The 72089-nt window shown below is 38.7% G+C and overlaps 1 protein-coding gene across 1 annotated transcript; it reads right to left on the bottom strand.

Annotated features, from left to right (window-relative positions):
- Positions 1–24981: 24981 nt before the first annotated feature.
- Positions 24982–26518, bottom strand: LOC111880895 (uncharacterized). The gene is made up of 4 exons (XM_023877308.3): positions 26193–26518; positions 26019–26101; positions 25489–25740; positions 24982–25373 (listed from the first exon to the last, which is right to left on the bottom strand). Exons 1-4 carry the CDS (start codon positions 26314–26316, stop codon positions 25191–25193), a joined length of 642 nt encoding a protein of 213 aa, XP_023733076.1. The 5' UTR covers positions 26317–26518; the 3' UTR covers positions 24982–25190.
- Between the last annotated feature and the right edge of the window lie 45571 nt (positions 26519–72089).

The following is a 72089-nucleotide window of genomic DNA, read 5'->3' as shown; positions in this document are numbered from 1 at the left end:
TCCCACCAGTCTCTGGCTCACTCCCTCAAACAACCAACAGCGAACCTGAACTTCGACCCTTCAGGGCAGAACCTCGTCACTTGTGCAGACTCAATGTCTGCGAGCCATCGCCTAGACATAATGGGGTCTTTCATCCCATAGAAGTCTGGTGCTTTGCATCCCTTGGAATCCTTGAAGGAGAACGTACGAGTCCCCGACTGTCTAGGTGCCATGTCGCTCCTGAAGGCCCTAAGGCGATCCTCCATCAGCTTAATGGTACCCTTCTTGATCGAACCAAAAATCTCCGGGGTCAACTCAAGGATGCCTCTTGTAATCTTGGATGCAATGAACTCACGCAATCCGTCATCATTCGACTCAGAACTCGTACCCGAACAGTCCCAGACCCTGAACCACCTACTCTGTGACGTGTCATCACCATTCTGAAATAAACCACACAATCGTCATACTTATACATAATATCGAGAGACCTCATGCTCACTACAAGTTTCCCGGTTTAATCTCATTTCTCCTTGACTCGAGTATGGATCCTCTATTTTCAGTAGTACGGGCCCATACTACCTTCCACATCTATCAGTACTTTCCTCAAGGATTGCCTTGACCTCACCAAGTCCCTTTCCCTATTTTAGCTCTCCAAACTGATCTCATCCTACGCTTTCCCTAGGGTAATCTCTGACCCACTCGCCGCCATCAGCTGCATAAGAAGTCCCTGTTATCCCTCTCTAAATAACTCGCGAATACCATTACATATTACTAAGACTAGATAATTCTTTGAATGAAAGGTCTCTCCCTACAACGGTTGGACTCAAACAAGAGCTGCGATAACTAGAACTCCTAAAAGCACAAAGCAAGAAATAGTAGAACATTGAGTAAACAAAACCAAACATATCCTAATCAGGACATCATATCACTGACTAATCAATACTAGCATGCAGTTCAATAGGCTCATACAGTAGGCATACAAGGCATCCTTCCTAGATCCTTAGCCCTAATCTAGCATGCAGTTCACATATTCACATACATTAGGCACACAAGACATCCTTCTTAGATGCCTAGCCCTAATCTAGCATGTAGTTCATATATTCACACTTCATATCATAATATAACATGTATGAGTATTTTGGGGAAAACTTACTTGAGCTTGGCCAATTGCGCGCATCACACTCCTTGTTCTTTACCTAAAACCCTTATTTTAAATTTTTGAAAAATTATTTTTTTTCTTGTAAATATTTCTCAAACCATCGATTTGAGTCCAGACACCCCCGAAGGTGTGCCTGAATCCCTCAAACAAAGGCTATGATACCAACTTGTAACATCCCAAAATTTAAGACCAAAAGTTTCATTTTTAATTGCGTAATTATAAAAACAGCAGTCAGAAAACATCAATAGTGTCATCCTATATCATAATCAAAAACCAATATCTTAATAATTAAAACATGTCATAAGGAAACAATCATTAGAGTAAAACTCCCAAAGATCTCATGTGTGGAAAATCATAGTGTGATGCGTTGCGATTATGCTGGCTCCTTTCCTTTCGAAGAAGAGGTACCTGAAACCAAAACTGAAAACCGTAAGCACGAAGCTTAGTGAGTTCCCCCATCATACCACATACCATACAATACACATACTTCCTAGAATATCATGGTGCTAGCCTACCCCTTCGGTCTCTTTCAACCGATAACCGCCTAGCATATCAGGGTGATGGCCTACTCCTTCGGTCTATTTCAACCGGTAACCGCCTAGCATATTTGGGTGTTGGCCTACTCCTTCAGTCTCTTTCAACCGGTTTTGGGGACTATCTCACCCTACCACTACCATATAATACCCTAGCGTATACACGTAAATCACATAGTGTCTAGCATATCTGGGAAAAATCGGATTTGATCAGAAAATAAGTTTTAGATATTTATTTAGGAATAAATCTTTTATGAACCTATTTGAATGCTTTTTAACAACAAACTTGGATGATCAAGCCTTTAAGCTTGAAGATCATCACATGCATGTTGGTTTTCGGGTGAAATAATATCACCATAATCATAAAAATCATGGTTATGAACATGCATGTGAATAATCTCAAAGAAAAGTGTTTATGGAGAAGAAGAAATAGTAAAACTTGAAGGAAAAGTGAAGTAGAATGAAAGAAAATTCGGAATTACCTTCAAGATTACTTCAAATGATGAATATCTAGAGTTTAAGGTGTGTTCTTGGGGCCATTTTTCTATAACACTTAGTGGGTATACAGAGAGGAAGAGAGAGTTTGAGAGAAAAACTTGTTCTTGAAGGATGTAAAGAGGTGGAGTGAAGAGTGAGTGAAAATGAGTAGTGTGTGCCTTTTGGGCGTGAGAGAGAGATATGGGGAGAGAGGGATCCAAAATTTTGAGTTATAAGACCCTCTTTCTCTTTTACTTTTATAAAGATTTCAATTCTTTTATAAAAATATTAATTTTTTTTATAAAATATACACTCTAACCTACTTTTTATTCATGAAACCTTGATTTTTGACTTATAAATTAAGGGTGAATGTTAATGACTTAAATTTTTATTTTCCTTGATTATATTTCCTTGAATTTAATTAGTTTAAGATAATATTATAAGTTTCATAACAATTTTTATAGAATTCTTGATGTTAAATTTTATAAAATTTAGGTTTTCGGGCTTTTAGGGTTTTGAGATTTAATAAATCTTTGGATATCAAAATCAATATAATCTTTGAGACTTCAATTTATCTTATGGTATTATAACTCTTTTATAGTTATAAATAGTGTTTGTAACTTATTTTTTCAGTTTATTGACATTCTATGTAGTGATTCCAAGATTCAATCGAAATTGAGGAATCAAGTATACTAGTCCTAGCTTTCAACTTTGACTTAAGTTCCTACGAGACTCTGACCTAATTTATGCAACTAGGTCAAGTGCAAGATGCATGTATATGATTAATGAAAAGGGTGTTTGAGTCAAATAGCGACCCAAATATGGACATTCGCTACAGTTAAGTAGTTGTATAATTCACATACCAATGTGAAATCTAAGTACACTATCCATTGTTTCTAATTGTTTCCAAGTTTCTAGTAGGTTATAGATTAGCTTCTAGTTACTTAATCTAGTATGTGTCATGCCTATACGTGCAACTAAGTTTAGTCAAATCTAGAACCGACTCGAATTTTGACGGTTGTCACACCTTAGTCCTTCGTAGGTGCTTAAGAATGTTCTTTACTACGGTCCAATGTGCTCTACCAGGTTCCCTTGATATCTGTTGACCATGCTCAAAGCGAAGGCCACATCAGGGCAAGTACACATCATAGCATGCATGATCGAGCCACAGTAGAATCATAAGGTACTCGAGTCATTTCTGCTATCTCAGCTTCGGTACTCAGGCTTTGAGTCTTACTCAACTTGGTATTGCTTTGGATTGGTAACTCCTCTTTCTTGGGATTCTCCATGCTGAAACGTTTCAACACTTTATCCAAGTAAGTACTTTGACTAAGTCCTATTAATCTTTTACTCATATTTCTCAATATCCTTATCCCTAGAATTTAAGCAGCTTCTCTAAGGTCCTTCATAGCGAAGAACTTCCCAAGCCATGACATAACCTTTTGCAAGGTTGGGACGCCGTTTCCTATGAGCAGTATGTCATACACATATAGAACGTGAAAGCTAACTATACTCCCACTGGCTTTGACATTTACACATGACTCATCCTCACTTCTCGAAAAACCGAACTCTTTGACTTTCTCATTGAAACAAAGATTCCATCTGCGAGACACTTGTTTCAATCCATAGATGGATTTCTCAATCTTACACACTCTATTAGGGTAATTCGCATCGACAAAACCGTCTGGCTGACTCATGTAAACATCTTCAGCCAACTTCCCATTAAGGAAAGCGGTTTTGACATCCATCTGCTATCTCAGCTTCGGTACTCAGGCTTTGAGTCTTACTCAACTTGGTATTGCTTTGGATTGGTAACTCCTCTTTCTTGGGATTCTCCATGCTGAAACGTTTCAACACTTTATCCAAGTAAGTACTTTGACTAAGTCCTATTAATCTTTTACTCATATTTCTCAATATCCTTATCCCTAGAATTTAAGCAGCTTCTCTAAGGTCCTTCATAGCGAAGAACTTCCCAAGCCATGACATAACCTTTTGCAAGGTTGGGACGCCGTTTCCTATGAGCAGTATGTCATACACATATAGAACGTGAAAGCTAACTATACTCCCACTGGCTTTGACATTTACACATGACTCATCCTCACTTCTCGAAAAACCGAACTCTTTGACTTTCTCATTGAAACAAAGATTCCATCTGCGAGACACTTGTTTCAATCCATAGATGGATTTCTCAATCTTACACACTCTATTAGGGTACTTCGCATCGACAAAACCGTCTGGCTGACTCATGTAAACATCTTCAGCCAACTTCCCATTAAGGAAAGCGGTTTTGACATCCATCTGCCATATTTCATAATCATGAAACGTAGCTATGGATAGTATAACCCTTGTAGATTTAATCTTTGCTACTGGTGAGAAGGTCTCATCATAGTCAACTCCAGGAGTTTGAGTAAAGCCCTTCACAACCAATCGCGCCTTATATGTGTGTACTTTCTTATCCATGTCAGTCTTATTCTTGAAGACCCATTTGCACCCGACCATCTTACGACCTGGTACATTGTCATCCAAGTTCCAAACTTGGTTGTCATACATGGACCGAATCTCGTTGTCCATAGCCTCTTTCCACTTCGCAGACTCCGAGCCTGCCATGGCTTCCTTGTAGTTGTTAGGTTCATCCAAATTTATTAGTGTACTATCACTAATAAACGTATCACCCTCAGCAGTTATATGGAAACCATATAATACAGGAGGAACACTAACTCTACTGGAACGTCTAAGAGGTAAGGACTCGTCAATCGGTTCAACAAGAGTTTCCTCCTCGGGTTGAGTGCCAGCGTTAGAGGTTCCTTCATCATTTGATTCTTGAAGCTCTTCAAGATCAATTTGCCTCACACTATCCTCTTGGCATATGAGTTATCTTTCTAAGAAAATCCATGTCCTTGCAATGAAGACAACATTGTCACTCGGTCTACAGAAGAGACATCCAAAGGAATTTTGAGGATAGCCGATGAAAATACACCGCTCACTGCGAGGCTCGAGCTTGTCGTTGGTATCTCGTCTTACGAAAGCCTCGCAACCCTAAACCTTGATATGTTCCAACGAGGGAACCTTCCCTATCCACATCTCGTGAGGTGTTTTGGCAACCTTCTTAGTTGGGATTAGATTAAGGATATGGGCGACAATCTCTTAGGCGTACCCCCCGAATGAGATAGGTAACGAAGCTCGAATTATCATGGAACAGACCATGTCCAACAAGGCTCGATTGTGCCTCTCAACCACACCATTCAACCGCGGTGTCCTAGGTGGCGTCAATTGGGAAACAATTCTACATTCCTTGAGGTAGTCGTGGAATTCAATACTAAGGTACTCACCACCTCGATCGGATCGGAGCATCTTAATTTTCCTGCCCAACTGATTCTCCACTTCTTGCTTAAACTCTTTGAACTTTTCAAAAGTTTTTGACTTATGCTTAATTAAGTAGATATACCAATATTTGCTATAATCATCAGTAAATGTCACATAGAAGCGGTTCGCATCCCTCGTGGTGGATCTAAAGGCCCCACATACATCGGTATGTATGAGATCCAATAAACTCCCACCCCTTTCACAAGTGCCAGTGAAGGGTTACTTGGTCATCTTTCCAAGTAAACAATCCTTTCATGTGTCATCGTCCCTAAGGTCGAATGACTCCAATAATCCATCCTTTTGGAGTTTGGCTATGCGCTTCTCGTTGACATGTCCAAGACTACAATGCCACAAGCATGCTTTGTCCAAACCGTTGGACGAATCGATATGCAACACATTATTTCCTAAGTTGTCTACAACCATCACCGTTTCATATATTCCATTACAAGACAACTCTTCAAAATAGAAAGTACCATTAACGAAAGCATTAATAGAACCAATTTCATTATTAAACGAAAATCTAAAACCTTGTTTATATAAACCATGAAAATAAATAATTTTTCGTGTCATTTCTGACGAGTAGCAACAATTATTCAAATCTAAACCTAACCCACTACTAAGCACTAAATAGTAAACTCCAATCTTGGTGACAGACGATGCTTTCCTATTCCCCATGATCAAGTTTATCTTCCCATGCTCCACATACCTACTTCTTCTTAGACCCTGCAAATCAGAAAAAATGTGAAAACCACATCCTGTATCGAGGACCCAAGATATAGCATGCGATGAGTTATTAGATTGAAAAGTGTAAATACCTGCAAAGGTGGGCTTTATCTTCCCATCCTTGATGTTTTGCAGATACTTCGGGTAGCTTTATTTCCAATTCCCTTTGTCGTGGCAGTAGAAGCACTCTGCATCCTTCAGGTTGGAAGAGGGAGCAGCAGGACTACCTTTGGTTCCACTAAAAGTGGTTCCATCATGTAAATTTCCCTTGTGGCTCTTAGAAGGAGACTTTCTCTTGCTTCCTTTTCCTTGTCCTATAGCCAAGACAGGTTCAACATTAGCAGGAGTAGATGCAACAGATTTTCCTTTTAGACTACTCTCAATAGTCCTTAGCAGGCCTTGAAGCTTGATCAGAGTGACCTCCTCCTTGTTCATATGATAGATCATACGAAACTGGTCGTAACAAGGAGGCAACGAGTGTAGAATGATATTTATGGCTAGCTCTTCATCGAAGTTGACATTCAACTTCAACAAGCGGTCCACGAATCTTTGCATTTTCTGCAAATGGGTCGTGATGAACTCTCCATCCTTCATTTTGGTAGTGATCATCGTAGCGATGATCTCGTACCTTTCCTGCCTACCAGTTGTTGGATAAGGTGTCTAAGTCTGTAACTATATTTGATATGAACTTTACCCGACCCGACATGGTCCATTTGGGTTGCACTTCACCTAACAATTTGTATGGATATATTTTTGAGAAATAAGATGTTTATGATCCATTAATATATTATAAGTTATAATATATTAACATTATTTAATTAGTGTTGATCAAGAATTAATTTTGGAATTAATTTAGTGATCAAAAGAGGCTAATTAAATATGGACTCTTACATATATATATATATATATATATATATATATATATATATATATATGGATTGGGCTAAGATTTATTTAGGATGGGCTAAGAGTATTTGGAGCTCCATGGATAGTCCATGGAGCTTTTAACCTATGGATCCTAGGTAAATGAAGAGTCATGGGTATTAGGGTGTAATGTAACACCCGTCAAAATTAGGTCAATAACAATCACATGTGATTATACCAATCATGTAATGTGATTTTGTTAAACTAGTAATGTAGTAAGCTCACTATGTATTTCATGATAATTCTAATATAAATATGAACTTTCATACATACTTTATGGTATAAATCAAAGTATACGTCAATACGATTCCAAAAATATAGAGAACATCTAAATCTGACTTTGCATTAAGAAGTTATGATAAACTGAACACTATAAAATCTTTATAACAAGAGGAATTTAAAATAGGCCTAGAATTAGCTATTGGAGTCTAAAAGAGAGTTGTAGTACTCGAAATTAACTACGCGTGGATATAAAGAACGTCAAAAATGGAGTTCGTATGCAAACGTTACAACCTTCCGAAGTTACAGCTGTCTGAGAGCACGACACGTGTCAGAAACCCTAATCTGACTGGACTCACGACGTGAGCATCAAAACTCACGATGTGAGGAGTCAAACCGCCTCATTTTGCTTCTAGAATTCTACGTAACGATAACCCAAAAGCTCATGACGTGAGCAAGGTTTTCTCACGACGTGAGGACGCTGCAGGACACGAATCGGGGCTAGAAAACACGCGTTAAAGCTATAGGATAATTCTTACCATAACTCACGACGTGAACCTATCATTTCTCACGTCGTGAGGGCCAAAAATCTTCCTATAAATAGCAAGTTCGACCTCAGCCATTCTTGCACCTGATCTCCTTCCTCCTCTCTCCTTTGGTGAAGCCGTTTCGCTTCCCGAACCCCGACGACGTACCGCTGACCGTTTCTGCTTAGATTAAATAAAATCACGATATTAAGGTGAGTTTCATGGCCCCACTTTCTAATATTTTCGGGGGAAAACGCATGCTAAATATTTATATATATATATATATATATATATATATATATATATATATATATATATATATATATATATATATATATATATATGTTAATATTGTATCTAGATGATAGTTAATTCGTATCAACATAGATAGTTATGTTAACCGGGATATAGTTATTTTAAATATAATATTTTGAAAATATACACATATTATCAACTTGTTAATGTGTTATTATAATGTAGATCTTGAGTTATACTTAGGATTCTATATATATGTTGTGTGCGATATAGTTCCGATGTTATATTCGGAAGTTCTATATGTTAAGTTATAAAGTATGTTGCTATTATTGGTTTTATGTCAAGATAAAACTGGATATGTTATATGTTGTTATTGTTAGTTTTATGTTAAGATAAAACTTAGTATTGTTATTGATAGTTTTATGTCAAGATAAAACTAGGAACGTTATATGTTGTTATTATTGGTTTTAGGTCAATATAAAACCTAATTTTACTTCAAGATATAGTTGTTATACTGCCTAAATGGTATGAAGTTAGGAGTAATGTTTAAAAGCATAGTCTAGTGACTTAGGGTTTTAGACATGAAAATGCTTTTGTTGTTGGAGCTATACAAAGCCGTCAAAGTCTACATGAGCTACTGTTGGATTAGTGTCTAAGTCTATAACTATTTTGGTATGTACTTGACCCGATGGTGCATGGTCCTTTTGGGTTGCCTTCACCAAAGCAACTTGATAGGATGAATTATGGAGAGAAAGGATTAAATATGATTTATTAATATCTTATGAGAATAATATATTAAAGGAGAAATCATATTGTTTAATTAATATTAGTCAAGAATTAAGAACCATATCTCAATTGATCCTCTAAGTGAGTCTTAGTACAATTGTATGTCTAAGAAGAGGAATCAAGAATTGAAGAAATGGTTAAATCAAGAAGTCAATCATACTTCGTTCCAAAACAAGTCTTAGAGTTAAGATTGTGACATTGAGTGATAAGTATTAAGAAGGTTTATAACATTCATCAAATGTGGAAAATTGTGATGTCTTGGATAAGACAAAGACCAACTAGGACCAATTTATGAAGTGTTTTGATAAAAGCTGCACTAACTCTTGAATATTTATTTGTCAAGAAATGTTTATTGACAAGAGAATCTTATATGTCAAGGAGTCAGTGGGAGTCTTAATGGTCTTGAAAGGTTTCAAGAACAAATCAAAATAAACCTTATCGATCATCACTAGCACACGAGTTGAGGTTTACAACCAATCGTGTTGACACAATTTTGTTTCTGTGCCATTCTAATTGAGTTAATTATGCATGTGAGTTCTATGAGTTCTCATTTGAACGCATAAAAGGCAGGCACCTTGATCAATGAAAAGTACATTGATAGGCAAAGGTGAGCTGCTTAACTACTTGGAAGACATGGTGGGCAGCTGTGCTACCATAAAGCAAGAAATCAAGATTAAGAAAGTTCGGTCCATATGAGTTTGAATTTGTCGTAAACTTTGGTTTTGACAAATTCACATGGATAGGAACACATACACCATTAAAATCTAAGTGTCATAAGATTCCCTCATTCATGAAAATGAATGTGAGGAAATGCTTTCACTAATAGAGATTTTAAGAAGATAGTGATTGTGAGATTGTATTCTCGAATTCGATTATGGTTACGGTATCCCTTTCCATGATTCGAATTGTGAGATTTGGCAATTAGTCTGAATTGTTTAGACACACATATGAGCTATCTAAGGGAAAGGTGTATAAGCTTAGATAAAGGATTATCAAAGCATTAGGTATTAGAAACATGAACTTAAGAAATTCAATAAGTATTGTTTTTCTGAAAGTTAAGTTGTTTCTGAATACATGTCAAAGCTAGTGGGAGCATAAGTGTTATGTTTATAATAATCATCATAATAGTGGGAGCATAAATGTTATGATTGTATGATTATTATGGAAGGTATTGCAAGTTAGCAATATTAATTATAGAAAACAAGAGTTGTACTTTGCAAAGTCGCAAGAGTTTTAAAGTTGTTTTACTATAATTAAGGGAGAGAATATTATGTTTCATTTCAAATTTAAAGGCTTAGATTGTGAAATGTTAGTAAATTTAGTCAAGGACAAATAGTGTGTTCTCAAATTTCGATTATGATTAAGGCATTCCTCTTCATAGTTCGAATTTTAAGAACGTAACACATAAAATATTATGGCAGAAGATTGATAAAGTATCAAATCTTTATGTAATACATTATGCATCGTGTCCTATACGCTTCGGGTATAGGATCGATTGCAAATGCTATAATATTTGACCATTCTAAAATTTTCAAATGTCTAGCGCATTTAGAGGGAAAATGACAAGAATCGGTTTTGACTAAGATAATTAAACAACTATCAAAGGACAATCCAAAGTTCGCCGATGATTGGTCGCTTGTGAGTAGTTGGAAGCATGATATTGGATGGACCATATCGACATTATTATGAATAGATAAGATTCTAGTAAGAATGAGTTGTCATATGGTAAGTATGGAAAGGTTTCCATATTAGGAATTGAATATTAAAAATCTATGTCTAGATTAGAAACTTTTATGCAAAAGGATGTTCAAAGGAATGTACTTTGAGTGAGAGACATCATATCTAAGGAATTGTCTTGTAACAATCTCCGATAGAGGACTTTGTAATATCATTGGCAATAGTCATTGTGACTTTTGTGCTATGACATTACGAAAGGATCATTGCATAAAATGTTAGAATCTAACATATTCCATAAGTGGAAAGAATTTGATATTCTTTCACTTATGAAAAAGGATTTGGAGTTGTGAAATGAGTATGATTGGAAATGTGTTCATTTTATCTATTTCAAAAAGTAAGAACCATAAGTAACCATTGTGTGCATGCTAGGAGCATGGGACAAGTGTAGTAATAATTCAAGTAAGAAGTTGATTACCCGAAATAACAAATAATGAGTAATCGATATGGTGAAAAATAAAAGGTGTTTTATTTATGCTCAAAGGTTTGAGGCCATATGGGATTAGTATTATTCTTGTGTTTCACTTTGCATGTTTTGACTTCCTGAATAATTTAATTGGTTTAGAACAGTAAAATTATTCGAACGGGCCACAGTCGTTCATATGTTGGAAGTAGGTATGAATGAAGATTGTCGTGAATTGGTGTGTGGATTGTCTAAAGAGTATTAGACATAAGCAAATTTTTGCTACAACGTTCATGAGTGCTTATGAATATGATTTGAGCATTGGACTAAGCCCACGCTCACTTGGATCACTCCATGAATTGTATCACGAGTGATTGGTGAGACGATAACATCTTATATTCTTGAAACCGAGATGTGTGAGTTGTATCTTGCAAATCGATTGCACATTGATAATATGTAAATGCACCAGTAACTTGGTGTCATAAAACATATTGTTGTGTGTGTGATTCGGTGAGTAAGTGCAAGCGAGCATTGAATCAAAGTTTATCCATTCCTTTTATCCAAAGTAGGATAAAAGTGATATCTTTGGGCCCCTCGATGATTTAGTGATGACAAACGTAAATGCTCGACCAGGCTAGGGCTAATTTGATTTGTTCAATTAGTCAGTCGTCATAAATCGGAAGTCGAGAAATAGTATAGAAAGAATGATTAAGAATTCATGTCTTACGATATCTAGAATGGAGGAATATATGATCCCTTATCTAAAGGACACGCGTATCTGATAGGATCAGAGTTGACATCGGCTTTGGAAAGCTACGATTGCAGATCAGGATCTGAAGTCATACGCATAATAGTTATTAGACTTATCCAAGTGGGAGACTGTTGGATTAGTGTCTAAGTCCATAACTATTTTGGTATGTACTTGACCCGATGGTGCATGGTCCTTTTGGGTTGCCTTCACCAAAGAAACTTGATAGGATGAATTATGGAGAGAAAGGATTAAATATGATTTATTAATATATTATGAGAATAAGATATTAAAGGAGAAATCATATTGTTTAATTAATATTAGTCAAGAATTAATTGGTAATTAGTTTTGTGGCTAAAAGAGATTAATTAAACTTAAGGGACTAGAACTATCAATTGTATGATAGTTGAATATTGAGCTAATGGACTCCATATTAAACGAGTGGACGAATTCTATGGGGAAACCCATTAGAAATCGTCCTAGGCCTTTAAGGAAAGGAGTCCATGGGTTGCTTAGGGCTTAAGCATCCAAATTAGGGTTTCCTTGTTAGATAACCCTAATAGCCTCACTATATATAGAGCCCTTATGCCCCAAAAACGTGGTGAACTTGTTCTCTAGGGTTTCCACACTTTTTAGGCAACCTCCTTCTCTTCTCTTCTTCATCCTCTTGCTCTTGGTGTTTGTGAACCATTAGAGGAGTGACATTTGTGACTCTAAGCTTTCTAAAGTCAATACAAGAAGGATTTGAGATTGTTATTGCTATATAACGATCAAGGTATGATCTAAACCCTAATTATATGTTATATTGATTATCATATGCTAGATCTAGGGTTTATAGTCTTGGATAACTTGCATGTACAATAGAGAAACCTAGATCCAAGCATTAGGGTTTGTATGAGCACATACAATGTTCTTATAGCTAAAGCCCATCAGCTACCTCATTCATCAACTAAGATTGGGGATCTTAGTGGAATTCCTCTGACATATAACCGTTAATCCCGTGTGAGCGAGGAAGTCGTGTATGAATAAGATATGGGTTGACGACCCCACTCGAGGTTGATTACAACCAAGGACAAGCGAGTGACGATTCGTTCCTTTTATTTTTATTCCGGCGTCGATGAAGCGCGCGATGTTTGTTTCTCATGGTAAATCATGAGTGTATTGTTTCTCATGGTAAATCATGAGTGTATTGTTTTTGTCAGAGGTTTTGTTGTCAAGCAGCGGTTACAGACTCATGGTAGCAACTTGTTAGAAACATTATACTTCGTCGCTATACAAGTATTAATGTTAAGTATAAGTTTACCCTACTTATACCCTAGGTACTACTTGTATATTAAGTAGATAATTATACCTAACATACATACTCGTATAGAATTGAAATAGATTTATACGTAGCATTTTTACACGTATAGAATTGAAATAAGATTTATACATAGCAACTTTCGTTTGTATGGAATTACAAACACTTATGTTATAGTATATGTGACTTATAGGTAAACTACTTATTTGGTAAGTAAACTTTTATACCTAGGATATATATATACTAAACATTGGAGAGTGAAAATAATACTTTCAAAACTATACTTTTGAACTTGGAAAATGTATTATTTTTATATGGAGTCAAAACCTGTGAACTCACCAACTTTATGTTGACGTATTTTAAGTGCATGTGTTTTCAGGAAGTTGATAACTATGATACGAGAAATGACGTTACACTGCCCGGTGTTTCCGCCAACGGCCGGGGTGTGACAGATTGGTATCAGAGCTATTAAGTATAGTGAACTAGTACTTTCTTAGGAAAGCACGACTATAGTTTAGGGCTTACTCTGTTAGGTTTAGGTATATCCCTTAACCTACTAATAAAAAGTATTATTAAATTATAATACTAAAGGACTACTTACGGGAGCGGTGACAGGATAGACACGTTGCTTGGGTTGCTGGATTTCAGAACGACTATATGCTAAAATTATCCTGCCCTCCGACTGTCCTGACTGGTCGGTGCCTTATCAGCTAGACCTGAAGTAACAAACAATAATTAATAATACCCATGAATACAACAAACACAAAGATATATAGTTATGTATGAACTCAGTCCCACGATGAGAACACATGTATATAACCTAAAAATGTAGAAAACCCAAAATACAACACAATGTTTTAGGTCAAACTCCTTAGTCGAGTTTTATTGTACATCGGCAGAACCATAACTAAACATAGACTGATCACCTATGTTTAATTATGGTCAGGCTAATGCACAACTAAACTTGGATACAGTGGTTGATAGACTAAAACACTTGAAGATTTTAGAATATTCAAGATAGATCTCAGATTTGGATACCATCAACTTGGAGTACCAGAAGATGATGTTCCGAAAACAACATTTAGGACTTGATATGGTCATTAAGATTTCCTAGTTATACTTTTGGATTGACCACCTCCCCAATAATATTCATGAATCTCATGAATAGTGTTTGCAAACCGTACGTGGATAAATTTGTGATAATAGTTATCAATGATATATTGATATATTCATAAACCAAGGAAGAACACGGTCAACACTTGCAAATAATCTTGGAACTACTAAGAAAATTTGTACACCAAATGTGAATTTTGGATTAGAGAAGTATAATTTTTTAAGCCATGTAGTTAGCAACAATGAGATTCATGTCCAACCCTCCAAGATTAAAGCAATTAAGAATTAGAAGCACCAAAGACGCCAATAGAAGTGCGTCAATTCTTAGGACTTGCAGGCTATTACCGTAGATTCATAGATAATTTCTCCAAAATAGCCAACACTAACCCAGAAGGATACGAAGTTTAACTGGGAAGACAAACAAGAAGCTGCTTTTCAAAAACAGAAGCAAATGTTGTGTAGTGCACCAATCCTATCCCTTCCAGATGGGACAGATGATTTCGTCGTATACTGCGACGCATCAAATCAAGGATTGGGATGTGTGTTGATGCAAAGAGGAAAAGTTATCGCCTATGCATCACGAAAACTTAAGGTGCATGAGAATAATTACACTACCCATGATCTTGAATTGGGAGCTGTAATTTTTGCACTAAAAATTTGGAGACATTACTTATACGGTACTAAGTGTACTATTTTTACCGACCATAAGAGTTTCCAACACATCTTCAACCAAAAAGATCTTAATATGAGACAAAGAAGAGGGGTCGAATTATTGAATGATTACGAATGTGAGATTCGTTATCATCCTGGAAAGGCAAATGTGGTAGCAGATGCCTTGAGCCGGAAATTATATATTAAAACCCGACGGGTGCGAGCATTAACCATAACTATCCATTCTAACTTTCCCACACAAATTAGAGAAGCTCAACTTGGGGCTCTAAAAGAAGAAAACATCAATAACGAAGCTTTGCGAGGAATGGAAGAGCAACTTATACGAAAAATGACGGAACACGACACTTTATGAACCAAATTTGGACACCTAAGTTCAGTGGAGTCAGGGACTTGGTCTTAGAAGAAGACCACAAGTCCATATATTCCGTACATCTAGGCTCTGACAAATTGTACTTAGATTTAAAAGTACATTATTTGTAGCCAAACATGAAGGCATAAATTGCTACTTAGGTGAGAAAATGCTTGATTTGTTCTAGAGTAAAGGCAGAACATCAAAAGCCTTCAGGTTTACTTCAACAACCAGAAATACCTGAATGGAAATGGGAGCAGATATCAATGGACTTCATCACTAAGTTACCCAAAACTCCTAGTGGGTTCGACACTATTTGGGTAATAGTCGATAGATTGACTAAGTCCGCCCATTTCTTACCAATTAAGGAGAACGCCAAGATGGAGAAGCTGACTAGAGTTTATCTTAAGGAAATTGTCAGATTGCATGGAGTTCCAAATTCTATTATTTCTGACTGAGATAGTAGAATCACTTCACGGTTTTGGCAATCTCTACAAAAATCCTTAGGAACACGTTTAGATATGAGTACAGCTTAGCATCCACAGACTGATGGTCAAAGTGAGAGAACCATTCATACTTTAGAAGATATGCTCCGAGCCTGTGTGATAGACTTTGGAAATGCATGGGATACTCATTTACCGTTAATTGAGTTTTCCTACAACAATAGTCATCACACCAGCATCAAGGCTGCACCGTTTGAGGCTCTTTATGGACGAAAATGTCGTTCCCCAGTGTGTTAGGCAGAAGTTGGAGACACACAGATGGCCAGAGGATGTACAAGTGATACCTTACGTACTGGACCAGAAATAATCCACAAGACAAACCCAAAAGATCGTGCAAATTAAGGATCGATTAGAGGCTGCACGTGATCGTCAAAAGTGCTATGCTGACGTAAGACGTAAGCCTTTAGAATTCCAAGTTGGAGATAAAGTAATATTGAAGGTCTCTTCTTGGAAAGGCATGATTTGATTCGGGAAACGAGGCAAGCTAAACCCGTGATATATAGAACTTATTGAAATTCTAGCAAGAATTGGTTATGTCGCATATCAACTTAAGTTACATCAAGTGCTAAGCAATATCCACATAATTTTCCCCAACTAATTAACAATTCCTCATCCACAAGATAAATTTCGGGATGAAATTTCCTTAACGGGGGGGGGGGGGGGGGGGGGGGGAGAATGTAACACCGGTCAAAATTAGGTCAATAACAATCACATGTAATTATACCAATCATGTAATGTGATTTTGTTAAACTAGTAATGTAGTAAACTAACTATGTATTTCATGATAATTCTAATATAAATATGAACTTTCATACATACTATATGTTATAAATCAAAGTATCCGTCCATACGATTCCAAAATATAGAGAATATCTAAATCTGACTTCCCATGAAAAAGTTCTGATAAACCGAACACTATAAAATCTTTATAACAAGAGGAATTTAAAATAGGCCTAGAATTAGCTATTGGAGTCTAAAATAGAGTTGTAGTACTCGGAATTACCTACGCGTGGATATAAAGAACGTCAAAAACGGAGTTCGTATGCAAAAGTTACGACCTTCCGAAGTTACAGCTGTCTGAGAGCACGACACGTGTCAGAAACCCTAATCTGACTGGACTCACGACGTGAGCATCAAAACTCACGACGTGAGGAGTCAAACCGCCTCATTTTGCTTCTAGAAGTCTATGGAACGATAACCCAAAAGCTCATGACGTGAGCAAGGTTTCTCACGACGTGAGGACGCTGCAGGACACGAATCGGGGCTAGAAAACACGCATTAAAGCTATAGGATAACTCTTACCATAACTCATGACGTGAACCTATCATTTCTCACGTCGTGAGGGCCAAAAATCTTCCTATAAATAGCAAGTTCGACCTTAGCCATTCTTGCACCTGATCTCCTTCCTCCTCTCTCCTTTGGTGAAGCCGTTTCGCTTCCCGAACCCCGACGACCTCGTACTGCTGACCGTTTCTGCTTAGATTAAATAAAATCACGATATTAAGGTGAGTTTCACGGCCCCACTTTCTAATATTTTCGGGGGAAAACGCATGCTAAATATTATATATATGTTAATATTGTATCTAGATGATAGTTAATTCGTATCAACATAGATAGTTATGTTAACCGGGATATAGTTATTTTAAATATAATATTTTGAAAATATACACATATTATCAACTTGTTAATGTGTTATTATAATGTAGATCTTGAGTTATACTTAGGATTCTATATATATGTTGTGTGCGATATAGTTCCGATGTTATATTCGGAAGTTCTATATGTTAAGTTATAAAGTATGTTGCTATTATTGGTTTTATGTCAAGATAAAACTGGATATGTTATATGTTGTTATTGTTAGTTTTATGTTAAGATAAAACTTAGTATTGTTATTGATAGTTTTATGTCAAGATAAAACTAGGAACGTTATATGTTGTTATTATTGGTTTTAGGTCAATATAAAACCTAATTTTACTTCAAGATGTAGCTGTTATACTGCCTAAATGGTATGAAGTTAGGAGTAATGTTTAAAAGCGTAGTCTAGTGACTTAGGGTTTTAGACATGAAAATGCTTTTGTTGTTAGAGCTATAGGAAGTCGTCAAAGTCTACATGAGCTACCTCATTCATCAACTAAGATTGGGGATCTTAGTGGAAGTCCTCTGACGTGTAACCATTAATCCCGTGTGAGCGAGGAAGTCGTGTATGAATAAGATACGGGTTGACGACCCCACTCGTGGTTATATACAACCCAAGACAAGCGAGTGATGATTCGTTCCTTTTATTTTTATTCCGATGTCGATGAAGCGCGCGATGTTTGTTTCTCATGGTAAATCATGAGTGTATTTTTTATCATGGTAAATCATGAGTGTATTGTTTTTGTCAGAGGTTTTGTTGTCAAGCATCGGTTACAGACTCATGGTAGCAACTTGTTAGAAACATTATACTTCGTCGCTATACAAGTATTAATGTTAAGTATAAGTTTCCCCTACTTATACCCTAGGTACTACTTGTATATTAAGTAGATAATTATACCTAACATACATACTCATATAGAATTGAAATAGATTTATACGTAGCATTTTTACACCTATAGAATTGAAATAAGATTTATACGTAGCAACTTTCATTTGTATGGAATTACAAACACTTATGTTATAGTATATGAGACTTATAGGTAAACTACTTATTTGGTAAGTAAACTTTTATACCTAGGATATATATACTAAACATTGGAGAGTGAAAATAATACTTTCAAAACTATACTTTTGAACTTGGAAAATGTATTATTTTTATATGGAGTCAAAACCTGTGAACTCAACAACTTTATGTTGACGTATTTTAAAATCATGTGTTTTGAGGAAGTTGATAACTATGATACGAGAAATGACATTACACTGCCCGGTGTTTCCGCTGATGGCCGGGGTGTGACATCTAACCCTAATCCTCCATAGTATGTAAAGAGGTCCTTGGTTCTAGAATTGGGACAAGTGTGTGTGAGAAACAAGGGTGGGCCGATTCTAGCAAAGCATTAGATTCTCTTAAGTATTTCCAAGTTGTTTAGGGTGATTTTGGACACCACTTGAGGCATCCACACTATTGGTGCTAGGCTCTAAAACTCCAAGCATTCAACCACAAAAGAAAGGTATGTTATTCTACTTCTAGCAAATTTTCATGTATTTTAGAGAAAACATAGATCCAAGGTTTCTAGGGTTGCATGTACACCATAGGAGTGTTAGTATGCTCAAAACCCAACAACACTTTGATGGTACCTTTCCATCAAATCTTGGTGCATCTCGAATGGATAGTAGTCCTCGTAGGACTTTTGGAGTTCAGTAGTAATTGTTGTGAGCATGATGCAGTGAACCTTCGTAGAATCTCTCTCATGAGTTTCATACGCAACAATTTCCTTAGGAGTAGCAGTGTTGTGGTCAATCTCCTTCAACTCCTTATCGAGAAAATACTCTTTGTCCTCGTAACGGGTGACCATGCGAATCTTGCGAATCCAATCATTAAATTTGGATCCATCAAATATCACCCTCTTACACAAGTTCACGAGTAAGAATGAGCCAGAAGCGTTGTTGTTTGAAGTAGACATCTGGAAAAAAAAAAGAGATAAATTTTAGATTAGAGAAGAATCCCCAATTTAACACCCAAAAAAATTATTTACAATTCAAAAGAGGGATGTCGTAATCTAATTGCAAATAATTTGAAGGTAGGTTAATGACGATTTACCATTTTCCACCATGAAAAACGAAAAGGATTTTAAGTTTTAAATGAATTGGAATTCCTAGATTCTTTTGAGATTCATTAAACTTTTCAATGGCATGTTTAAATCTCGATTATGCCCTTCAAGTTTGTGACTAGGATACCGAGGATCAGAAAGAAGGTGTGAATAACCATGCAAATGTGTTTGGTACTCTCGATGTCATTTATCACCTAATCAATGTGCCGTTTAGCCACACACGCTCCATCAATCTATGATAAACATCGATCCACCCTTTGCCACCATTGCTAGTCCCAAATTAGTGTGCTGGCTAACCACACACACGCCACTAACGACTTGGTAAAGTGCAAAGTGCAATTTCATGGAATAGCATACATTTTCATATTTTTCCTAAAGTAACTAAGATTGGGAATTTATGAAAACATTTAGTTACTTTATAATTCATTATAATTATTAATGAGGAATTAGTTTTTCCTATCCTACCCGTTCGGCTAACGACCCTCCACCAATCAAGGAAGCGGTGGGTGAGAGTGGACACTCATTCAACCGTCATTTTGTAGGCAGTTTCCTTATACCCCCTTTATAGACCGATTTCGTGAATGAGGCCGACTAACGGTAAGATGGACTCGTCTTATACATATATATATATAATTATTAATCTTTTAATATTATAATAGTATAAGGGTAGAATTAGAATTTTAAACTTTTAAAACTCTAGGGTTTAGAATTTAAATATTTCAAAATTAAAACTTTTTAATTAAAATTTAATTTCCAAAACTTGATGGCAAGTTTTGAAACTTTTCAAAAACTTTTTAGATCAAATTTAAAATAATTTAATTAATCAATTAATTTTTCATTATCTAAATTTAACCTAATTCAATTTATGGCAAAATAATTCATATAAAAAATACAAATAACTATCTTTATCATATAAACTAATAATTATCTTATGGACTGACAATTATCTTCTAATTGGATTAAGATATGCATTACCATAACAGATAAAAACGAATTTTAATTAGAAAAAAAAACTATGGTAATTATCCAAATCTAATTTTAGCAAAAGGTTCGAAATTTTTTTCTAGCAGAACCGACTTCATGTTGTGACAAGCTATTGTCACGTCGTTAACCTGGTGCAGAACCAAAATTGATTTTTTTTTCTTTTCAGCTTCGAAAACTGAACTTTTGCATCAAATACAATAGAAAAACACGACCTAGACTCTGATACCACTGATGAGTTTTGAGCATAACAACAATCCTATGGTGCACATGCAAACTCTAAAACTTTGGATCTAGTTTTTCTAATTGTACATGAAATAATCATCCAAAGCTTATAAACCCCATGTCTAGCATACTTATTTCGAATTCGACATAATAAACAAGTTAGAATGTTACCTTTCAATTGTAGCTTGAAGATCTTCAACCTTTGAGAGCTTTAGTATCACAAGTGTAATACCTCTAATCGATCACAAACACCAAGAAGCAATTGGAGAATGTTAGAGAGAGAGAGAAGGGATACTAATTTCGGCTTTAAGATCCTTAGGGTTCAAGTGTCCGAAATTATGATGCCCAAGGGGTCTATATATAGCTGAGATATTAGGGTTTCTGTGAAAGACCTAATACAGTTGCTTAAGCTCTAAGCAGCCCATAAGATCCTTCCAGAATCCTTATCATGGACGAAATCCTTATGGGTTATCCATAAGATCTCATCCACCCCTATCCATAGGGATCATCAGCCCATTTTGCAATTATCACATAATTACAATATCAGTCCTCTTAATTTAATGAATCTCTTTTGACCATAAAATTAATTCTAAATTAATTCTATAACAATATTAATTAAATAATTTGATTTCTCTTTTAATATATTATTCACATAATATATTAATAAATCATAATCAACATATTTCTCCATAATTCATCCAGTCAAGTTTCTTTGGTGAAGGCAACCCAAAAGGATCATGCTACTATCGGGTCAAGTATATACAAAATATAGTTATGGGTTTAGACACCTAATCCAACAATAAGTTATTTAAATAGTGAGTAAACCCTAAAATTTAGGGTTTGCATCTGGTCGCCCTACACCTAACGTACGCTTGGGGGCTCCCCGATCCGTGCCTGGTTCATGTACGCCGTGTGTACATCCTGTACGCCTAGCGTACGTCCCGCCCAAATATCCCAACATTAAATAATTAACTAAGATTATAGCAAAATAATACCTGTTAAATCCTGAGCGTTACATTCTTCTTGACCTAAGAGTGCTGCAGCAGCATCTCGGACCATCGTTCTGACCGGAACATGTGGACCTTCTTTAACAGACCTCTAAATTTCTTCACCTTTTTTCCTTTCCAAGCAAGAATCTCTCCATTCTGACTTTCCAATGGTCATACTCTTCAACAACCAACAGTGGGGCATGTGTTGGGCACCGCACGCTATTTATGATTTGCATGGAATACATATGTTGTGTTTGGTTTGGAGTAGCCATTATAGTTACAATATTCGAGCTCAAGCGATATATAGAAGAAATTTTATCCTAAACACAAAAATGATTAAGATACCAAGGTAATCTTAAATCAAATGTAATATGATCTTGTGGATTTAAATGACAACCACTCAGGCTCTGATACCAATTGTAAGATCAAGGGTGTTTGCGCGAACAAGGCTTGAAAACTCAAACATTGAATTAACAATAAAATCAATGTCTGCTTCTAACTATGTAAAGTCCAGTCAAGTCTGGTAAACCAGTCAACACTTGAATATGATATTCAACAAAGTATTCAAGATAGGTTTGACTATGAACACAATAAAGTAAAGTTAAGAACAATAAGTATGTTTTGAGAACATTCAAACTTGAAAGAGAAATTATGCTTGATATGAAGAGAATAATACTATGTCTGATCTTAAATGCAATAAATATAATCTCTTTAAATAGTAACGGAGATACATAGTATAAACCATTTATCAATCAAAAAACCGGACAAAACTATGACTTCTGACTTAACATACTTACTAGATTTTGACCTATTAATTGTTTAATCAACAAAACGACAAATGACATTTAATGCCCGTACAGACTCTTATCACATCAAAAAGATTAACTTCCAAATGTCTTCATCTCAGAACATGATTGGCTTCGAAAACTCTTCTCATCTCAGAATGCTCTGACTTCGGATCTTGTTTGGCTCGGATTGCTAGAGGTTCACTTTTATGTATTAACATGATCGAAAGCCGACGATGATACTCGTTGGCCCTCAATTTTTTTCCAATGATGGTTCAAAGGTTTCGACAAGTACGGTTGGGGTGAGGATGATGGTAATGGTGGTGCACAATGGTGTAAGCTCTTTCTGATCTATCAATAAAATAAATATTAATATAAATTCTAAATTAACCAAAAAGAAAAATATACAAAATCAAAAGGGTATAAAAGTCTTTTTTATATGGGTAAGGGACTAACCACGATAAAAATTACAACTACAGAGATCTTCAGCAAGATTAAAAAAAATATTAATGATTAGAGTTAATAATCATGTAAACCATAAGGACCATTTATGAAGATTAGTTTAATATTAATAAAGATTTTCTAAGTCTTACAAAAAGTGTATTTACACAAAAATATTATTTTAAATTGTGTCAAATATATTTTGAAAATATTTTCAACATTTTTTAGCATGTTAGCCACTACTCACACAAAACCGCTTTGCAGTTGTGTTCAACTTCTTATGTGCACAAAGAAATATGATTATAATGCTTGTGGTTTTAAAATCGCCTCAACGTAAAACCGCACCATACCTATTGTGGTTTATAAACCAAAGTGAACCACAGTGAAACGAATCGTAACTAAAACCACAAACTACACCAAACACAAAACTTGAGGCGCGCAATTTTTAACAAACTAAAAACCAATCTATGTGACTTTAGCCAAAAACCACACCATGCTCACCTCTGGATAACAAGTACACAAGTTTATACTAGGGGTGTTCGCGGTGCGGTTTGGTGCGGTTTAGAGTCGAAACCGCAAACCGCACCGCACATGCAGTTTGAGTTTTTGGAAACCGCAAACCGCACCACAAAATCTCTAAACCACATTATGCGGTGCGGTTTCAAGCGAGCGGTGTGGGCGGTTTATGTGCGGTTTATGCGGTTTGATAAGTTGTTTCAATTTATAACTTTGGTTGTTATTAATTACAATTAAACACTTTCAAATTTTATTAATTATATTGCATACCATTTAAAAGGTATATATATTGCAAACAAAAAAACCACATAATGTTTTGCTAAGTTTTTATTACTTATGGAATTTAATATCATAGTCTTTTAAGTCTTTAATTACCATATTTAACCATCGTGATATAGAATAAAGTTATTGGACAGTATGAAGTATTTGGTGATTGGAAACTTTGATATATATATATATATATATATATATATATATATATATATATATATATATATATATATATATATATATATATATATATATATACAACGCGGTGCAGTTTAAACCACAGTTTGGTAACCGCACCGCATAGTGCGGTTTGACAAAATTACGAACCGCAAACCACACCGCGAAATCGTAAACCGCATTATGCGGTACGGTTTGGTGCGGTGTGGGCGGTTTATGCGGTTTTTTGCACATCCCTAGTTTATACAAGTCTCAAACATGTCACTCAACAAAAAAAAGGGTAAAATTTCGCATATACCCATATTAAACATCAAAATATCATATTTGTCCAACTCAATTTCTAAATATCATATTTATCCTTCATAAAATTTTAAAATATCATATATGTCCTTAAACATCAAAATATCATAAATACCATTCTTAAATATCAAAATATCACATATATCATTCTTAAGTATCAAAATATCAATTGTAATATTTAAAATATCCTCCATTTACAACATGACAGTATTCAACAATAACAAAAACTAAGCAATCAATACATATGTTCCATAGAAAAGGATGAAAATGAAACCTTTTGTTTGTCAAAAGAACAACATTCAAACAATTTAAAAGTAGACATAGAGATAATATGGTTAAAATTTTTATTTGTTATAATAGTACTAAGATATAAAATATGATTATAAACTATTAATAAGATTATAAAAAAATTGGACAAATATAATATTTTGAAGGTTTATAAAGTGTAAATATAATATTAAAAAATTAAGCTCAACAAATATCATATTTTAATATTTAAGAAAGACATCAAATTCTACCTGAAAAAAACTTCAAAACAAGTAGCCCACTTTCAATCTTGGATTTCCTTTATACCAAATCTTGAAATAATGATGTAAATACCCTCGATTGCTAAAGTGTGGTGGTCAAAACATAATAATAGAAATAATTGTGGTAAAATAAAGAAGAAAAGTTTATACCCCCTCTAAATCTTTCTCCCATTCAAGATCGTATGAAGAAAGTTTTGGAATTTAACCAAAGAGAAGCCATTTGGTTTGTTCACAACTGAACTAGATACTCTACATTAACATCTACGAATTATGATTTCATATATGCAGATATTGATACAAATACAAATATAATCACAATTAGTTCCTACTCGATCCATTTACAACCCCATCAGAATAACATTCTACTTTATTTATATAACATTAAACCAAAGTTCCAAAGTTATTTACAATCACCACTAGTGTGTGTTTGTGTGGTTGAATAGAATCAATACACGCCACTTCTCTCACCTCATAAGAGTGGAATGATGTCATCATTATCATCTTCATCACCCATGTCTAAATATTTGAATCCAAGGCTTCCAACATTCCCATTTGGATCCTGATACTGGAATGATGGATTCACATAGCATTTCATCTCATGAAACAAGTTCAAATTGTCCACAAGTTTGTGAAACACATTGCATCCACAACACTGCGTTCAAATCAAATATGATTTTAGGATCACTCAAATTCACACTTTTGAGTGATGTTTCTTTTTACTTAAAAGGGGGAAAGAAACATAACTTTAGGTAAAGAATCATGAATACCTGGACAAAAACAGTGCCATCAGTATAAGCATGGGGATTAATAGCACGAGTTGTTCTTTGACCACAGACATTACAAGTGAAAGCAACACGCATTCTTCTTCTTGGAGACTTTGTGAAAAGAGACCATGGAAATGTAGAAATCTTTTCACAATCTCCATCACCACCTGCAGGAACTGAAGGCCCTTCCATACCTGAACCTGTAGTCCATCCCCTTACATTTGCTGCACTCAAAACTAACCCCATCGCATCATCCTACAAAAGTTTTTGATTTACATCAATCAGCATACATAAGAACACAATTAGCATAGATTCTCCCTCAATTTCACGGATAACACATAAACATCGTATAGCATCAACAAGTACGTAGCTTTGAAGTTGATCAAAGCGTCAGATCAAATCAATCATCAGTTTTACCCATGCAATTACAGGAGCATGTTTTCGAGGGTCCACAGAATCTATAGATTATCTAATCTAACAAAACCTAATAATTGATTATACACAAAATTGAAAGCAAGCTGATTCATGATTACCTTGGAGAAAGTTCGGTTGGTGGAAATCGGGACAATACTCGCATCATTTGAGTCGGATCGGAGATCAGATTCGTTTCCATTACCTGAGACGACAAATCATGAAAATTCTAATTTATTAAAAAACTAATAGGCATAGCAAGGTAGTGAAAACTATAAAGTTACAGAATTGCTTACTCTTGGCAGAAATCGGGAGCCGAAAGAGTCTTTTTCCAATAGGGTGTTTGGATCTAGGAGACAGAATTTTAAGGGATTTAGGAGAAGAAGATACGATTGTTGCAGATGAAGCTAGGGTTTCCATGATTGTGAAGTAAAAACAATCAGAGAAAAACCAGAGGAAGAAGAAGAAGAATTGGGGAGATCGCTGGATGTTTCTAGAGATTGTAGGTCGTCACGAAGGAATTAAATTTTGAATTTTGAGGCAAAAATGAAGTTGGTTTTGTTGCACAAATTGGTGGTCATCAGGTCATGTATGAAAGGCAAGTGGCTCGAGATTCTTGACCAGCCATTGGATACCTAATCCTTTCTCTTTTTGACTTTTAGACTGAAATTTATTAATAACCGATTGTCGATATATTAACACGTAGTTTTTCTAAAAGAAATGGAAAATTGGAAATGTAGCTTTTATTTACGTAGCAGCAGTATTTGCAAAAGGATTCGGCGTTATTTGTGAAAAATAACTTGTCCCTAAATTGGAAATGGCTTCTTGTTAGTAGGTTACTGTTACATTTTATGTTTGTCCTTTATTGCAGCGTTTGGTCTATCTATTGTTATCGTAACCGGTAGTTTTTTGGTGTAGAAAAGAGGTGTCTTGGATAATCTATTAAAAACTAATTTGTTTATGCATTTATCTATATAGTTGTTGAATTGTTGAGTTGTGATTTTTCTTATTACTCTTTTATTTTGTGTTGGAAGTGAACAACATTACTAATTTAGGTATCTATTATTTGTTGCTTTTTTTTGTTGTTAAATGAGGTATCTATTCTTCGATGTTTTACTTTGTATTGTTTGTTTGATTATATGACAAAGTGAATTATTTTTTTGCTACCGATAAGAGTAGTCTGATATGGAAATCCAGTGGCTTGCTGAAACGATAATACGCTTTTATCTTTTCGTCATAATATGTCCTAATCAAAAACGGTTATTGATAAATAGGAAAAAGTGGAAAAGAATTATGTCGATTTAAATTGTTTGAGTGTTTGTTGTCATTGGTGCGTTGAGATTTTTTTAAACATTTTCTATAAAATTAAGCGTGTACTCACGTGTTGTGCGAGATTATTATAACGTGATAAGATAACCGATTTTTCATCTCAAAAGTGTTTTACCATTGTATTCCAATTATATATAAATAAGATTAAATATATTTTTCAGTTTTATATTATTTTTATTTATTAAAAGACCCTAACTTTCGTATTTATGAAAGACCCAAACTTTCATACTCGACAATATAGTTACTCCAAAACATGCTACTTGCATATTCATAAAAACAATATTTTACATTGATAAAGAGATTACAAACTACTGGATACAAACCGACTATTTTAAAGTGTTATATATTACATAACTTCCCAGAATTCTATAGTTTTATACATATGGGAGTGCAAAATACAATAGTTTCAAACTATTCATAAGCTTCTATCGATACAATAGTTTCAAACTATTCAAAAATCTTCTACCAGTATATAACTATACTGGATGTTTATCTCCTGCAATTTGTTAAACATCGAGAGGGTAAGCGCTGACGCTTAGTGAGTTCAATAATAGATACAATATAACGTTATGCCATATATATACTTTAATAGGGCAGAAGCAAAGAGGAACAAGGAACAACAAGGGCATACGTGAATCATGTGACAAACATTCCATATCAATCATTGATTTGATTTAAAGATATACAATCAATGAGACATAACAATTTCCATGCTTGATATACATCAATAAAGCTTTGGCCCAAACGGCACAGAAGATGTACAACTTCGGATTAACATTTCGGTAGATTTCAGGCTTATAGCCCTGTCTAACCTTCTGCCACTACCATAGAATATAATTCATTCTCTTACGGAGACATGTTCCACACGGCCAAAGGCTACATATCAGTACCAACGTGAATCTAAGTCCTTTCACTGATCACATGGTCAAAGGTATTTCTTTACTATTAAAAATAGCAAATAAAAATAACCCAGGAAAATAACCCGGAATAATAACACTGAAAAGCACGTAGCACATATAACACATAACATACAATTATTTATACATATATATATATATATATATATATATATATATATATATATATATATATATATTAAACTCACCGTGAAATAACCGGGGGGCTAAAATATTAATTTGGGTAGTACTTTGGCTCTAAATATGACTTTCGTCGTTGAAAACCGGGAGTTTTCTTGAAAACTGGGCTCTGCGAAGGTAGAGCTTCGAAACCGAAAAGATAAATTTTTCGGGCTTCTCGGGAGTCTCGGGGCGTGTTTCGGGCTTTCGAATCAGTATCGGGGCTTCGGGGAATGTCGGGATAGTAAAAATATTTAAAAAGGGGGTGAAAGTGGAAATTTTCTAAAATTAGCCGAGAGGGTTCGCACCCCTTATATAGGGCCGAGCTTCGGATCCGAAGCGAAGGGAAGGAGGCATGCGTCTACGAGGTTCGGACCAGGTGGCAGCTTCGGCGAGGCTCGGATGCGAGGAGTCATCAACTTCAGGCGCGTCATCGGCTCGGTCTTCGGCTCGGAACAGCAGCCTCGGATTGGACCTAACTTCGGTCCAATGGGAGGAGGGCACGAGGGTGCGAGGGTGATCCGGGTCTCCTGCGAAGGTGTCCCTCGCTTAGTGGACTTCGGACTTGGTCCAATCAGAAGGTAACATGCAAGGCTGCGGTCCAATCAGCAGCGAACACGTTTCTGACACGTGGAAGCCTCGCATACAAGGGTGACGTGGCAGTACTATTCATGCGAATTTTCTCGAAAAATGTGCCAAATCTTGTAAAATCCATAACTTTCGCATACGAGCTCCGTTTTTGACGTTCTTTATATGCACACGAAGCTAAAACTATGTTCTACAACTTTCGTTTAGACTTCGTTGGCCAATTTTGACTTTAATTTTAGTATTATTATTTTTAACAGACCGGGACAGGAAAATCCGTTAAAAATTCATAACTTCTTCATCCGACGTCCGTTTTCGTCAGACTTTTTACCGTTGCACTACTAATGACGAGACCTTCAATTCTCGTTTAGGTTGTGTTGGCTAAAAATCACTCGATCTAAAATTCGAGTTTTTAGCTGTCTACTACTAAGCTGAAACTTCGAAAAATCATAACTTCCTCATACGAAATCAGATTCAAACGGTCTTTATATGAAAGTTGATTATTTTCACGAGTTCTACAACTTTCATTTACATCACTAAGGCTAAAAATTAGTTTATCGAAAACTAAATTTTTACGCGACAAGGTATTTTCCGGATTTATCACGGATCTTTGTTTGGTCATAACTTCTTTGTTATAACTCGGATTTCGATGAGGTTTTCGCTTAAATGTTTCTAACGAGATTATCTACAACTTTCAATAATAAAATTTTACTTATTCCAAATTTTATATTTTCGCTATATTTTACTATTTGGTTTTTAATTGGAATCTCATAAGACTTCCAACATTTTATGAGTGATTCTAAACATAGTTTTACTTCATTTCTAGTAAAAACTATCTGTTAAAACTCAACATTCAAATTCACTTAATATTTCATAATATTATTTACTTAAAACACGATTTCAAAATGTGTATGTTACAAATACCTCCTCCCTTTGAGGATTTCGTCCCCGAAATTACATCGATTAAAATAAATGGGGATATTTTGCTCTTATCTCATTCTTATTTTCCCAAGTATAATTTGGGCCTCGATGGTGTTTCCACTTGACAAGCACCAAATCCACTTCTTTATTACGTAGATTAGTTGTTCTTTCATTCACGATCTCTTCCGGCTCTTCTACATATCTTAACTTATTATCCAATTTCACCTCGGATAATGGAACTGTCTCATCATTGATGCTCAAGCATTTGCGCAGATAGCTCACATGAAACACATCGTGAATACCTGCCAAATCTTCAGGTAATTCTAAGCGGTATGCTTGCTTTTCCAATTCTCTGGATGATTTTGAAAGGACCAACAAATCTAGGACTTAACTTTCCTTTCTTCCCAAATCTCATAAGGCCTTTCCATGGAGATACCTTCAGCATCACGAAATCACCCACTTGGAATTCTATGGGTCGTCTTCTCTTTTCTGTATAGGACTTCTGTCGATCCTGGGCCGCTTTCATTCTTTCTCGTACGATTTGAATTTTGTCGGTGGTGTCTTGAATCATTTCAGGGCCTCCAAGGATCTTCTATCCTATGTCTCGCCAACATAATGGAGTACGATACTTGCGACCATATAATGCTTCATATGGTGGCATTTTGATTGAAGCGTGGTAACTATTATTATACGAGAATTCGACAAGAGGTAAGTATTTATCCCAGTTACCACCGAACTCCAAGACACATGCACGAAGCATATCTTCTACTGTTTGGATTGTTCTCCCCGTTTGACCATCTGTCTGGGAATGATATGCTGTGCTGAGAGCAACTCGAGATCCTAATTCACGTTGCATACTCGCCCAAAAGCGAGAAGTGACGCGAGTATCACGATCGGAGATGATCTTTAGTGGCACACCATGTCTTGCCACAATTTCATCCAAGTATACTTGTGCGTATTTCTCCATTGGTGCCGTTTAACGCATGGCAAGAAAATGAGCGCTTTTAGTCAGGCGGTCGACGATTACCCAAATGCTATCATGTTGTCTAGCAGTCTTTGGCAATTTGGTAATGAAATCCATGGACAATTCTTCCCATTTCCATACAGGAACACTAAGACTTTCTGGGGTTCCATAAGGCTTTTGGTGCTCTGCTTTGACTTGTAAGCATACTAAGCATTCCTGTACATATCTTCCAATGTCTTTCTTTAATCCATGTCACCAATAATCAGCTCTTACATCATAGTACATTTTACTTGTACCAGGATGGATTGAAATTTTAGATTTATGGGCTTCATCTAAAATCTTCTGTCTCAATCCACCGATCTTTGGAATCCACAGCCGATTCTTGAATACTTTTAATCCTCGCGGATCATCTAGTAGAGCCTCATTATAATGTATCATCCCTTCTTTCTTCACATTTTCTGGCTTTAGGGCCTCTTCTTGCCATTTCTCTAATTCATCTAAAATAGTGAATTTTACTGCACTACTAGAAAACATCCCTTTAATGACGCGCAAACAATGACACTAGCTAATAGTGGACGCGCATTTGTGCATGCCCAAAAAATAATGTTAGTTTTGCAAAATTTGAAGGATAATGGACACGCATTAGTGTGTGCCCTAAAATTAGTGTCAGAAAAAGAAAAAAAAGGAAATGTGGAGGGCGCCTTACATAAAATGTGTATCGTCTAAGTATGTCGCTTTATAATTTTTTAATGAAACACGGGTTTTTTAAGGCGGAATTTCACCCCGCCTGTTGGATCCCAAAAATCAAACCCCCTCGTCTCTTCCGATTAGCAAGAAAAAGCCCTAGGGCCTTCGTCTTCATAGCAGCATCGCACCCCCACCAAACCTCCGATCTTGCACCGCCAAGTGTCTCCGACCATCTTCTCCAACCATTCTTTCCTGTTGCACTACACTGATAACAACCCCCCATCATGATATGCTAATGTTTGTATTTATGTCAATTGAGATCAAATCATTCATGTCACAGGTGCTCATGCTTCACGTTCGTATCATAAAACCTTAACCGTAAAAACCATCATTCTCTAGGTCGAGAGCAACGATTCCATCAAGAATGTCAAATACATGATACAGGTTCCTCTTTCTCCTTTATTCTTACATCTAATTTTGATTTTGAAACTTCTCATCTTCTCCTCTATAAAACCCTAACCGTAAAAATTATACGGGTTTCAATTGGGATTTCCTCCTCCATACTCGATCCCTACTTCTACTCTCTACGCATATCAGATAGGATCCGTTCTTTCTCCCCTTTTCTCCTTCTTTTTCTTTGTTTTCTCAGGTACGACATCATTCTCCCCTACTTTATACTTGTGCATCCCATTCTGATACTTTTCTACTTGATACAATCATCGATGATTCAAAACCAACAAACGCTTCAGCATCTATCGTATTCGGGTAATTCATCCCAATCCATTAACCCCTTTCATTTTTCATTAAAAAAACCCTATTGATTTGGCAAGTTCATGAACCAGATGTAGCACCTCCTAAACTGGGGTTTTAACCAAACCCGATAGAGCCATTGATGAAATCTTTGGATTCGGTCAACAAGGACAATCTGTAATCGCGCAGCTTTCTTCACAAGGGATCGCTCCAGATGCTTTTGTTGGGTAGCATAGCGTAGCATTTTTGATGTATTGCGTCAATTGGGCTCGGTTAATAGTCCATGTTTTGTACTCCGGTTTGGGCCTGTCCAACCGTGAGCTGATAGGGTTTAGTATATAATAATGTGCTTGCATGCATATTAGGTTAACGATTGATAGCAATTACGATAGCTTTACAGATTTTCTTCATCGTTCTTGTAAACCCTAAATCCTCTACAGTAGAAGTTCTTTATCGAGCTCTTCTGAGGATTGTTTATTAATCATTCGACATCTTTTGATCCATTCTTGTGTTCTTGCTGTTTATTCGTTTATTTCTTTACATGTTTTATAGATCTAATCGATCTTCAAGTTAGTTTTAACTTATCAATTGGTATCAGAGCAGGAGGCTGTGTAATCGATACACTTCTTTTCTGTGAAAAAGGTTTCGATTAGGGTTATTCCGCATTTATTGATATTTATTGAGCCGTCATCTCATAATTGACGTATCTCGATATTTATTATTTTGCCCTAATTTGATATATTACAAGTCTAATCTTTGAACAGGTTATTCGATCAATCATGGAGGAGTCGCAATCCAATCCCATTAATATTTCGAATAGCATTGGATCAACAACGAAGATTCCCATCCTGTACACCCATGATTATGAAGTCTGGGCGCATCACTTTGAAGATTATGTTATAGGATCTGAGGATAATGGATACCTCAGCTGGGAAGCAATCATTTCTGGACCTTTTTCTCATTCAGCAACTTCAAGGATTATTAAAACTCAAAAGGAGTATAATGATCTTCTGAAAGATGTTAAAGATATTGCGCAAGACAAAAAAGATAAATTTCAGTGCAATATCAAAGTGTTAAGATTGATCAGATTCGCTCTTCAATCCGATACTTTTAGGCTGGTGAGTTCATGCACGACTGCAAAAGAGATATGGGACAGGCTACGTGAATTGTACTCTACAGACGAAGATCTTGAACACTCCATTCAAACCTTACTCTTGTCCGAGTTTGGTGAATTCAAGCAAGGAGCCGAAGAAACTGTGACTCAAACGTTCGATCGCTTCAATCATCTTCTTAGCAAGATGATCAAACACGACATCGAAAGGAAGCTTATTGAGCAGAAGGTTACGTTTTTGAACGGACTCGGATCTGAGTGGAGAGCAGTTGTGTCCACAGTTAAAGCGCACGAGCAATTCAAATCCTATTCTTTGGCGAAACTGGTGGGCATCCTAAAATCTCAAGAAAAGATCGTGTTACAGGAGAAAAATGTGGTTTCAAGCCTAGGTTCGTTGGCCCTCCTGTCCAAAAGCAAAGCGGTGATGGAGGACGAAGACCTCAACTTGGATGACTATGACCTCACTTTTGAGGACTATGCTATGATGGTGTCAAACCCCAAGAGGTTCATCAAGAAGAGATTCCCCACTAACAAGAACCAAAATTGGCAAGGGAGTTACAGTTCTGAAAAGGTCAAAGATGAACCGAAAGCTGAAGAGTTAAAGAAGGAACCGAAGGCTGAAGGAGATTCGGGAGTGAGCTGCTATTATTGTGGAGGAAAGAACCACTATGCAAAAGATTGCGTCCTCAAAAAGATGGCAGAAAAGGATGAAGAAGCTTTGTTGCAGAAAAAGCTAGATGAAATCAGGAAGAAGAAATCTACTGCTAACCCTCCTATGAATGCGTTAATTGTGCAGGGTTCGGTAGCTGATGATGAGTTCGGTGGCGTGGAGGTCTGGTCAACCGACTCTGAAGATGATGAAGTGAGGAAGCCTTCACATGGAAAGGCTTATGTGGCGAAAGAAGAGAGCAATGGAGGAAGATGCTTGATGGTGTCCGACGTATCTCAGATGAGGGGATACAACACTGATGGTGGGAATGATGACACGAAGGAGCAACAGAACTTGTGCTTTACAGCCAAACCGCTCAGCGTGCAGTTCAACGAACTTGATGAACTGATCAAGAAGGTACAATCACTTTTTGTCTCATTTAAAGTCCCACAATGTTCATATGAAAAAGAATTAAAAAGTGTTAATTCAAGAATCTCTCATCTAGATAGTAGTTTAACTCAAACTCGAGTCACCAATTCTAACCTAACTGACCAATTAAGCAGGGTGTCTTCGAAGAGTGAGGAACTGCGGATGTGGATCGAACTGAAGGAGTCGGAATTAATCAAAATAAAAGATGAAAACATTTATTTGCAAAGAGACAATTTAAAGCTTTTGAAACAGCGAAATATTTTTTGTTTGATTGCCAAACGTCTTTATACTAATATTACTCAGCTTCATTTGGATTGTGAAATAGGACAAAATATTCATCGCATGATTTTACCCTTCCTTGAGTTTAAGGAGGATGAAATTGATGCTGAAGCGTATAATTGTGAGAGTGTTATTTCATCTGAGGATGTTAATCCAACGTATATGTATGGACTGGACAAAATCGAATCTTTCATTAAGTCCAAGGACCATAAGGACATGCTTAAAAACCTTTTGGATGAAAATGATAAACTGAAACTAAGAACCGAAACCATACAAAAATTTGACTCATTGAATGCCAACTTGAGCTCAGAAAATAAAATTGATGTTGAAAATGCATCTGAGCTTAATGAGGACGACAATATGAGTGAAATTTCTGTAGAGGACACAGTTGATTGTTCAGAATTTGTCAAGAGCGAACCCGAGAACCACAAAAATCTCATTTCAGAAAATTCAGTGGAGTTCGCTCGTATGTCCCAACAAAAGTCCCCGATCCTTGCAGAGACGGCAGTCGTATACCAAAAGGCTAGAACCACTCCAAATCAGGTGTACAAGGTCACAGGTGTAACCGAACATCAGACTGCTGAACTCACAACTATTGTAAACGAAGACAATGCTGATGGTTGTGACGAGTTCTTCTGGTCAGCTCCCATTGACAATGCTGATGAAACGGTAGGTTTGTCTGAAAGGACTTCATGGAAAAGCAAAGGCAGATATGTGCCAGAACCTTTGAATAAACCTGATAGCTTCAATGTGCCAAGTACTAGTGGTACGAAAGATGTTCCTCAGGAAAAAGAAATTCCTGCAAAAGAAGTCACATCCCCAAGTGAAACTTCATCAGTTCAGAGTGAACCAGCTAAAGAAAAACAAAAACCAAAAGCTAACATCCATCATCAACCGAAGCAGATGAGAAATCAAAAACAAAAAAGGAATCAGAGATACAGGAAGAATCTCTCCGAAAGAAAACAGTTTTGGCAATCTCAGAATGCCTATTTCCCACATTAAGACAGGAACTTAAAATCAGAGAAAAGTCCTGTTGGATCGAAAGAGAGCAACAACAACCGGAAGCAGAGGTTCGGTTCGGAGAAAAACATCAACCGAAAGCAAATGCTCGGTTCAGAAAATGATTCCAACCGAAAGCAAAGGTTTGGTTCTGAGAATGATTACAACCGAAAGCAGAAGTTCGGTTCAGACTACATCAACCGAAAGCAAAGGTTTGGTTTGGAAATCAAAAGAGATCAAAACTCTAGGGTCGGTCCCACTGATGATCAAAAGCAAAAGGGTCACCTAGAATCTTCAACCAAGAAGTCATCTCAATCTAAGCTCTCTCATTCTAATTCTTCTAATTCTTCAAACTCTTCTATCTCTTCTCCACCTCGTCCTAAATTCCATTCTATTCCTTCTCAAAAATCTCAATCATCAGCTGAACAAAAAGGAAAACAGAAGGTTTCAGTGGTTAAACCAGAGTCAAAACCGAAAGCATCGAATCCCAATAAAATTAAAGTTTTTACCATCAAAAAGAAAGATGAAACAACACTAATAAAAAGAACATATTTAGTTGACATATCTCTTACTATTCCTGTTCCTGTGAAAGGCTCACGAGGACCCAAGAAGCTTTGGGTTCCTAAATCTGCTTAATTTTTGCAGGTTATCAGTGACGAGCAGTTTGATGAAGAATGGTACATTGATAGTGGCTGCTCGCGTCACATGACAGGAAGGAAGGAAGAGCTAAGGGAATACAGGTCTCTTTCAAATAGTGGAAACGTCAAGTTCGGGAACAACTCCTTCGGCACCATAAAAGGCTATGGAATGATTACAAACGGTGATTTCACGATAAGGAAGGTTGCATACGTGGAAGGACTACAACACAACCTCATCAGTGTATCTCAGCTTGTTGGAGGTACCAGTCTCAAAGTCTCATTCGACGATGAGGGTTCTGAAATAATTGAGAAGAAGACGAAAAGAGTTATTCTCAAATCGGAGCGTAAAGGCGAAATGTTTCCTTTAAATCTCAAACCCATCAAAGGAAACCCAGCTATCTGCCTGTTGTCCAAAGCACAATCTGACGAAAGCTGGTTGTGGCACCGAAGACTTTCTCATCTCAACTTTAAAGATATCAACAAACTTGTTACTGGAGGTCATGTTCGAGGTCTTCCATTGCTCAAGTGTGATAGAGATCATTTGTGTGCTGCATGTGAAATGGGGAAGTAGAGTCGTCAAAGTCATCCATCTATAATAAACACTAAAGTTGTTGAACCACTAGAATTACTTCATATTGATTTGTGTGGTCCATCATCTATCGAAAGCATCGGTGGTAGCAAGTATATTCTTGTTATTGTTGATGACTTTTCGCGTTTTACATGGGTGTTCTTTCTGAAGCTTAAATCTGAAGCGACTCACAAGCTAAAAGTGTTCATCAAGCAGATTGAAGTACAGCTGAAGAAGGTCGTTCGCAACATCAGGAGCGACAATGGATTAGAGTTCAAAAATAGAGAATTCGAAGAATTCCTGGCAGAAAAGGGAATCAGTCACAACTTCTCAGCTCCCTACACACCTCAACAGAACGGAATTGTCGAAAGACGAAACCGATCCTTATGTGAAGCAGCCCGAACCATGCTTAGTTTCGCTTCCTTACCTTTATATTTTTGGGCTGATGCTATTTCTGCTGCTTGTTATACACTGAATAGGTCATATCTCAACAAGCGCTTCACTCTCACTCCTTATGAGATCATCAACAACAGGAAGCCAAATGTGAAGTTTTTCCATGTGTTCGGTTCAAGGTGTTTTATCTTCAATTCTAAAGAACACCGCAACAAGTTCGATGTCAAAGCCGACGAAGGAATATTTCTGGGCTATTCTCTCACTTCTAAAGCGTATAGGGTATTAAACAAGCGTTCGAGGAAAATAGAAGAAACTTACTACGTGACTTTTGATGATAGCTATGTCAAAAAGCTAAAGGCCAACGAAGACACAGCTGGAGAAATCTTTCCTCAAACTGGCCAAGTCACAGCCTCGATCGCTAATCTATTCGAGAAGTTCATGGAGCTTTTTGATGAACCAGAGAAGGCCACTCTTTCTGAAGCCAGTGCAGCAGACAACCGGGTAGATCACTTAAAGCAACTGGTCGACGATGCTGCAAGGAGAATGAATGAAGGAGAATCAGTTTCTGAAGACCCTCCACAACACAATGCTTCAGTCGAGGGGGAGGATCCACCATCATCATCCCAGCCGAGCTCACAAGTTGAGGGGGAGCTAAGGTCTCAAACTACTCCCGAAAGCACTTTGCCAACCGAACGCACTTCGCCAACCGAAAGTGCCTCACCATCCGAAGGTGCATCAACGCCCGAAAGCTCAGCACCATAAGAAACCACTGTAGCTCAAAATTCTCAAGACATTCCTGTAAGATCATCTATCGAGGGGGAGCATGCTGATATGTCTTACGACTATGAAAGCCAGTCCGAACCAGAAGAAATGATAAACGCTGAATTATATCCAAACTTTGATCCAAACTACCCTCCTCTCACCAAATGGACCAGAGATCATCCTGTCTCTCAAGTTGTTGGTGATGTATCTGAAAAAGTTCTGACTCGATCACAACTCTAGGCAAAACAGACTTCCTTGTTTTCAAAAGTCGAATTCTGCATGTTTAACTCATTCGTATCAAAAGTTGAACCAAAGACAGTTAACACTGCTCTTGATCACTTCGATTGGGTTCAAGCTATGCAAGACGATCTGAATGAATTTGAAAGGAACAAAGTTTGGCGACTTATTCCAACTCCTCCAGATGCCTCGGTTGTTGGTCTCAAATGGGTCTTCAGGAACAAAATGGACAAGGAAGGGAACGTTATAAGGAACAAAGCACGTCTGGTTGTGAAATGATACTGTCAGGAGGAAGGCATTGACTATGAAGAGACTTTCGCTCCTGTAGCTAGGCTGGAATCAGTAAGAATATTTCTTACCTATGCTGCCCACAAAAACTTTGAGGTCTACCAAATGGACATCAAGTGTGCATTTCTCAATGGAGAACTCGAAGAAACTGTGTATGTGGAGCAACCTCCTGGATTCGTGAATGAAAAGTATCCTAATCATTGTTACATTTTGGATAAAGCCGTGTATGGACTGAAACAAGCTCCGAGAGCTTGGTATGAAACGTTGACTAAATTTTTAAAGATGTCCAAATTCAAACAAGGTTCGGTTGACCCAACCTTCTTTCGTAAGAAGGAAGGTAACCACCTTATGATCGTTCAAATTTATGTCGATGATATCATCTTTGGCTCAACGAGTCCTAGCCTAACAGCTAAATTCAGAAAGCTGATGGAGACTAAATTTGAAATGAGCTCAATGGGTCCTATTAACTTTTTCCTTGGTTTAAATATTAGACAAGGACCCGAAGGTATCTTTATTAATCAGGAAGCTTACACGAAGACTCTCTTAGCAAAATTTGGCATGATGGGAGATTCAAAAGTCAAAGTTCCAATGGCGTTCGACACCAAGCTCACTCCATCCCTGGATAAACTGGCTGTTGATATTACGCTTTATCGTCAAATGATAGGCTCTCTAATGTATCTCACTACTAGCAGGCCTAACATAATGTTTTCTGTTTGTTACTGTGCTAGATTTCAGGCAAACCCACGCGAACCTCACATGCTTGCAGTGAAGAACATTTTACGATATCTCAAGTGAACTACCTCTTTAGGTCTATGGTACCCTTCCAACTCAGGCTTCTTCGTTCAAGCCTACTCAGATGCAGACCTTGGAGGTTGTGGAATCGACAGGAAAAGCACCATTGGCGGCTGCCAATTCCTTGATGGGAAGTTGGTTAGCTGGCAGTCAAAGAAACAAACGTGCATGTCTTTGTCTACAGCTGAAGCAGAATACATTGCAGCTGCATCCTGTACCTCTCAAGTGATTTGGATCCAGAGTCAACTCCAAGACTATGGACTCAATATGAAAAAGATCCCACTATATTGTGACTCTGAAAGTGCAATTAGGATCTGTCATAACCCAGTGCAACACTCCAAGACCAAGCACATAGCACTGAGGTATCACTTCATCAAAGATCATGTGGAAGATGGAAACGTTGAAGTACACTTTGTTAGAACCACTGATCAATTGGCTGATGTCTTTACCAAAGCTCTTCTTGAAGCGTCATTCAACAAAATTCTACAAGGGCTAGGTATGATGGAATCAGAGTCAGTACCACAAACTACCTCTCAAACTCAAACGTCAGAAGCGAAATAGACCGAACGTTCGGGTTCGGTTGAATCATCTGCACTCGCTCATCATTTCAAAGGTAGTTTTCTTGGTTGTAAATCTCATGTACAAAGTTGTTTATCTTATTGTCATAAGTATTTTTTTTGAAAGTCTAAATTCCTTAGTTTTGCAAAATTTTTTCAAAACCGAACGCTCGGGTTCGGTTTTTCAAAATTTTTCAAAACCGAAACCAACCGAACGCTCGGGTTCGGTTTTTCAAAATTTTTCTCAACCGAACCCAACCTAACGCTCGGGTTCGGTTCCAAAGTTTTTTTTATGTTTTTCTTTTCTTTTCCAAAATTTTTTTAATCTTTTATTTTCTTTCTTAGTCTTATTTTTCTTATTATTTATCATTTTTTTATATATATCAAAACTCCAAAAATATTTTGTTCTTCATTTATTTTTGTCTTTAATTTTTACTTGTGTGTTCGTTCGTTTATGGGGAAATATTTGTTGGATTAGTTAAGTGTCCCTAGAAGCATGCTGCTGTATGTGCCCAAAGCCTCATCAGATTTTGAATAATAGCCTTAATGACTTGGTATACACAAACCTTGTCTTCCCAATTAGGCTACTACTCTCTTATTCTAATCGTGAGCTACCTAACTCTCTTCTCACATGAGATAAGAGTTTTCTGCTTGGTCCTACTTTTCTCAGCAGAGGTACTTTTCTTTCTTACACCATCTCCATTACAATTCTCCATTAAATTCGTTTCATCAACGTAACCCTTGAGACTCTCAGAAATTACCACTGAGGTTTATGGTTACTCAAAAACTGTGTTTATGATTTTAGTTTCGTGCCACTACGAGCTGAGTGAAACCCAAAATTCAATACCAAATCTGAATTGACGGTGAACAATTAATTTGCTCAAGTTTTCACTAATGAATTGACGGACGTATCCTCATGAAATCTCAAGTTTTTCTTTTGTGTGATTCCTATGAAATTGTTAAACACCATAACATTTCTTCCCTTGGCATCCAGTTTTTTTTTTTTTGAGATTTTATATTTTCCAAGCCACTTTAAAATCATTTCCTACCTACTTGTTCAACAGACTACACCGGTCTCACAAGTACTTTGTTCACTTTCTATCTTATTTCAAGATTAGGACTGTTGAATCAAAGCTAAAGCCACCCTAAGGTGTCACAACTGTAAATTTTAAGCTATGTAATCTATACATTCAAGTTAATGAGAATCAAAAACTTTAATCAAATGCAAGATACAAGTACTATAAATAGTCATCAAACAATTGGAGATCCTAGAAGTTTTGGTTAAGTCCATTTTGGACTAAGACTTCCTTATTGGATCCAAATGGACCAATAAGCTTCCAATTAGACTATCATGGGCTTAGGACCCTAATTGGGCTCTAATTGGACCCACATTCGTTTATTTCAATATTTTGGGCTAGGTAGAACCTAGAAGGAAATAAAACACAAGTTTTGATCCATAATTAAACCTAACCTAGCTTAATAAAGCACAAAAATCACAATTTTATTTTATAAGTCCAATAAATACCCTAATTAACACTAATGTTGGGCTTAGGAGCAAAAAGCCCAAAAACCTTTTTTTTCCTTCCCATTTTCGGCCCAAAAGAAAAGCCCAAGAGGGGGAGTTGACTATTACCATGCCACCTCATTTTTATCTCTTGGATTTCCATGCAACATATCTCATATCTCTATGCATATATCACTTCATGTCTATTCCTCTCTCTTTTCCTTCTTGCTCTCGGCCAAAACCCAACACACACACACACAAATATCTCACAAACACTCTCTAGATTACTCAAGAAACCATCCTCCCTCTTCACTTAAAATCTTGAAACTTTGCTTGTGCATCAAGAGGATTTCAAGGAAATATCATCACTTCTTGGTAAGTCACACATATCTAAGAAATTTATAACTCTTTTTCTCATTATTAGATCCTCTCTCTTAAACAATTTTGGTAATCATGCTCCTAGAAAGCTCCTTAAACTCGAGATCTACATCAAGGAAAGCTAGGGCCGAAAATCACTTCATTTTCCTTCCATTTTCTTTACAAAACCGAGCCCCCACACCCAAGGTGAGATTCATACCCCTATTTTCTGTTTTTAAGAGTTTTTGTGGGGGGGAATACAAGTGAAAGTGTAGATCTATATGTATTTGTATGCCTTGTATGATTTCCATGCTTATATGTATGCTTATATGTGTTTTAATGTTGGATCTAGCCATTAAACCCCTCAAAACCGAGATATAACTCATGTTTTATGATATTAGCTTCAAATATGTTACTACATAATAAGTGATACTAGATAAATAGCCAAGTGGTTAGCAACAATTTTCTTTAAGCTAAAAACACACATTTTGGGCCAAAAATGTGAAAAATACAAAATTAAGGGCCCAAATTGACATTTTACAGATTCTGATGGTTGGAATGTGCCAAAACAGTTTTCATAAAGCTATTTCTGGAATTCTATTCAATTAGTGGATTAAAAACATAAATTTCAAGCCTATTGGGCTAAAAATGTAAATTTCGGCCCAATAAGGCCCATTATGCGAATTTTTCTGTTTTGAAGGGCCAAAACTGTGAAATTCTGTAAAACAGTGGACTATAAGTGTCCCAAACCCTTTTCAAAGGTTTAAAATGCTTTTTAAATTTAAAAAGGACCAAAGTTGCAAAAATTTTCCATTTTGGGCCAAAATTGTCAAAATTGCGAAAAGATGGGCTAAAACCGAGAAAAACTGCATTTTCAGGGACTTAAACTGTTTTCTTTGAAAAATATGCTGGAAAATATTAATTTCAATAATTTTTGGTGTTAAAATGTCAAGAAAAATAGTTTAAGGACCAAACCGGGAAATATTTAAATAAAAGGGTGGAAAATGTAAATTTTACAAATAATGAGGGGCTGAAAACAGAAATATTTCAAGGCTGATTCATTATGTACAATGTGATCAAATAATGACACCTCAACTATCAACGAAATACAACTCATTACAATACCAAAAGTCGTTGCTAAACGAATTGGCTCGGTCTCGAGCCAATGGAAATCTACAACTACTAACTCTTTGATACATACAAATAACGATTGGTAATACATATACATACGAGTGTGCACAGACGTCTACGCACCATCTTCGGGCCCCAAAAGTGTAAAATCTTGTTTGTTGGGCCTAGCTAGCCCAATGACCTGATCTTAAGGCCCGAAGACATTTTTTTTCTACGAAGTGTTGAGTTTTACCGACTTGGCACAACGTAGGGTGACTTTCAATGGCTTGTACCATTGGACCCCAAGGGCCATGGTATTGCTAGAAAAGTCTACACATTTTACGAGGCGGGTCGGGGACCCCTCGCACACATATTTCCCCAGCCGGTTAATAGAGTTACCGGGGTCTTCGTGACCTCTTTCTCTTCGGATGTGGGACTACTCATAGTCCGGGCGATTGGATAACGTGATTAGTACTGACGACGCCTTCGGGAATCGTTGGTATATCTATAAACCGGGCGTTTGTGTAATGCGGGTTTGTAGTAAATAATCAATGCTCGAGAACCTTCCAACGTCGCTTGGGACCGATACTACTATTTTCGTAATGGTTTCAACGCAACTCAATGGATTTCAAAAGAACTAGGGAAACATCGGGTTTCCCTAGGGTTTTCATTACATACAGATTTGAAACGCATACATCTTCAACGAACATTTTTTTTTACAAGTATAGAAACAAACAAGCATACCTATGGATCTTCACAAACGTTTTCGAAAGCTTTTCTTTTCAGAAAATATCGGATTTTCTGGTGGTTTTTCAAACAATATAAACATTCGATTTCAAACACTACTTATGAACTCACCAACATTTCATATGTTGACGTTTTTCAAAATACTTGTATTCTCAGGAAACCAGTGAATCAAGGGAAATCAGGCTCAGTGACGGTTGCAGTTTATTTTTGAATGAACCAAACAATATTAATTTTTGGAAAATGTAATGTTAAAACAATGTATGACATGTAAACACTACTGGTTGTATTATGTTGATGAATGGTGACGAATGTTGTTTTGTTTCATATATATTCAATGTTATGGTATTCAATTGAGTCACGACAGCCCCCGGACGTTTCCGCCGTCTGGTTCGGGGGTGTGACAGGTTGGTATCAGAGCTTTGTTTATAGTGAACTAGCATGTCGAGCCATACATTGATATGCAACTATAAACCAAAAAGAGGGACTAACATAACTCTGAACAGAACAAGTAAATAAAACACACTTGCTTGCATTAGGAATAAGGATCCAACGCTGAATCAAACACCATAATGCTGGTATCCCGGTTAACTCAGGACTGTTCTTAGTGATACCAAGGGGTGAATGTAGCCTGATCAACTACATTCTCTCCAAGATAAAACTAACACATGTCTTGATGAGATCGGAATAGCCAGGGAACCTAAAACTATACCCCTTATCACCAAAAAGAGAACGTCTGTTTAGTTTGCAATAGTGGAAGAGGCATAGGATAATATTAGTGAACTTTTACGTGGTCTGCTATGTGTTGCAAATCTATGATTGTATGCTAAATGATAGAAGTACTTAGGTTCGTGCCATACACCTAGTCAGTAGGACCACGACCTCACAGAAACCACGTACACCCAACATCTTTCCGTTTCACGACAGAAAGATGCCTCGCCCAGCTACTCGCGGAAATCCCGAACCAACCCCGCCGGAAGTTGACTCCACTGCTTTCCAGGCAGCCGTGTCTGCTGCGGTCACGGCAGCTATGGCACAACTTCACCGAGGGAACAACGGAGGAGGTAACGGGCAAGGATCCGGAAGTTCGAACAACGGGACGAACCAAGGACTCACTAAAACGTGCACCTACAAGGATTTTGCGAACGCTAAACCCCGAACTTTCAACGGTACCGGAGGAGTGATCGCCCTAAAGCGATGGATCGAGAAAGTAGAGTCGGTATTCGAGATATGCGAGTGCCCCGAGCAGATGAAAGTGAAGTTCGCGGCCTGCACTTTTGTGGACCAAGCGCTCACTTGGTGGAATGGTCATGTGGAAGCTATGACACTTCCTGTCGCCAACTCTATTCCCTGGGCAGAGATGAAAGAGATGTTGACGGCTGAGTACTGCCCCCGAGGCGAAATACAGAAGATGGAGCAGGAACTATGGAATCTCACGGTGCAGAATGGGAACATCGATGCTTACATATCGAGATTCAGCGAACTATCTCTGTTGTGCCCGGGTATGATCACATCAGAGGGGAAGAAGATTGAACGATTCATTTGGGGACTGACATCCCCCATTCAAGGGAATGTGATAGCTGCGAACCCTGAAACTTTTGACAGTGCGAAGAGATTGGCAAAGAGGCTGTATGATCATAACCACAAAAAGGGCGAGAAACCGGTAGAGACTGAGAAGAAGAAGGAGAGCGATGGTAAGAAAGGATGGAACAACAAGAGGAAGGGGCGTCAAGGTCCCGAGACCTCTAAAAAGCAGCAAACGGTGGCAGTTCACGCTGTCACTGCGCCGGTACCAGTCACATCACATGCTCCAGCCTCAGCTACTTCAAATACTTCAAGACCCTATTCCGGCACTCATCCCAAATGCAACAAGTGCGGTTTCCATCACCAAGGAGAGTGTAGGGAGTTCCATTGCACCAGTTGCAATCGAAGGGGACACACTGCAAAGTTCTGCAGGACTTATCCTTCTCAGAACCAGAGTCAGGGAAACAACCAGAACAACAACAACAACCACCGCAATACCAACAACACCAATGCCGGCGGCAACAACGCAGGGCCTAGCCACACCTGTTTCGGGTGTGGAAGGACGGGACATTTCCGTCGAGACTGCCCTAACAACAACAACAACTCCGGAAACAGAGGAACAGGAAGAATGCTGACTATGGGTCAGAATGATGCAGTTCAGGACCCCGCAGTTGTGACCGGTACGTTTCTCCTAAACCACACTTATGCATGCATCTTATTTGATACCGGAGCGGAGCGAAGTTTCGTAAGCGAGAAGTTTAAACATCTATTAAAACAACAACCCCAAAAGCTAAATGAAACCTATACGGTGGAAATGGCCAATGGGAAGACCGAATCCACTAGGGAGATCTACATCGGATGTACCCTAACCCTTAACCAGCACGTCTTTCGAATAGACCTAATGCCAGTATCAATTAGGAGTTTCGATGTGATTATCGGCATGGATTGGTTAAGCCCCCACCATGCTGAGATTATGTGCCACGAGAAGGCCGTTCGCCTTCGTCTCCCAAATCACGAAACCCTAGTAATTTACGGAGACAAACCTAGCACGAATCTCCGCCTTGTCTCGTGCATCAAAGCACAAAAACATCTGCGAAAGAACAACTTAGCGTTCTTGGCCCACATAGTGGACAAGACCAAAGAAGAAACTAACATCCAAGACATTCCGGTAGCGTGTGAATATCCGGACGTGTTTCCCGAAGATCTTCCAGGAGTACCCCCAGAGAGACAGGTTGAATTCCGAATCGACCTCGTTCCAGGAGCAACTCCCCTCGCTAAATCACCATATCGGTTGGCACCTACTGAAATGCAGGAATTATCCAGCCAACTCAGTGAGCTTCTGGACAAGGGATTTATCCGACCTAGCTACTCGCCATGGGGAGCTCCGGTGCTCTTTGTCAAAAAGAAGGACGGATCCTTCAGAATGTGCATCGATTACAGAGAGTTGAATAAACTCACTGTCAAAAACCGCTACCCACTCCCGCGAATCGATGATTTATTCGACCAGCTCCAAGGAGCTAGCTATTTTTCTAAAATAGATCTACGGTCCGGATACCATCAACTCAAGGTCCGAGAAGAAGATATTCCTAAAACCGCTTTCCGAACCCGCTATGGACATTACGAATTCGTCGTAATGCCCTTCGGTCTAACAAATGCACCCGCCGCATTTATGGACCTGATGAACCGAATCTGTCGACCGTTCTTGGACAACTTCGTCATTGTGTTTATCGATGACATCCTCGTCTATTCTCGAAGCAAAGAGGAGCATGGCCAACATCTTCGACAAGTCCTAGAAACGCTGCGATCGGAAAAGCTTTACGCCAAACTCTCCAAGTGCGAGTTCTGGCTTCGGAGTGTGAATTTCTTAGGCCACGTAGTTAGCCAAGACGGAATTCATGTGGACCCTTCTAAGGTCAAAGCTGTGGAAGGATGGGCAACTCCGACTACGCCCACAGAAATTCGTCAGTTCTTAGGCCTAGCAGGCTACTATAGAAGATTTATCCAAAACTTCTCAAAAATCGCCAAGCCACTTACCTTGCTTACGCAAAAGAGTGTGCCATTCAAGTGGACAGACAGACAAGAGATTGCATTTCGAACCTTGAAGCAAGCTCTTTGCAGCGCTCCTGTACTATCTCTACCTGAAGGAACGGAAGATTTTGTAGTTTACTGTGACGCGTCAAATCAAGGCTTAGGTTGCGTTCTCATGCAACGTGGAAGAGTGATAGCGTATGCGTCCCGTCAACTAAAGGCGCATGAAGTAAATTACACAACCCATGACCTAGAACTGGGAGCTGTGGTCTTCGCTCTAAAAATTTGGAGGCACTACCTGTACGGTACAAAGTGCACCATCTTTACGGACCACAAGAGCCTCCAGCACATCTTGAATCAGAAGGAGCTGAACATGAGACAACGAAGATGGGTGGAATTGTTAAACGACTACGAATGCGAGATCAAGTACCATCCAGGCAAGGCCAACGTGGTAGCTGACGCATTAAGTCGGAAGGAATACACAAATCGACGTACGAAAACGCACTCGATAACCATTCAGTCTCATCTGACCGTTCAAATTGCATCAGCCCAGGCAGAGGCCATGAGAGCGGAAAATAGACCTAGCGAGGCATTACGCGGAATGGAGAAGAACCTGGAAGTCAAAGAGGATGGGGTATACTACTTCATGAACCGCATTTGGGTTCCAAAAATCGGAGGATTTAGAGAGACCGTCATGAAGGAAGCCCACAAGACACGATACTCCATTCATCCTGGTTCGGACAAGATGTATTTGGACATTAAGCAGCACTATTGGTGGCCTAACATGAAGGCGGAAATCGCAACTTATGTTAGTAAGTGCCTTACGTGTGCCAAAGTAAAAGTGGAATGCCAGAAACCTTCCGGATTGTTACAGCAACCGGCAATCCCTGAGTGGAAATGGGAGGGGATTTCTATGGACTTCGTGACCAAGCTGCCCAAGACATCGGACGGATTGGACACCATATGGGTAATAATCGACCGACTGACGAAATCTGCCCATTTCCTGCCAATCAAAGAGTCCTACAAGATGGAGAGGCTGACGCGTTTATACCTACGAGAGATTGTAAGACTTCATGGAGTGCCAAAATCCATCATTTCGGATAGGGACAGTAGATTCACGTCACGCTTTTGGCAGTCGCTCCACAAGGCAATGGGAACTCATCTTGATATGAGCACCGCGTATCACCCACAAACGGACGGTCAAAGCGAACGAACCATTCAGACGCTTGAAGACATGCTTCGTGCATGTGTGATAGACTTCGGAAAGTCTTGGGATACCCACCTACCGTTGATCGAGTTTTCATATAACAATAGTTATCATTCGAGCATTAAGGTGGCCCCTTTCGAAGCACTGTACGGGCGTAAATGTAGATCACCGTTATGTTGGGCTGAAGTAGGTGACACCCAGCTAGCAGGAACACATACGTCGGATAGGGCAATGACAGGACCGGAAATCATTCGCGAGACCACAGAAAAGATTGTCCAGATCAGAGCTCGATTACAGGCATCGCGCGACCGGCAGAAGAGCTACGCTGATAAACGGCGAAAGCCCTTAGAGTTCCAGGTCGGTGATCGAGTATTGTTGAAGGTCTCACCCTGGAAAGGAGTTATACGTTTCGGAAAACGAGGAAAGCTAAACCCACGGTACATTGGACCTTTCGAAATAGTCGCCCGAATAGGTCCAGTGGCCTACAGACTACAACTACCCGCGGAGCTAAACGGTGTGCACCCTGTGTTTCACGTCTCTAATCTGAAAAAGTGCCTATCAGATGAAACCCTTGTCATTCCTCTTGACGAAATCGAAATCAATGAGAATCTCCTGTTCGTCGAAGAACCAATCGAAATCATGGACAGGGAGGTGAAGCGTACTAAGCAGAGTCGCATCCCGATCGTGAAGGTACGGTGGAACGCAAAGCGTGGGCCAGAATTCACGTGGGAACGCGAAGATCAAATGAAGCAGAAGTACCCTCACCTATTCTAGTTTTCTCAAATCTAGCTTTCAAACAGAATTTCGGGACGAAATTCCCTCTAACGGGGGGATGATGTCACAACTGTAAATTTTAAGCTATGTAATCTATACATTCAAGTTAATGAGAATCAAAAACTTTAATCAAATGCAAGATACAAGTACTATAAATAGTCATCAAACAATTGGAGATCCTAGAAGTTTTGGTTAAGTCCATTTTGGACTAAGACTTCCTTATTGGATCCAAATGGACCAATAAGCTTCCAATTAGACTATCATGGGCTTAGGACCCTAATTGGGCTCTAATTGGACCCACATTCGTTTATTTCAATATTTTGGGCTAGGTAGAACCTAGAAGGAAATAAAACACAAGTTTTGATCCATAATTAAACCTAACCTAGCTTAATAAAGCACAAAAATCACAATTTTATTTTATAAGTCCAATAAATACCCTAATTAACACTAATGTTGGGCTTAGGAGCAAAAAGCCCAAAAACCTTTTTTTTCCTTCCCATTTTCGGCCCAAAAGAAAAGCCCAAGAGGGGGAGTTGACTATTACCATGCCACCTCATTTTTATCTCTTGGATTTCCATGCAACATATCTCATATCTCTATGCATATATCACTTCATGTCTATTCCTCTCTCTTTTCCTTCTTGCTCTCGGCCAAAACCCAACACACACACACACACAAATATCTCACAAACACTCTCTAGATTACTCAAGAAACCATCCTCCCTCTTCACTTAAAATCTTGAAACTTTGCTTGTGCATCAAGAGGATTTCAAGGAAATATCATCACTTCTTGGTAAGTCACACATATCTAAGAAATTTATAACTCTTTTTCTCATTATTAGATCCTCTCTCTTAAACAATTTTGGTAATCATGCTCCTAGAAAGCTCCTTAAACTCGAGATCTACATCAAGGAAAGCTAGGGCCGAAAATCACTTCATTTTCCTTCCATTTTCTTTACAAAACCGAGCCCCCACACCCAAGGTGAGATTCATACCCCTATTTTCTGTTTTTAAGAGTTTTTGTGGGGGGGAATACAAGTGAAAGTGTAGATCTATATGTATTTGTATGCCTTGTATGATTTCCATGCTTATATGTATGCTTATATGTGTTTTAATGTTGGATCTAGCCATTAAACCCCTCAAAACCGAGATATAACTCATGTTTTATGATATTAGCTTCAAATATGTTACTACATAATAAGTGATACTAGATAAATAGCCAAGTGGTTAGCAACAATTTTCTTTAAGCTAAAAACACACATTTTGGGCCAAAAATGTGAAAAATACAAAATTAAGGGCCCAAATTGACATTTTACAGATTCTGATGGTTGGAATGTGCCAAAACAGTTTTCATAAAGCTATTTCTGGAATTCTATTCAATTAGTGGATTAAAAACATAAATTTCAAGCCTATTGGGCTAAAAATGTAAATTTCGGCCCAATAAGGCCCATTATGCGAATTTTTCTGTTTTGAAGGGCCAAAACTGTGAAATTCTGTAAAACAGTGGACTATAAGTGTCCCAAACCCTTTTCAAAGGTTTAAAATGCTTTTTAAATTTAAAAAGGACCAAAGTTGCAAAAATTTTCCATTTTGGGCCAAAATTGTCAAAATTGCGAAAAGATGGGCTAAAACCGAGAAAAACTGCATTTTCAGGGACTTAAACTGTTTTCTTTGAAAAATATGCTGGAAAATATTAATTTCAATAATTTTTGGTGTTAAAATGTCAAGAAAAATAGTTTAAGGACCAAACCGGGAAATATTTAAATAAAAGGGTGGAAAATGTAAATTTTACAAATAATGAGGGGCTGAAAACAGAAATATTTCAAGGCTGATTCATTATGTACAATGTGATCAAATAATGACACCTCAACTATCAACGAAATACAACTCATTACAATACCAAAAGTCGTTGCTAAACGAATTGGCTCGGTCTCGAGCCAATGGAAATCTACAACTACTAACTCTTTGATACATACAAATAACGATTGGTAATACATATACATACGAGTGTGCACAGACGTCTACGCACCATCTTCGGGCCCCAAAAGTGTAAAATCTTGTTTGTTGGGCCTAGCTAGCCCAATGACCTGATCTTAAGGCCCGAAGACATTTTTTTTCTACGAAGTGTTGAGTTTTACCGACTTGGCACAACGTAGGGTGACTTTCAATGGCTTGTACCATTGGACCCCAAGGGCCATGGTATTGCTAGAAAAGTCTACACATTTTACGAGGCGGGTCGGGGACCCCTCGCACACATATTTCCCCAGCCGGTTAATAGAGTTACCGGGGTCTTCGTGACCTCTTTCTCTTCGGATGTGGGACTACTCATAGTCCGGGCGATTGGATAACGTGATTAGTACTGACGACGCCTTCGGGAATCGTTGGTATATCTATAAACCGGGCGTTTGTGTAATGCGGGTTTGTAGTAAATAATCAATGCTCGAGAACCTTCCAACGTCGCTTGGGACCGATACTACTATTTTCGTAATGGTTTCAACGCAACTCAATGGATTTCAAAAGAACTAGGGAAACATCGGGTTTCCCTAGGGTTTTCATTACATACAGATTTGAAACGCATACATCTTCAACGAACATTTTTTTTTACAAGTATAGAAACAAACAAGCATACCTATGGATCTTCACAAACGTTTTCGAAAGCTTTTCTTTTCAGAAAATATCGGATTTTCTGGTGGTTTTTCAAACAATATAAACATTCGATTTCAAACACTACTTATGAACTCACCAACATTTCATATGTTGACGTTTTTCAAAATACTTGTATTCTCAGGAAACCAGTGAATCAAGGGAAATCAGGCTCAGTGACGGTTGCAGTTTATTTTTGAATGAACCAAACAATATTAATTTTTGGAAAATGTAATGTTAAAACAATGTATGACATGTAAACACTACTGGTTGTATTATGTTGATGAATGGTGACGAATGTTGTTTTGTTTCATATATATTCAATGTTATGGTATTCAATTGAGTCACGACAGCCCCCGGACGTTTCCGCCGTCTGGTTCGGGGGTGTGACACTAAGGAGCCTAATTAAAAGAAGCCTTTCAACACTTCTTAATAAGTGTTTGATCGTTATTCAACGGGAAACCACACTAACACTTTAAGGTCTCTCTTGACTTTGAAGGAAGAGATTCGTGCCTGGGATCATTTGTTTCGTGTCTTTATTGACATCACAATTATTCCTAAAAAGATTTGCTTTATTTCTTTTCTTTTTACACCCTTAGCACGAAAATCTTTGATTTCCCAAAATTCTGGTACTAATAATTACAAGCTTTTTCTTTGGATTGGCAATTAATTATAAGATGTGGTCAATATTAATCCACGTGGGCGTGTTATTCAAAGGATGCCGTTACATATTAAAGGGATAAGATGAAAAGTTGCTGACTCAGGCGGGAGATTAATTGATTTGATTTCAAACGGCGGAACAGGGAAAGCGTGCGAATTTGAAGCGTCTAATCTCTAACTGACGTCGCAGACGCGTGTGCGAATTTGAAACGGTTCCTCTCTGGCACAGAAAGGCGCGTGTGAATTTGAAACGGGTTATCAAAAACGGCGCTTGATGGGAGGCATGTTCTTCGGAATCTGACACTCTCTCTCATGCGTGATCATCGGTTCCACAACTGTCACGCATCAGTCACTCCGAAAAACTCTTGGTATTTCGATAGATGATTTGGGAAGATTCTTCTCTCTCCTTAAACCCCAGTATAAAAAGGCGTTAGCATCTACCATTTACCTCTTTACTACAATCAAAATTCCCAGAGCAAAAGAATTTCCTGAACCCTTACTGTTCATCATCTTCTTCCCTCTCTTCAACAATGGCAGATTCATCCTCCGTTCATGCTACCTCTCACATCCTGCCCATTTGCCCTCAACAGTGTCTCATCATTGACTTAACCCCTCACGTATATGACTCCTACATGGTTCCCATCATCAAATGTTTGAAGTATTCGAAAATTGCACCTGCACTTTCAAGGGCAGAATCATTGCCAATGGAGTTCCTCTCACAGATCTACGCGACGGCGCATTACGATAAAGTCGTTGACAGGATCTTCTTCGAAGTTGCTCATCACAAAGCCTCCATTTCCAAGCAACGATTTGGCTCACTGCTAGTGTTTGAAGCTGACCCTTCAAGGGTTAATCCGGAGACAATTCCGATGGGGCACCTCTTCGATATGTTCTACAATATGGGGTACACGGAGGCGCTCACCTCCGTCGCAAAGTTCAAAAAGTCGTGTTTACCGCCACAGTGGAACGGATGGTTCACTGTGCTTTTCAAGGGTCTTTCAGAACGGAGCTCAGGTTCAGATGGCTCCAGTCGACTATTCCTGTCCATTCTGTACGGAGTTTACAACGGCGTCAACCTCGACTATAGGTTGGTTCTCTGGCAACAACTCATCCAAAGTTTATCTTCTTCTTCACGGCATTCTGAGGTGTCGTATGCAAGGTTTTGGACCCTGATAACGAAGTGGGTTATGGACAAGTACAACATTCCCACTGTCGCTGGCGCACCGATGTCTTCAGTTGGTACATTTCATACCACGAAGATCATTGTTTCAGATGCTTCGAAATTCCCTTTCAATGGTTCCATTCCGGAGACCATGTACGCTGATGTTCCAGCTGACAGCAGGATCATCTGGACCTACAAGGAGTTCAAGAGGTCTGGTCCGAGGGATCTCACGTCGGAGATGCTAAAGTCCATTCACGATGCCGATAAGCCTGCTCCGAGAAGCAAAAAGGCAGATAAAGGCAAACAGGTGGCAAAAGGGGCTAAAGGCCCTTCTCCTAAAAAGAGGAAAGCTACTAAAGCTGCTCAGTCCCCGCAGCAGAAGAGGCGAAAGACTCAACCAAAGCGAAAGCTCATTATTACTTCCTCTTCAAGTGAGTCGGAGGGTGAGAGTTCGAATTCGGCTGACGACTCTCCAAGTGGCAACACACCTCCAAGGGGCAACACACCACCCAGATCACCTACCCCTGATACGCAAATCCATACCTCTCCACTTCCCTCTCCTAATCAAACAATTCCTACTTCCATTCCCACCATAAACCCCTTTACCGACGTTCCAAACACCTCAATCCCTATACCACCAGTCATGTTCACCAATGCAACAACAACATCTACTGCAAAGGTTACATCCAACGTATCTGATACGGGGGTTCATACCGATGCAACCGAACCACCGCCAGCAACCGAATCCATACACACTACCGAAACCCAACAACCACCCGAACCTACCCCCACTCAAACACAACCCGAACCTACCCCTGCTCAAACTCAACCTGAATGTAACATCCAAAATTTCAAAACAATTAAAACTTTTCAAAATCATCCATTTTATTAACATTATTACAAAAAGGTTTTCAATACATTATTTAACAGAGTAATTTCCCAGGTTCACATCATAAAACACCAACGCGAGGAACGGTACGATCACGCCTTTGCCTTGCCACAGACTCCTGAGAACCTGAAACATAAAACCACGACTGTAAGCCCGAAAGCTTAGTGAGATACCCCCAGAATACCAACCACATATACGCCTTTCCAGGCCCTGACCTTCCGGTCCGTCACACAACATAATCGCCTTCCGGCCCGTAACATATTGCCTTCCGGCCCATAATATAATCGCCTTCCGGCCCATGACATACATAGCACACATATGACAAATAGCTTACCACATATAGCATACATATCACATATCATAGCATTACTCTTACAAGATACCGGTCTAGCCGGTCACTGTCATAACATTACTCTATAAATCAGTCAACATACTAAATGCATACATTCGTCTTTCCAGGCCATGACCTTCCTATCCACATAGTAATGCCTTCCGGCTCATAACATATAACAACATACAACTACCCGGATTTCCATCCGGTAAACGGGTCGGCCTTAGTGCCATAAACCCTAGCGATATAGTGAGGATAACTCACCTCGAAACTGCCGACTGAACAGATAGCTCAAGCTGCTCCGATCACTGATACGATCTCCACTCCTAGATAGTCACCAATGCACTGAACTCACACAATAACAACAATTACCAAAATATCCCTGGAACCACTGGTCAATCATTGATCAAAGACAAGGTCAAAGTCAACCCCTGACTGACCCTACTCGTCGAGTCAACCCAATGACTCGCCGAGTCCCCATACTTAGAACTTTACTTAACCCGCGACCTAACTCGCCGAGTCACCCCAAGACTCGCCGAGTTCAACGACTCTAAGTCTACTCGTCCTTGACTCACCGATTCCTTTAGATTCCCTTCCTACTCGTCGAGTATCCCCCTTTTTACTCGACGAGTTCCTCCTGGAAGAATCGCGGGGCCACCCCGACTCAACTCGCCGAGTCTGAAGAACAACTCGACGAGTCCCAGTTATTCTTCAAGCTACTCGCCGAGTCTGTTCATCAGACTCGTCGAGTCCATGCCATGCAGTCGATCAAACTGCTTCCTGAGACAAGTATTGTTCCGAGATACACAAGCATGGGACCTTCTGGACCTCTAAGGTCCTAATACAGGGTTATAGTCGTTTGGGTAACAAGGGTAACACTTAATCTAATCACAAAGGGGTTCCATAAACCCTAATTCCATAACACATCAACATAGCAGAGGATAATTCGAGTTCTTACCTGAATAATGCATCCTCTGTGTCCCCAATCCTCAGAATGTGACTCCCTTGCTGTTCCTTTAGTCAATCCCTTCTCTTTCTTGCACAACAATTCCTCCAAGATCAATAATGGCCCTAAGACCTTGCTCCAAATGCACCCACTCGATTTAGGGTTCTTCCCAGAAGGTTAAACTGAACAGTGACGGCCAATGAGAGTCTCTTATACGTCCCAAATCTGAACGGTTAGGGTTTTCGCTAAACAGCGTAGACTCGCCGAGTCCATATCGGACTCGTCGAGTCCAGTCGCGAACCCGCGACCCGGTCTGTGATCCTACTCGGCGAGTCAAGGCTCCAACTCGCCGAGTCCCTTCTTAAAACACCCCCAAAACATAATTATATCAATATTTGAAATTCCGGGCTGTTACAACTCTCCCCCACTAGAACTAGACTTCGCCCTCGAAGTCTCACTCTGCAAACTAGCTCCGGATGCTGCTCCCGCATTTCACGTTCCAGCTCACCGGTCATTTCCGATCCCCTCCGGTGCTGCCACCGAACTAACACTAGAGGTATCTCCTTATACTTCAGAACCTCGATCTTCCGTCCTCTGATGACCACTGGCTTCTCGGCATAATTCAGGCTTGCAACCACCTGAATGTCTTCTAATGGAACCACTGCCGACTTATCGGCTATAAACTTCCTCAATTGCGACACATGAAAGGTGTCGTGGATCTGTCTCAAATCCGAGGGAAACTCTAACCGCTAGGCCACCCGGCCTACCCCCGCAATCACATGAAAAGACCCAATGTACCGGGGCCCCAACTTGCCCCTCTTCTTGAATCGAATCACTCCTCTCTAAGGGGAGGCCTTCAGGAGTACGAAGTCGCCGACCTGAAACTCAAGCTCGGATCGGTGGCTGTCTGCATAACTTTTCCTGTCGGCTCTGGGCGGTCAATAACCTCTGTCTCATCTGCTCCGTCGGCTGAAGCCCGATCTCTGTACTGTCCATCGCTCTCTGCAACCGAGAATTACCCAAGATGTAACTCTGCTCAAAATCTCCACAATCACTCGACCCATAAGGGTTAGGAAACTAAGAATCACCGGATCCCCGATCCAAAGCCCACTTCGTCCATTCCGGACCGACTGAGAGATCCATTCTCACTCTCAGAGCAACTCTCACAAGTTCTCCTCCTGTCATCACACCCACATGCTGAACTAGCCCCAACACCCGCAGGTTAGAAGACCCGATACACTGATGATATCCTCGAACATCTCCCAAGATGAACCACTACATCCACCCTACACCCTGATCAGAATCACACTGGAAATTTAAGATTCTCTCTCCCTCTGCATCCCTTCCGAGCCTCAACAGACATCCCCAACCCGGATGGGTTCCTATTTCGCTGCCGCGAACACGATGCTCAAAGCCATACTCGAAATACTCTAACCATAACTCTGTTCTGCAGCTTTCATTCTCGTGAACTTGCACCCCCTTTCGGAGTTACACACCTTTCTCTTTTCCTTCCAAGGGGCCCTCTTGGCCATAATGCCACTCCAACCGGTGCGACGGTGCTTGCCCCAATCGACACCACCCTTTTTGCGTGACTGCTATTCACATACTCTGGTTCTCACTGCAGGGGCTCTCAATCCCATGCACTCTCTCCACTCATCAAAATCACTGCCTCGGCTAAACAAGATCACTAACCCGGGGCCAGACCTTCCAATGCAATCACACTGCAACATACACGATCCGCAATCTCAAACTGATCCAGCAATACCAACAGAGTCTCCAGCATGACTGGACCGACTCTCATAACACATACTAGCCACTCGAGGCTATATCTCTGTGGGTCCGCACACCCAAACTCTGCGAACCATCAGGTTCTAACGCTGGGAACCTTCTGGTTCCAGCTCTAGAAACATGCACAACATAATCCCGTGGGATTAATGCAGTACAACTCATCACGTACCTCAAACATACAAATACTCTGATCGCATAACCCCAATTACTTACTCAAGCTTGATCCCGGCCTCCTCTCAGGCCTCCACAATCAAATGCCCTAGGTCTGTATCCCGCCCCGCATACTCGACACCCGCTCTCGTCGGCCTATACTCTGAGCTGACAACACTGCTGAATCCCAACAGCTAAGCACTTTCACATACACATCGATCTCCTGGAGAATTCTCCAATTCTCCCCCACTAAAGCACTGACTAACTGCCATCGATCGTCATTAATGACCTTTCAAAACAATCCTGCATAAAGAGAACATTTACACACTGACTGCTTCCCACCAGCATAAGCGACCCTCGGCAACACACATCTCCTCCCTGATCAATCCACCCAAAAGAACCCTGTCTTTCAATCATCCACTCCACGATTGCAGATGCTACCTGACATTCAACCCAGTGCCGCATCTCCACTAACAACCCCCACGAACGATAACCAACTGAATTCTCAACAATAACCCGTAACCAAACCCACAACCTGCCAAAGGATGAATACCACATCGAAAACCGCACAAAGCTACCGGCACTAAAACACCAGACTATAACCATACCAAACCATCAGGGAACAACGAATGCCAAAGCGAAACCTGAAGCACCAATCCATAACCATGCCAATCCCTGCGAAACAACGAATACCGCATCGGAATCCACACTACCAGCACAAACAATACGCCACAATCAACGCAAGCTAATCAAGACATCAAGACAGCATCATACCCGCAGCTGCCTCCGGCACTGCTCCGTCTCCCTCCGCTGCAAGCCGATAAGTACGACCCTGAGCCCTTGAGCTCCGCTCCATCCTGTCCTCCTCCTGAACTCCTCGAGGTGGCCGGTGCTAGAGCCTGCACCGGTCCTGCAGAAAGCTGTGGACGGTTGACCCTCAAATGTCCAACCTGCCGACACTGATAACAAATCCTCAAATCCCGAATTGGCACTGACTGCCGACAATCCCGTGCACCGTGCCCCTCCTTTCCGTACTTGCGGCATGCACCACCGGACCAACAAGCTCCGGTGTAACCCCTCCCACACTTCCCACAAGTGTGGCCGCTCCGATCCCCCATTCTAACATCTACGGTCCTGAACCGTTTCGGCGCCGACTGCGACTGCATCGGGGCCTGCCTCAGCTCACGCAACTGCAACTTCAACCTCTAACTCACGCCACATGGCGGCCTCCTGCAACTCCAACAAGGTCTCACACCTCCGCGCAGACACGAACTGCCTGATATCCCTCTTGAGCATACTTAGATATCGGGACATCTGAGCCTGCTCCGAAGCGAACTCAGGGCAAAATATCGCCCTCTCAATAAACATCCCGGCGATCTCAGTCACCGACTCCAAATCCTGCTTCAGCTCGAGGAACTCCCAAGCCAATCTCTCCTTTTCATCCCGCGGAACATAGCGAGTCCTGAACATCTCTCTGAATCGATCCCATGAACCGCAGCCCTCCGTGCATCGGAAAATGACCTCGTAGTCAATCTCCACCAATCCTTCGCTCCTAGCCTCAACAGGTTCAGAGCACACTTCACCTCTCTGATCAGCAGGGCATAAACTCGTGGAGAAATACCCCTCCACGTCTGATAACCATCTCGTAGCAACAATCGGGTCCTGAACTCTGTCGAATGTGGGAGGCTTCGTACAATAGAAGTCCCGATACTGAAAACCCCGACTAGCTCCTCTCTTTGCCGTTGCTACAGCCGCTGTAACTGCCGTGGCAGCCGTCTCTGCGAGAGCCGCATATCGCTCATCAAACTACTCAATCATAGTGGTCCTGATCGACCCAAACCATTCTGGCAACTCAGCCCGTAACAATGCAGCAACCTCATCACGCAGGATCTCGCGAATCCTCGCATCCCGCTCGCTCGTGCTCGTCCGATCGATAATCTCCGACGGCACCGATCCACCCGAAACTCGTTCTCCAGCTCCCGATCCTGATCCGGATCCACTATCGTCATGCCTCGAGTTCTCCATAATGAAGACACCCTACCAATCTCAGATACTTCCCAAAATCCTGGGATCTAACTCTCGCAACCCTACCCTAGAGACCATGGTTTCCCTGATACGCGTATGGGTCCTGTGCTTTCAGTAGTACGGGCCCATACTACCTTCCACACCTACCCATATTTGTATGAAGTACTACCACAATACCCTAGAGAACATGCATAACAACTATCAACCCTCACCACTAGAGGAACACTGAGAATATCCCATAAGGGACCCTAGGCTACAGGCATCACAAATCAGGCAACATTATCATGAATTCCTGAAGATCCCTAGCCTAACTCTAGCATGCTGTGCTATCAAGCTCAAACAAACAACTATCATGTATGGTATCTTGGGGTTACTTACTGGCTCCGGCTGATCGTACCTCCGTGTCCTCCTTTTACTTAATTTGAAAACCATTTTAATTTCTCATTTTAATTTCTCTTTTTAAAATCCTCCTCGATTTGAGACTGGAGTCACACGAATGTTTCCCCAATTCACTCAAACCAAGGCTCTGATACCAACTTGTAACATCCAAAATTTCAAAACAATTAAAACTTTTCAAAATCATCCATTTTATTAACATTATTACAAAAAGGTTTTCAATACATTATTTAACAGAGTAATTTCCCAGGTTCACATCATAAAACACCAACGCGAGGAACGGTACGATCACGCCTTTGCCTTGCCACAGACTCCTGAGAACCTGAAACATAAAACCACGACTGTAAGCCCGAAAGCTTAGTGAGATACCCCCAGAATACCAACCACATATACGCCTTTCCAGGCCCTGACCTTCCGGTCCGTCACACAACATAATCGCCTTCCGGCCCGTAACATATTGCCTTCCGGCCCATAATATAATCGCCTTCCGGCCCATGACATACATAGCACACATATGACAAATAGCTTACCACATATAGCATACATATCACATATCATAGCATTACTCTTACAAGATACCGGTCTAGCCGGTCACTGTCATAACATTACTCTATAAATCAGTCAACATACTAAATGCATACATTCGTCTTTCCAGGCCATGACCTTCCTATCCACATAGTAATGCCTTCCGGCTCATAACATATAACAACATACAACTACCCGGATTTCCATCCGGTAAACGGGTCGGCCTTAGTGCCATAAACCCTAGCGATATAGTGAGGATAACTCACCTCGAAACTGCCGACTGAACAGATAGCTCAAGCTGCTCCGATCACTGATACGATCTCCACTCCTAGATAGTCACCAATGCACTGAACTCACACAATAACAACAATTACCAAAATATCCCTGGAACCACTGGTCAATCATTGATCAAAGACAAGGTCAAAGTCAACCCCTGACTGACCCTACTCGTCGAGTCAACCCAATGACTCGCCGAGTCCCCATACTTAGAACTTTACTTAACCCGCGACCTAACTCGCCGAGTCACCCCAAGACTCGCCGAGTTCAACGACTCTGAGTCTACTCGTCCTTGACTCACCGATTCCTTAAGATTCCCTTCCTACTCGTCGAGTATCCCCCTTTTTACTCGACGAGTTCCTCCTGGAAGAATCGCGGGGCCACCCCGACTCAACTCGCCGAGTCTGAAGAACAACTCGACGAGTCCCAGTTATTCTTCAAGCTACTCGCCGAGTCTGTTCATCAGACTCGTCGAGTCCATGCCATGCAGTCGATCAAACTGCTTCCTGAGACAAGTATTGTTCCGAGATACACAAGCATGGGACCTTCTGGACCTCTAAGGTCCTAATACAGGGTTATAGTCGTTTGGGTAACAAGGGTAACACTTAATCTAATCACAAAGGGGTTCCATAAACCCTAATTCCATAACACATCAACATAGCAGAGGATAATTCGAGTTCTTACCTGAATAATGCATCCTCTGTGTCCCCAATCCTCAGAATGTGACTCCCTTGCTGTTCCTTTAGTCAATCCCTTCTCTTTCTTGCACAACAATTCCTCCAAGATCAATAATGGCCCTAAGACCTTGCTCCAAATGCACCCACTCGATTTAGGGTTCTTCCCAGAAGGTTAAACTGAACAGTGACGGCCAATGAGAGTCTCTTATACGTCCCAAATCTGTACGGTTAGGGTTTTCGCTAAACAGCGTAGACTCGCCGAGTCCATATCGGACTCGTCGAGTCCAGTCGCGAACCCGCGACCCGGTCTGTGATCCTACTCGGCGAGTCAAGGCTCCAACTCGCCGAGTCCCTTCTTAAAACACCCCCAAAACATAATTATATCAATATTTGAAATTCCGGGCTGTTACACTGAACCTACTCATACCACAACACCACCAACTTCACCACCACCACCATCTCCCGGTCATGCCTCTGACGGAGATAACCCTTTCCTAGGCGGGGAACACATGACATTTGATTCGGTCTATTACAGTCCGTTTCAAGTGCAAAACGACGATGATGAGGATGCTCCGGTAACAAAGAAGCACCTTAAGGGGCTCCATGAGAAGATCGACTTGCTCATTGCTTCTTCCTCCAACTCTCAATCATCTCTCTCTGAAGCCACTCTTCAGAATATTGTTGATGCCTTCTCTAGGGCTCAGCAAGATTCGGTCGCTTCTGCCACCGCCGCCATAGATGCCTCGACAAAAGCTTGTGAGGCTGCGACCGAAAAAGTCGATAAACTATTCTCTGACGCCTCTACCCTGTTACAATCTTTGCAGGAGAGTGCCACTGCTACCAAGACAACGTTGGAACCAATTTTTCAACAGTTGGCCACGTTTGTCTCCACGGAGTTGAAGTCATTTGCCACACTTCACCAATCGCTCTGTGACGACAACTCTGCCCTTCGTGCCTTTATCGACGAGCGCCTCTCTAAACTCCAAGAGGATCTGGCCACTGAAAACTCGTTGATGGACGTTCTAGCAAAGAAGACCACTGCCCTAAAGGTCAAGGGTGCTCAACTCTCCAATTCTCAACAACAACTTGACACTCTTCGATCCGAACGGGAGGTAATCAGGACGTGTGTTTCGGATGTACACTCAGCTATATCCAACATCCTTGAAGCGCACGATCCGATCCTGAACCATTCTGTGAGGCGTACCCTTGCAGAGAAACTCGCTCATGCCCTGGATCTGCTAAGTAAAATTGAAGGGCTACCAAGTTTCGTGTCCACTCCGAAACAAGGGGGAGAAAAGGAGTCCGGATCGCAACCACCTCATTCCTCAAAGGCAACTCACACAACCAAACCTCCTCTTACAGGCCAAGCCTCTGGTTCAGGTGTGAAGGATAAAGGCAAGAAAATTGCTGAGGAAGAAGAGGAAGAAGACAATGAAACCATTGCCGACTTGCTGAAACGCAAAAGTCGACGCAATGCTGAAGATGATAATGTTCGTGTGGCGAGAGAAGCTGAAGAAGCTGAGCGCAAACAGAAAGAAGCCCACGACCTCCTTGAGAGTAGGAAAACTCTGTTTCCTGCTTGGACTCAAGAGAGGATGATAAAGGAGGCAATCGATACTCCGAATATCTTATGGCTTGAACCGGTAATCTGCTTTGACTGCTACAACTCCGTCGACTCTCAGTTCGACATGCCCTTAACCCGAAAGGCGTTCATCTTTCACGCCTTCGCCAACGTTGCCGAGATCCCTCATCCTCATCCGGAGGTTGATCGGGAATTGATTGAGTTCTATCTGAAGGCCGCTCATCCCCAGTACCAAACCTGGAGCGCTCAGAAGATCATCAACGTTCGGGTTCTGAAGCCATATACTGAAGGGAGATTTATCAACGTTCGGTTCAAAGTGCTCAGAGGGTCTGCAAAAACCGAACATGCCATCTCTTTAGCAGATCTACCGAACCTCAACCCCCATGACTGGATCGTTCTGCACAACATCCTTCTGACTAATGAAGCTGAATATGGTCCGATCATTGACCATCTCAAGAGGATGTTGGTGTGTTATATCATGGAGGTCGCCCTGATGGATCAGGAGATTGCAACTATCTTCAAGAAGAAACCGAAGATCTCTCCTGTTGGCTCGGCCAGTGATCTAAACCAGATGAAGATGGGAAAAATTGACCCGAGGCGTAATTCGGTCATGTTCACTAGGAGTGAAGGACAGAAATGTCTCTTTGCCTTAGCTGATAAACATCTTTATACCACTGCTTGTCTTGAGCATGTGCTGGGGATCATCCACAGGTGCAAAGAAAATACAGCGGATGATATCAAATATTTTGACGATATGATACAATGGTACATCCGATTCAGACAGACAATCCTCGCGCTTATCTCTCGTCTGTTTGAGACTGTAAAGAAGAAGGTTCCTGCTGCTACTGCTGGCCCAAGTAAGAAGACAAAGTGATCTCGCTCCAATTTGACGCAAAGGGGGAGATTGTTGGGTAGCATAGCGTAGCATTTTTGATGTATTGCGTCCATTGGGCTCGGTTAATAGTCCATGTTTTGTACTCCGGTTTGGGCCTGTCCAACCGTGAGCTGATAGGGTTTAGTATATAATAATGTGCTTGCATGCATATTAGGTTAACGATTGATAGCAATTACGATAGCTTTACAGATTTTCTTCATCGTTCTTGTAAACCCTAAATCCTCTACAATAGAAGTTCTTTATCGAGCTCTTCTGAGGATTGTTTATTAATCATTGGACATCTTTTGATCCATTCTTGTGTTCATGCTGTTTATTCGTTTATTTCTTTACCTGTTTTATAGATCTAATCGATCTTCAAGTTAGTTTTAACTTATCAGCTTTCCCTCATTGTCTCGTCGGAAACGATGGTGGTAGGATTTTGGTTCTAGGTCAGATAATCGAGCCAACCATGGTGTATACTCCATTAATCCAGTCATAGTAAGTTCTCTTTCGCTTATCTCTTATCATAAAACATTAACAATGGCGTACAGTCTTCTTACCCCTTTTCTCCCTTTTCTGCAATTGCTCAATCTCCCTTTTCTGTTGTATAGGCTATGATATAACTACCAATGATTGGGATGACTACTCAAGATATGTGAATCCTGATGGAGTTGATTTATCTCATGTAAGAACCTGTTTCCTTCTATGAGTTTTGTCTATTTTTTGACTTGAAAACATGTTTATCATTGTATATTGTTTTTGGTTTCATTACAAGGTGTTTATGGTCATTGTTATGCACCATATGGACCTTATTCTCCTGCTGGATCACCTATGCCAACAGTAGGTCAATATGGTGAACTCTATGGGGCCCAACATTACTAGTACCCTACTTCTTACTTCCCACCTATGACCCCTACAACCCCTTACTCTCCTGCGTCTCCAAAAGGTGAGATCACAACAACTAAAGAGGAACCTGATTTATCTTTGGACACAACTAAAGGAAACCCAAATGGTGTGAAGGGAAACACTGCTTCTACCCCTGTGAGGCCAACTTGATATCAGAATTTATCTTTCAATCCAAATGGAACCTATGGAAGAGGTGCATAAACTGGCTATCAAGATCCAAGATACACTTGACAGTTGATAGTTTCTTAATTTGCTTCAAACAATCTTTTCTTTTCTTCTCTTTTAATCATTTGATGTTAATATTCAAGGAAAAATATACAAAATGGCAACATATTTTCATTTTTAACTGATGTATCGTGTCATAAACTTGCAGTCTATTACTAGAGCATATGGAAGGGTGGATGCAGATGGTTCCAGGTATCTACTTGGTAACCATCTTATTAGTTTTGTAAAAAAAATAATAATAAATAAATAAACTAATTAAAGTAGAAGTTATAAATACAAATGTAACAGAAGCAACTATGTAAATATACTAGTTCCATTAGGTTTTCAAAATACAGAGGAATTGCAAGGGAAATATTATTGCTTAATTCTTAATTATTTCCTGTTGCCTAGATTTTGATAGGAGTTCAATCACCCAACATTCACTACATTAAACTATATAACTATTTATGTAGTTCATAACTTATTCATTTGAAAATATCAAATTTGACACTTATGTTCAGGTTTTTGCTGTTTGCAGCCTCAGGTAGAAGTTATCCAATCGATTCTTTTCAATTTAGAAGAAGGGAGTCTAACTGTTATTGGGGATGTTCAACCTGCGGAAATTTTTCACAGAACATGGATGATTGAGGGCGTATATATTATAAATGTGAATGATACAATTGAGCCTATAAAAAAATATATGAAACCGGTGTTAGTCCAGCATTCAAATTTTCAGAAGAAGAAAAAGAGTTTAAACAAGATAGAAAAACCTATTCGATGATGTAAGGAATAAGGATGAAGTGGATTGTAGCTAGCTGCACATGATTCTGGATGCAAATGGGAGGTGAGTAGGACTGCATCGAAGTTCCAATTTCATTGTGTGCTTTGTCCTATGAAATTCCAACTATAAATAGTTATTGATTTGATTGATATGAATTGGATTCATTAAACTGACCTAAAACCAGAAACTAGATATGGAATTAATCCGTTTCCAAAAAAATGATATGTAATTAATCTGGTTCAAATTTAGTTTTTGGTTTTCAGGCTTCAAACTGGACTAGGATACTTGTAGAGTGTTTAATTTTTATTTGACCTATCACAAAAAATAATTTATTTCTGAGCATGTCCACCATGGCTCATCAGGATGTACCTGGTTCTTCTTCTCATTACTAAATTAAGGATCCAATCAGATTGCATATACATTTATAGTGTACACCTTAGTTCCTCATTTTTAGTGGTGTGCTAAAGTATTTTTATTCATTGAACTATAACTGAAACACTTAAGTTCTTAAAAAGTTCAAATGGCAACCTATGAACCTTCTTATTTGCTTTAATCTTTTGTTCCAGGTTCAAAACCGACTATCGCAAAATGTGTTGAAATAATTGACTCTAAACTACATTTGAAACTAGCTACTACTGGACCCACGAGCTAAAGGTAGTAAGTGGACTCTCGAAAAATAAGGAATCATATCGTTTATTGAGAAAAGGAGAGGTCAGATACTTCTTATGTGCATCTTTAAGCTTACTTTCCACTTTACAACATTCTATTTCAATTAGCCTTCTCACATTTTACATATTTCTCTATTAGGGTTCAAATTCAGTTGAAGGTCCACCACTTGATATGCGAATGCTCAAGATGGGATGAGATCAGAGGTAAGCCAAAGAAGTTAAGTAGTGTTTGGTACTTATGAAGTGAGAATTACAGCAATTATCTTAATAGTTAAAAAATGCTATACATCAATATAAGCAGGAAATTTGCGAGTCCTGAATCCTGATAATCTAACGTGTTCCTTACCAATTGGGCATTTATGTACTAACCAAACACATGAAAATGGAAATGTGGTAGTGAAGATAGAAACCATTTATGAAGCTTCCAAACTCATCAAATGAGAAATTATAATATTAACTTCCCTCATGTTTAGGGCAGGAGCTATCAATCATAACTCTCTATTTTTTCCACCTCCACCATGATGGTTGAGTGATGCTTGCATATGTTGAAGGTAGAGGAGGTATAACCGATACGATTATTGGCTCTAACGCCCTGATAATTGGCCCATTGGCATGTCCTTGTGTTCAAATCTTTCTACTACCACCATGTTTTCAATGGTTGAGTGGTGCTTGATATGGAGCTAGACAGATGCCCAACCAATATGAACTTGATTTCTTTTTCACATTCATGTTCCTGAAAAATGCCTGATAATTGGCCCATTGGCATGTCCTTGTGTTCAAAATGCCTTGCAATACTGATGGTACTTACATAGTAGGAGGAGGAGTTTCAGGTCATATTTACTTGTGGGAGGTGAGTTGTAAATTCATTTTAGTTTTCTAGTCATAAAGAATACATGGTTCTTTTGCCGATTTTGAATTTCTCTTCAAATTATATTGAAAACTTTGTTATTCTGTTTTACTGTTGCTCTTTGGTTCCAACAATTCACTGTTTTTCATAATCGGATTAACTATCTGGCAATTTTTATCTGGTTGGAAGCAGCTGCAAGGCTAGGTATGGAATGATGCTCATAAGCACCGGAAATGCAAAGACTACCAGGTGCTTGAATTAGTAAGTTAAAATTTAATATTCACAACAACTTTTTCCCTATTCAACTGTGTGTCGAGGTTAAATGTAATATTCCATTTCAGTTGTTTAGAATACAAATCAGATTCATACTATAGGTTTTTCTGCCTAATTAAATGGATTTTGAAAGTTTACGTAAGACCTAGAGCTTCATGTGTGCTTGTGTTTCTGTTTTACTTATGTACACATAAGCTTTAAAGCTTCATAATATTATATAAACAATTCAATCTTGCTAAAAAGATGCGAGCTTGTCATAATGTGATTTTGATATATATATATATATATATATATATATATATATATATATATATATATATATATATATATATATATATATATATAAGAAAAATGTTAATTCGTTAGTTATCTAACTATTTGCACTTCGCTGATCACACAAAAAGATGGCATATTATGTTTACCAATTAATTTGAACGCTTTAATTTAGTCTTGTTAAGAATTGGAGCATGATTGTTGTTATTCATCAAATTTTGCATCACAAGGTACACCAGACGCACATACATTACATGTACAATTATATGTTATAGATTTGTTATATATCATTGATGTAACGATTAATCATAGTCATTTGGATTTGCTGTCATACAGAAAGAGACGAAGTTCTCACTGGCAGAAGACAAACAAGCAAAACTCACAGCAATGGTGAACAACAGGGCTGACATTTATTTATCCACTAGACATGAAGTCATGTTCTACGAGGAATTTGATTCCTTAATGTTTTAAGCATGGTATTTAAGTACTGTAACTATGTCATGGAATGACTATTTTACAAGAGGTAAAACATCTTTATCCATTTTCTTAATGTATAATGATCTAATAGAAAACGAAAGTATGATACTATAATTTCCTAATATATAAAAGTAACTTATTTCAAACACACCATGACCAAATTCACTAACAACCATACTCCAACATTTGCAGAGTTTTTAAAAGAAATCTCTGTGGGCCGTGCTTAGCACGGCTCGTAAACATTGTGTGATCATAATGTTTAACTTTTGTATTTTTCTTTTTGGCATTTCATAATTTTGAGAGGTTATGATAGTACTTCATATTTTCCTTTTGCATGGTCTTACTGCTATAAACATTGGTGATCATGGTTTCATGGTAAATAAGTCTAGATTTGTTGCTATGAACTATGAAGTGAATTTGGTAAACATTTGATATTTTTGGTGCAACAAATAGCAAAGCAACATACTTTTATTTATTTGTGTATTATAGATTATACTTTCATTTCTTACTATTACAACATTGTCTTATTGCTAACTTGTTATAAACATTGGTGATTTTGGCTTCATTGTTAATATATTTAGATTTATAGCTATGAAGTGAATTTGTAAAACATTTGATACTTTTAGTGCAACAAACAGCAACATACTTCAATATATTTGTGTATTATAGCATTATACTTTCTTTTCTTACTATTACACCATTATACCTTTAATAATAACAACATACTTGATTCTTTACTCCTAACAACAACATACTATCAATTCCTTACTCATAACAACAATGTACTTATGTTTGTTCAAGATTTGAACAATGGAAAGAAATATCCATATTACCTTTTCTGGGCCATGCTTAGCAAGGGCCTTGAATGTAACTAGTATATATATATATATATATATATATATATATATATATATATATATATATATATAGGGTTAATGAAGAAAGGACTTAACATTTTACAAATTTGCCCTCACTTATTTTTTCCTTCTCAGTGTTGCCCTTTTTTCAACTGCTTTAGGTTTTGGTTGCATAACTTATTAAAACGGTACAAGAGTGTATGTCTTTATCTCCCCTCTCTTTAAAACATGCACTGTGGTTGGCTTTAACTTAAAAGACAAGTGAACTCAGACCCCCATCCAACCAAGAAAACTGTAGAACCTAAAACAAGTTTCTATGCTCAAGTCTTTAACTGATATGAACACCAATTCCTTTCAACATCTCCATTCTAGGGTAAGGCAACCCCCAGTAGTTCTTCTTGTTGGTGACTTCTTCTTGAATGTCACATCTCACTGGAAACTGTAGAACCTAAAACAAGTTTCTATGTAAATAACTAGATCTCAGGAGACTTGAACTTGTGATCATTTTTATAAAAAAGTTGGTATTATGATGATATAAAGTTAAAAATTTGTATTGATAGATGAAATAGGTTGGAGTCTGCTGTTCTTGACTTAGCTGCAGATGATAGTGGTGGATTACAAAAGCAAAAATCCTCGTTTCATTCATTGGGATAAGGTTTGACTTTTTTTATTTTTAATTATGTATATATATTTATTATTCCACTTTTTTACTTATATTTAATTTATTTATATATATGATGACAGTGGAGTAAAAAGTATGTCAAGTTGAACAACGGTGACTGTGTGTCAGCTGATGGGAAGGTATTTTCAAATATAATTTTATTTTTTATTTTTTATTATTTTTTGGTTTTAAAAATATGTTTGTACTATTTAATTTACTTGTGTGTATATACAGATAATAACAGAGAGTGGTAAAAAAGGGAAGGCGAATAAAACAGGGATATATAAAAGGTGGAAAGAAAAGTCACATAGTAAGATATCATATATGCATACAAAGTTTCAAAGGTATATCATATATGCATAAAGTTGAAAATCATGTTAGAATATTAGAATGTTAGAATGAAATAGTTTTGGTCTAAATAAAATGATGTCAATGTTTTCTGGTTATTTATTTTGAAATTATGAATTACTGGGGCAATTTGGTCACCAACTGTTAAAGTCACTCATTTTCAACCAAAAAACAATTATATACAAGGGAAGTTAGGTCACAAAATGTTAAAGTCACTCATGTTTAACCAACAAAATTAAAAATAAACATTTTACACCATTTTAGCTTGTTTGTTTTAGATAAATCATGATTCATTATGTGTTCTGTTTATGATTAATTGATTATCAATTATTCAATCTCAACATAACGTTTATCTGCAGCTTGGAGCTAGAATATCACTACCTAGTTTAATTGCTGCAAAATAAAGTGCACATGTCATTCTTACTGGTGACTCAAACAACCTAGAGGCATAAACAAGGCTTGTATAATGTACATTACTTGTAATCCATATGAATTTGTTTCTTACAAGTTTATAATAATCAATTTTCAGTTTTTAGACAACATGAGAAGAGTATGTGAGCTTAATAATGTCTAGTGATGATAGTGATTCCGCCACCACTCAGAGTAGGTTGTTATTTGAGTACATAGAACAAAATCAGCCTTGGGGCAGAGAACCTTTGACTGATAAGGTTAGCTTTTCTCCTGCTTGAACTGGCATAACAGGAAGAGCTCCAAATTGCAAATGGCCAATGTGTATAAAAAAAATAATAAAAATAAAATAACATACAATCTTAAACTTATTACCTGACCAACTGCTAACGGGAACATATTTTGGAACATTCTAGGAATTGTGGGGGTGGCCCCAGGTATCTGATCTATTAAATCCAACAAAATCAAAGCTCTAGAAAAAGTTGACAACTTTAAAAACTTCTCTATCGCCATCATAAAGATAATAAGCAACATTCACCACTCAACTAGATAAAAAAATCGGATAGTTTTAAGTCTTGCATTCACCAAGAAATGGAAAAAGATTTTATTTTTATGCAGAATTTTTATAAAAACTACCAAAACAAGGAATTCCCAATTGAAGACGAACAAAACCCATCATACCATTTTGCACTGATTTTTCTTTGCATGTCACCATGTTTCTTTATACAGGTATGGGTCGTATTGAATTGCTGCAATGACAATTGGCAAAAGGTATTTTACTATTTCACTCTTTCATATTAACTTTTTTAATCAACAAGTGTATTAAATTTTAATATTTTATACAGGTATGGGTTGTATTCAACACTGGATTATTGGAAAAAGGTATTTTACTATATTTGTATTAAATTTTAATATTTTATAACATAGATTGATGATGCTTGAAGGCATTCTGAATACTAATGTGTTATGATGAAAACAGGTATCATGTGGACAAAAAAGCATAACAATAAGAAGTAGAAACAAGAAGGTGTTCCTTAACAGCAATGTAGTATTAGGTTATATAGTAAGGGAAAACCTCTTAATAACAATGTACAATCGGATCCCCTTAATACTAATGTATTACAATTTTTTGACATGATGCAATGGATTCTATTTTTTTATATGATATTTTATTTTCTATTATAAAACATCTTATACAAATTTAATTTGAAAATAAGTAAATCTATAAATAATATTTTTTATAAGCATTTAAAATTATGATACGCAAAAATGTGTGTCATCTTCATTTATGACATGGCCTTTCTT

The sequence above is a fragment of the Lactuca sativa genome, chromosome 2 (assembly GCF_002870075.4).
Source record: "Lactuca sativa cultivar Salinas chromosome 2, Lsat_Salinas_v11, whole genome shotgun sequence".
In the NCBI taxonomy this organism is placed as follows: domain Eukaryota; kingdom Viridiplantae; phylum Streptophyta; class Magnoliopsida; order Asterales; family Asteraceae; genus Lactuca; species Lactuca sativa.
The sequence above is the reverse complement of the archived record's forward strand: the minus strand, read 5'-3'. Positions and strand labels throughout refer to the sequence as shown.

Bases quoted from the DNA above. Each gene is read 5' to 3' on its own strand.
- LOC111880895 (XM_023877308.3), bottom strand. From the start codon at position 26,316: ATGGAAACCCTAGCTTCATCTGCAACAATCGTATCTTCTTCTCCTAAA. The intron at 25,741-26,018 runs GTAATCATGAAT...AAACTTTTGTAG, and splicing joins CCAACCGAACTTTCTCCAAG to GATGATGCGATGGGGTTAGT. The intron at 25,374-25,488 runs GTATTCATGATT...ATTTGAACGCAG, and splicing joins ATGGCACTGTTTTTGTCCAG to TGTTGTGGATGCAATGTGTT.